The 66,237-nt window shown below is 46.1% G+C and overlaps 1 long non-coding RNA gene across 1 annotated transcript; it reads right to left on the reverse strand.

Moving 5' to 3' along the window:
- Positions 1–48,347: 48,347 nt before the first annotated feature.
- Positions 48,348–59,128, reverse strand: LOC130479101 (uncharacterized). The gene is made up of 3 exons (XR_008933364.1): positions 59,056–59,128; positions 50,727–50,839; positions 48,348–48,695 (listed from the first exon to the last, which is right to left on the reverse strand). It is a non-coding gene; the product is annotated as an uncharacterized LOC130479101 (long non-coding RNA).
- Between the last annotated feature and the right edge of the window lie 7,109 nt (positions 59,129–66,237).

Raw genomic sequence — 66,237 nt, forward strand, 5'->3', positions numbered from 1 at the left:
TTTTCGACATCGATCTGAGCTGCCGGCGGATAGTACACCATGTGAATGCCTGGAACATCTATAATCCAGAATGCCTGGAACATCTACAATCCACCTGGTTAGTTCCTACAAACTGTGAGTTTCAAGGCACTTGAGGGCACAGATGTTTTCCACCTCCTTCTTCCCTCAGTCTTGGCTCTGCTCACCTGGCCACTGTCTGAATTAAAAAGCAAGAAGAAGAAGAAGAAGAAGAAGAAGAAGAAGAAGAAGAAGAAGAAGAAGAAGAAGAAGAAGAAGAAGAAGAAGAAGAAGAAGAAGAAGAAGAAGAAGAAGAAAAAGAGCTGGTTTTTATATGCCGACTTTCTCTACCACTTAAGGGAGACTCAAACCGGCTTACAATCACCTTCCCTTCCCTCCCCACAACAGACACCCTGTGAGGTAGGTGGGGCTGAGAGAGCTCTTAATAGAACTGTATCTTGCCCAAGGTCACCCAGCTGGCTTTGTCTGTAGGAGTGGGGAAACAAATCCAGTTCACCAGATTAGCCTCCGCCGCTCATGGGGAAGAGTGGGGAATCAAGCCCGGTTCTCCACATCAGAGTCCACCACTCCAAACCACTGCTCTTAACCACTACACCACGCTAGCTCTCGAGATATAAAAACGTATTTCTAAGCAATTTTAAACAGTAAAATAACCTAATATATTTCTAATTATAAATCAAAAAACCATTTATTGGATCTTATGATCAATACTAACAGTAGATGATATTACTATATGTTATATTAAAATGATAAAGTATCACAATTTACCTCTATATCATAACTATTTATATTTATTACATAACTACCACACTGAGGCCATCTCTTCTGTAATAATTCATATTAAATATTAATTTCTGTTTCACTTTTGAATATATTCAAAATACAATTTCTAGTTCTTTAAAAAAGTCTTCTCTGGGTCTTTTATTCACGATGTTTGTCAGCTTGGCCATCTGGGCAAATGTCTCTTGAAGTTGGGCATGGCATCTCCCTGATCCAATGATACACAAATAAGGTTTCCAACTTCCAGGTAGTGGCTGAAGATCTCCCGCTATTACAACTGATCTCTGGACAACAGAGATCAGTTCCCTTGGTGAAAATGGCCTCTTTGAAAGGGGGGACTCTATGGCATTATACCCCACTGAAGTTCCTCCCCTCCTCAAAGCCTACCTTCCTCAGGTTCCACCCCCAAAATCTACAGGTATTTTCCAACCTGGAGCTGGCAACCCTATATACAAATGTAATGCTGGTAGAATATCATGGTTTGAGTGTAATGCAAAAACTGTCGACACACCATAGAGATTATGGCCTTTAATGCACGGGTTGTTTCCATTGCTTTGTTTTCATTATGCTCATCTTCCAACCTTTAGAAGTCACTTTGCTCTCTCCTCACATTCTCCCCTCATTTTCTGGATGCCGTTTCTGGCGGCATTCAGAAAACACAGGGGAAAGGCAGGGAGAGAGCAAAGTGACTTCTAAAGTTTGGGAAAGACATGCATAATAAAAACAACGCCCCAAAGTAGTCAAGGGGTGATTGCCACGGAAACAACCCATCCATAAAAGGCATGTGTTCCTATATATCTTCTTAAAACATTAACGCCATATGGTTTGAACACTGAATTTGATTTATCCTGTTTTCTATGAGATTATTTCTTATTGTCTGTATTTTGTTAGTATGGTTTTTTGGTCCTGCTACATCTGTATATGGGGCATACCTTCACTGTATACATTTGTGCCATTTTTCGTGACCTTGTGCCTTTGAACTCCACTGGCTCCAACTCCTGTCAGTTTGGCTTAAATTTCCTGCTCTGTCTTCCTTCTGAAATTCGCACCATTTCCTATGGGATTTCTGTTGAGAAGATTGTAGATATACATCTCCCTACTATTGGTAAGAGCCATTTTCATTGGTACTATGATTGTATTTTTGCTTTTTTACGTTAGCTTTTCCCCATGTATGCTCTCCCTTTGCCTTCTTTGTAACATTATTCAAAGAAAAGGCTGATGAAATCTTCACAAGAAACAGCGGAATGATCTAGACCAGGGGTGTCAAACTTGTGGCCCGCCCCCTTGAGAGCTCTTATCCAGCCCGCGAACCAGCCAAGGCAGCCACCCCCCTCCAGTCCCGTTCTGGACTGGCGAGGCATGGCCCGGCCCAACCAAGTGACATTTATATCATATCCAACCCTAGTAACAAATGAGTTTGATGCTCCTGATCTAGATCCCGTCCTTGCCTTGGAACTACGTATCTTTTCATGTGACTCTATTGATGTTGATTTCATCTGTTCACTATATGGACATTGATGGTTTGTTTATTGAACCAGTTGATACTGGGATGTATTCGATTACACTTTCTACTATACAATAGTTGTTTTTCAGCACATTCCTGACCGGAATGCCTGCGCTGGGCTTAGAAGGCAACGCAGTGGCGCCAAAAATCCATGCAACCTTCATAGGATTGCACAGGAGATACGCCACCGAAAAGGTGGTGTAACTCGGCCAGAAAAAAGAGGGCGTTCCCAAGCTGCAATGGCTCAGGAGGCCACCTAACGGCGGCCCTGCCCACCCGGCCGGTTACGTGACGCCCTGGGAACTCCTCCCGGGACACCACGATGCCCTGGGAACACCTCCCGGGATGCCTCCGTGGCCTTTGCCAGGGTTTGGACACCGGCGGCAGGACCTGTCGGTATTCGGGTCTGGCGCTGCTGTGGCAGCGGCGAGCGTCCAGCCCTGCACTCTGGCACTGGGGCCACAAATGCCGGCGTGTGCTGCCCAGATGCCGGCGCTGTGTGCCCTTGCGCCAGCGTTGGCCTTCGCCAGCCTCCAAAGGCTGGTCCCGGCCGCCAGCGCATCTCAGGAATGCGATGTTAGAGTATCTTGTCAAGCTGTATTTGTTACTCTTTAGAGGTTTTTTTTTTTTTTTGGTATGTTTGAGCATACAATTGTAGTCACCAGTAAAATTTCTCATAGTTAACCACTTATTGGGTTTTGCCTTTTGGTACAGTATCTTTTTAGCCGCCTGAGCTGTTGTTTACATTACGTTGGCTTAATTCAGCATAGATCCTTTTTGATTGTCTGTGTTCCTATGCTGCGGGGTTGGGGGGACTTGGCAACAAATTGGCTTCTGGAAAAAGTTAGTGTGTAACAAGGAAAGAATGGAAGAACAGTGGATTGTTACCGATGCCATCCGGAAACATTGTTAACTGTGTCTGGTGGGTGGCAATTGTGTCCCATTTGTGAAATGGACAGCTGAGAATATCGGGGGGAAGACTTTTATGAATGGCACATTGTGCCTTTGTATCTTCAGCGTTTACTGGAGACTTTCTGCATTTCTATAACAAACTGGATAAATCAAAACACCATTTGCATTCAGTGTACTTTTTTAGACTTAAACATTCCGGTGCGTCTGCTCTGGGGCAAATGTAATCTGGAAATATTAGCTGTTATATACCAGCCTCTTTCCCTCACACGCGTGCTCTTTGTTATTTTTCCAAAACCCAGTATGTGCACTTTATAGATTGAAATGGTGTGCTTTTATGAAATTTCAGAGGGTGGGAAGGAAAGGCTGGGGAAGGGCAGAGAAGCAATAAAAACGCTTTGATGGATTGAAATTAGTTTTGCAAAATCTGGCTTCGCCTCGCCCCGCGTTACATAGGACCTGAAATGAAATAAAATGACAGGTTTATGAAATTTACCAAAAAAAAGAATCGGATTTGTACTAGGAATCACAAAGGGGCCCTTTGTGGGGGTTTTGTGCACCTTCTTCTAGTTCTCTTTCATCTTAAAGTCATCTGTTTGCGAGCTGGTTGCTGGGGATTTATTGCATTCTCCTCTGCCCAGCTCTTCGAAAACATGGAGCGCTTTGCTAGCATCAGAAATGTCTCCGGTCCATTTTTCTTTATTGAAAATGTTAACATCCTCCCCTTTAGCATATTTTCGCTGCCATGTATCTGAGAGATCAGAGGCGGCGTGATGGATTACCCCTCTGGAATTAGTCCAACAAAAATGAAGAGGTGCAGTTTCTCTCAAGCACTAATAGCTTTGCAATGGAGTGGTTGTAATTTGGATGAGCTGGGTTTTTTTTCCCCTCTCAACCATATTGTGTCATTTCATTCTGTCTTAGTAAAACATCTGCGCTTTATCTTATGACATGACATGAATTGCTTCAAAAGAAATAACAGAGTGGCTTCTCCCTAGGATTACCAGGTCCCTCCTCGCTGCCGGCAGAAGGTTTTTTGGGTGCAGCCTGAGGAGGGTGGGGTTTGGAGAGGGGAGGTACTTCGATGCCATAGAGTCCAAAGGCCGAAGCCGCCATTTTCTCCAGGGGAACTGATCTCGATCGGCTGGAGATCCATTGTAATAGCAGGAGAGCTCCAGCTAGTACCTGGAGGTTGGCAACCCTACATCTCCCTGATCCAATGATACACAAATGTAACACCGGTGGGATGTCATTGGCAGGGGTGAATGTTGGTAATGACTGATACAGGGTACCGAAACGAAAGTGGTACCTCCGATTTTCTGCTTTGAGCCCCCAAGAGAGACAGCACTAATGGGACATTTCAGTTATTTTCACCACTGAGAGTTGGACTAAGAAATAGAGGAGATAGTTTCACATCCCCCTCTGGGCCAGTCAATCTCTTTTTCAACCTAACTTGCTTCACAGAGTTGTTGTGAGATCAGAGACCATGAACACATGAATACATGAAGCTGCCTTATACTGAATCAGACCCTTGGTCCATCGAATTCAGTATTGTCTACTCAGACTGCCAGTGGTTCTCCAGGGTCTCATGCAGGGGTCTTTCACATCACCTACTTGCCTAGTCCCTTTAACTGGAGATGCCGGGGATTGAGCCTGGGACCTTCTGCATGCCAAGCAGATGCTCTACCACTGAGCTATGGCCCCTCCCCTCACTGCCATGTATCTGAGAGATCAGAGGCCAGTAAGCACACATACTGGATGGGGGATACACTTCTGGGTAGCAGTGTGTGTGAACAAGATCTTGGGGTACGGGTAGACAGTCAGATGAATATGAGCAGTCAGTGTGATGCAGCGGCATAAAAGGCTAGTGCGGTTTTGGAGTATATCAATAGGGGCCTAACATCCAGATTGCAAGATGTCATTGTGTGCAGTTCTGGAGGCCTCACTTCAAAAAGGATGTGGCCAGAATGGAGCGAGTACAGAGGAGAATGATGAAGAGGATCGGGAGCCTGGAGACAAAGCCCTACAAGGAAAGGCTCAGAGACTGGAGATAGGGTTGCCAGGTCCCTCTTCGCCACTGGTGGGAGGTTTTGGGGGCAGAGCCTGAAGAGGGCGGGGTTTGGGGAGGTTTGGACCTGGCGGTTGGCAACCCTAACTGGAGAAGAGGAGGTTGAGGGGTGATATGATTGTTCTCTTGAAGTATTCGAGAGGCTGTCAGGGGACTAGCGGAAGGGAGAATAAGAATAAGAAGAAGAGTTGGTTTTTATATGCCAATTTTCTCTACCATTTTAGGAGAATCAAAATGGATGCTAGTCATGATGCATACCTATTCTCTCCAGGATCAGAGGAGCATGCCCATTATATTAGTTACTGTGGAACACAGGCAGGATAATGTTAATGCAGTAGTCTTGTTTGGGGGCTTCCTAGAGGCACCTGGTTGGCCACTGTGTGAACAGACTACTGGACTTGATGGGCCTTGGTCCAATCCAGCAGGGCCTTTCTTATGTTCTTAAGTTCAAAGCTTTCCCAGGGCCTTGGGATGATACTGCCGCAAATATCCCCTGTTGTTTTTGAGAGCCAGGAGCCCCTGTGTGATAGATGTTTTATTTTCGGTTTGGAGAACACAAGTGGAAAGAAATTAAAAATCATGTCCTTGCTTGTCCGGGGTGCTGGAACTCAATTCTGAGCCAGCCCAATAAGTCCGTGCTTTAACAGGGCTAAGCCTCCCACTCTGGATGAGGTCAGGCAATTGGAAAATCTTCAGTCACTTCTGGCATGTAGGAGGCACACCAAATTGTACCATCTGTTTATTGATCGAACTTGACCAGCAGGCATTTGGGAGGGGTTGTGTGAGTGGGAGATCATTTCAGTTCTGCCATGGAAGAGCATGAACGCAGACTGATGCGCAGAAGCAGTACGCTCACTCTTTAGGAACAAGAGCCACTTTCTCTCAAACCAGACTGTTCCATACACTCCAGCTTGCCTTATATACCAGGGACGATCCCTATCCTCTGGGACGCAGACTTTCCAATTTCCCAGGTGGGGCTGGAGCTGGGCCAGAGGCATTGCTATGACATCACAGGGAGGAGCCAGTGACATCACAGGGAGGGGCCTTTGTTGCCACTATCTATGGAGGCAGGGCTATGGGGGATTTATGGAGGGGCTCCCCAGAAATTTAGGGGGGCTTCAACACATTAGCTTCAGACAGCTGAAATACAACTTTAACATTTAATTAACAATGCAAACTGTTTATTTACATTTTTAAAATTACAGTAAAATCAAATATTTGGGTACGTTGCCCAGGGGGGCTCAGCCCCCCTGGCCAAATTCAGGGGGGCTCGAGCCCCTCAGGGCCCCCCCCCATAGTTTATGCCTATGCCTTCCCCAGTCATCTACGCTTGACCCTCAGCAAGCTGGATCCTCATTTTACTGACCTTGGAAGGATGGAAGGCTGAGTCAACCTTGAGCTGGCTACCTGAAACCGACTTGCGTCAGGATCAAACTCAGGTCGTGAGCAGAGCTTGGACTGCAGTACTGCAGCTTAACACTTTGTGCCATAGCCCTCATTCTACCTTAGACTGGGAACATTTGTCCAGCTGAAGGAGGCTTCCTCTGTCTTAAGAAGACTTCCTTTCATCAGCTCCGATCGCCTCCTCGAAACACACATTTCAGGTTATGACTGGAGCCAAAGCTCGATCCTGTTTTGCTCACACACCCCAGTTTGCCTCTTTGGCACTGTGTACAACATCCACTTCCGCTGGAAAGAAAATCATAACGGCTCCCTTTTGTCAAATCAGCACCGCTCCTCTTGGGCTATTCTGAGTAGCGTTTCGTCGAGAGCTGCTGAAAAATCCGTCCCGGGGAACACAGAGTTCAGTTTTCAGGAAGGAAGAAGGAAATGTGTGGGGGGGGAGTAGAGAGGGAGGGAGAAGAGGAAGGGAAACCGGCACCCTTGCGCTTCTGCCGTGTAATTGTGTTTGTTCTTTAATAACAACGGAACAGTCGCCTGGCTGCGAAATGATTGGCACATGGCCCACTCCCCCTTGATTCCTTCCAATTTCTAGTTAATGGTGCCTATGGCACAAAGGCAACCGCCGAGTTATTAATCACGTCCGTCAGGCAAGAGCGGCAATAATTTTCTGTCTCGGAAACAAACCAAAGTCCTGAGTCGCTTGATTTTGAAGATGCAAAGATTATTCTCCTCCGGGGCTGTGGGGGGAGGAGAGGGAAGGAGATTCTTCTTCTCCCTAAGAAGGAACCAGAGGGGTGAGAAAAGAAAAAAATCTCTGTTGAGCGCTTGCTTGGCCTCGAAATCCTGTTTGTCCTCTGCGGACGCTGACCTCGGACGTCTTTGGCTTTGACGCAAGACGAGGCAGAACTAGGGTTGCCAACTCCGGGTTGGGAAATCCCTGGAAACTTTGGGCGGGGTCTGTGGAGGAGAGGGACCGTGTGGGGTGTGTGATGCAGTTAGGATAATAAACCTCCAGGTAACATCTGGACATCTCCTGCTATAACAATTGATCTCCAGACAACCAAGATCAGTTCCCCTGGAGAAAATGGCTGCTCTGGAGGGTGGACTCTATGGCACTATACCCTGCTGAAGTCCCTCCCTCCCCAAACCCCACCCTCCCCAGTCTCCACCACCAAAATCTCCAGGTATTTCCTAACCCAGACCTGACAACCCTAAATGCAATACAGTCTATCCTCTAAGGCAGCCATTTTCTCCAGGGGAACAGATCTCTGAAGCCTGGAGATCAGTTGTGATCCTGAGAGATTCCCAGGCCTTACTTGGCAACCCTAGGCAGAACTCTTGGGTTCTTCTCTCCCAAACTTGACAACATCCCTGGCTTATGCTATGCTTATGCATCACATCCCCTGAACTAAACAAACCAAAACATGTATGGAACAGGAAAAAATCCCCAAAAGAAACAGGAATTTGACACGAGGAACACGAGCATGTGGGAAAGTCCACAATCTTTGAACCTTTCTGTGAATTGCTTTATTCTCTCCACTTTACCGCCTCCCCCATATGCATAAAATTCTCCACTGGTAGTCTTCATTGTGTCCCAAATGGATCTGTACACTCTCCCATAGAAGTGAATGGAGTTGTACACCCTTTCATGGAATCAATTGGTTTCATTGGCTTCCATAGGAGACAATGCGGACAGCTGGAAATACTGAAACAAGCCATATTATGAATACCAGTAAGACATGCAGCAATCCACATTCTAGAAGAAGAAGAAGAAGAAGAAGAAGAAGAAGAAGAAGAAGAAGAAGAAGAAGAAGAAGAAGAAGAAGAAGAAGAAGAAGTTGGTTTTTATATGTCTACTTTCTCTACCACTTAAGGAAGAATCAAACCGGCTTACCGTCTCCCACTCTTCCTCTCCCCACAACAAACACCTTGTGAGGTTGGTGGGGCTGAGAGAGTTCAGAGAGAACTGTGACTAGCCCAAGGGCACCCAGCTGGTTTCATGTGGAGGAGTGGGGAAACAAACCCAGTTCACCAGATTAGAGTCTGCCGCTCACCTGGAGGAGTGGGGAAACAAATCTGGTTCTCCAGATTAGAGTCCGCCACTCCAAACCACTGCTCTTAACCACTATACCACGCTGGCTCCTTGTTGCTTATACCCATGGGCTGTTGATCAGCACCCTAACTCTCTTGTTAATGCAGAATCACAGTTTTAGAGGGTCACTATGTTGGTCTGCAGTAGAATAGGTAGATTCATGGCCAGTAGCATCTTAGAGACCCACACGTTTTTCAGGATATGAGCTTTCGAGAGACAGAGCTCCCTTCATCATAGATTACTATCACTGTAATTTATGAACATAGTTAATGTAATATAAGGATTTGATTCACCTCCTTGAGCACAGGTGGACTTTCCCCCCGCCCAGGGGATGATATGACACATTAAATTAATTCCTCCCAGGGGAATATCCCCCCCTTCCCGGCACTGAATTCTTTGTTCTCATTTTAATGAGTCTGATCATTAACAAGAAGGCACTGTTGAAGATCAGGGTTCATTTGTCTTCCATTGTCTTTTAAAAGAATGGGATTTAAATGTCTTGATATCACTCACTGAATAACCTGAGGAATGTGTAAGTCGAAAGCCAGTACACAACTGTGTTCAAAATATTAGAATAATAGAACCATAGAGTTGGAAGGGGCCATACAGGCCATCTAGTCCAACCCCCTGCTCAATGCAGGATCAGCCTAGAACAGGGGTGTCAAACGTGAGGCCCGACGGCTGGATCCGGCCCCTTGAGAGTTCTGATCTGGCCTAAGAGCCAGCCGAGGCAGCCACCACCACCTCATTCTCGATCTGGGCTGGCAAGGCGTGGCCCGGCCCGACCAAGTGACATTAATGTCATATCCGGCCCTTGTAACAAGTGAGTTTGACACCCCTGGCCTAGAGCATCCCTGACCAGTGTTCATCCAGTTGCTGCTTAAAGACTGCCTGTGAGGGGGAGCTCACCACCTCCCTAGGTAGCCGATTCCACTGTCGAACAACTCTTATTGTAAAAAAAAAAAAATTCCTAATCTTTCCACCCACAATTTAAACCCATTATTGTGAGTCCAATCCTCTGCTGCCAACAGGAACAGCTCCCTGCCCTCCTCTAAGTGACAGCCCTTCAAGTAACTTAAAGAGAGCAATCATGTCCCTTCTCAGCCTCCTCTTCTTCAGACTAAATGTTCCCGACTCCCTCAGCCTTTCCTCGTAGGGCTTGGTCTCCAGGCCCTTGATCATCCTTGTCGCTCTCCTCTGCACCCGCTCCATTCTGTCCACATCTTTTTTGAATTGAGGCCTCCAAAGCGAGCTAGAGAAGACCCAGTTTTAAAGCCCCCCCCCCTTGCTTTGAAAGTCATTAGATCGTCTCGGTCCACTTGTTCTCCCTCAGTCTAGCCTACCCCAAAGGCTTTCTTGATTGTTTAAACACTAGCATTGCCAACCTCCAGGATTAAAGATTATTAACTGAAGAAGCCATTTCACGAAACAAGTATATAACTGGGAACTTGTCTGAATATTATCTGTAGACCTGACAACCTGAATGTGCCTATTTAAGATTGAGCATTACCTGTGGAGTTTACAATCTGCATTTGTTTTGAATATTCATTAGTAGAACTGACAACCTTAATGTGTTTTTATAATATTGAACACTATCTTTGGAATTTACAACCTGATTTTGTTGGATAACTATATTTTGAATATCACTTTGTAATTTGAATCTGTATGATTTATCCTTAATTTGAATTCTTTGGATTTTCTCTAAGCATATGTTTATGTTGGAACTGTACCTGGTGAGGAAACACCTTGGGACGAGTTATGGTCAGAGGACATTCATAAATAAATAACAATGAACGGCTCATTGGCTTGATTCCAATTTACTTGAACGGTTTACTGACATACAATCTAGGGTTCCCAACATTGTGTAGGCAAATGTTGAGAAATCACAGTTGGATAGGGAAGATGTAATATCACTTCTTGGTGATTCTGTAGGGATTCCACCTAATTCCCCCTATGGTCCTTTCCATAGAGATTAGGGGAAATTCTAGAGTGTCTCTATAGGAGCCATTTTTTTCTCCTGCTCCTTGATTTCACTAGGGTGGGAGCTGGGATGAGGAATTCCTTATCAAACCCTGACACTTGGAAAGCTTAGCACAATTCCATGTGTCCTTGGCTTTCATTAGAGTTGCCAGTCCTGTGGTGGGATCAGAAGATTCCTTGCCCCTAGCTTTCCCCCCTCCAGTTCAAAGAGCTGGCAGCAAAAAAAAAAAATTAAATAGTGGCTGTCAGGACTATAGCATGGCATCACTTCCAGAAACCCAGAAGTGATGTCACGCCTCTCCAGGAATCACCAGAAAATCTATGTAAAACAATAAAGTTTTTGGCAATTCCTAGAGCTACCATCTGTCAATTCCAGGTTTTTTCTGGAAGTGACATAGTGATGAAGCTAACATTGACACACACACACACACACCACTGCAGCTTGGAGTGGTGGCAGACAATAGAACCCCATGACATTAGTGTTCTCTAGGAACTGTAAAAAACCCTCTATGGTCTCATTATACGGATCCTGGTATAGCTGAGTGCATCCCACTTTATAAATACATAGTTACTGATTGCTTAAGCTAATTTCCCCATATTATAGAGCAATTCGGCTAACAATGGTATTACCTTAGAGTTTCTGGTGATTCCTAGAGAGCTGTGATGTCACTTCTGCTTTCCCCTTAGAAGTGACAACACATTGTTACCAATGTCCACCTCCCCATGTCCCTGCCCCTCTGTATCATAGACTCATTGAATTATAACGTTGGAAGGGGCCATACAGGCCATCTAGTTAGGGTTGCCAGGTCCCTCTTTGCCACTGGTAGGAGGTTTTTGGGGCCGAGCCTGAGGAGGGCGGGATTCGAGGAGGGGAGGGACTTCAATGCCATAGAGTCCAATTGCCAAAGGGGCCATTTTCTCCAGGTGATCTGATCTCTATCGGCTGAAGATCAGTTGTAATAGCAGGAGATCTCCAGCTAGTACCTGGAGGCTGGCAACCCTACATCTAGTCCAACCCCCTGCTCAATGCAGGATCCGGTAGAGCATCCCTGACGTGTTGGTCCAGCTGCTGCTGGAAGACTGCCGGCAAAGGGGAGCTCACCACCTCCCTAGCTACACTGGCTGTCAAATTGTCCTTTGTCTGACCTCAGCTCTGAACTGAACTTGTAAAAAAACAACAGCAGAAAGCCATCCCCTTTTCTCTCGGCCGCCTCCTTCTCTCTTAACGTGCTCCATGCATTTGCAAACAAAGCACACTGGGGACCACAAATCAAGCATCGTCTCCTCGCATTTCTGTTTCCGCTGAGCCAACGAGAGATGTCGAAGTGGCAGGTCGCCGCACTCAGCTTCTCTGGGCTGTCCTCCATTTTGTTTACTCACCACACAAAATACCCCAAAGACAACTATCTTTGGTTCGGGCAAGGCCGAGCGAAGGCAGCCATCCAGAAAGGAACACGGAGCCTTGTCAACTTTAATCTGCCCTCAGCTCTTCATTTCAAATCACTTTCACGGGCCTTCAGAGGGTTTACAGTATGTCAAGGTAAAGGCTCCTCAGACGTGCTCTACTCCAAGAGGCCACTAAATTATGCATTTGACGTCTGCTGAGTATCTCAGAGGCAGGTGGCATGTGAGTTGAACCATAGCCTCGTGGGACAGAGTCAGGAAACTGCACTCATTCTGTCTCCGTTGGCCAGGTAGATGAAGGACCTACTGCAATTGGTGGTGGAAAGTGACATCAAGTTGCAGCAGACTTATGGCACCCCTGTAGGGTTTTCAAGGCAAGAGAAAATCAGAGGTGGCTTGCCATTGCCAGCCTCTGCATCACAACCCGGGATTTCATTGGTGGTCTCGAGGGTTGCCAACCTCCAGGTACTAGCTGGAGATCTCCTGCTATTACAACTGATCTCCAGCCGATAGAGACCAGTTCCCCTGAGAAAATGGCTGCTTTGGCCATTGGTGAAGAGGGACCTGGCAACCCTAGTGGTCTCGCATCCCAGTACTAACCAGGGCCCACCCTGCTTATCTTCAGTCATAGCATTTCCAGGTCTCTCCAGACCTTGCAGATGGGTACGGTCCCTTTCCCAGAGTTTGATAGCAGTTGTGGATTGGCAGAGGTCAAATAGGGTGCCTTGCTGTAGGTATTTGCTGGCATTAGGGTTGCCCACCTCCAGGTGGTGACAGGAGAAAGTAAGCACTAATACTAAATAGTTACGCTGTATCAAAGAATAGTACAAGGCTTTCTTATGATGAACTATGCATATTAACAATCAAAACATACATACAGTCTTTGTCACACATCAATCACCAAATGCAAGTATCTATACACAATAAGACACAAGACTGACAAATTACAACAAAAAGCAAACAAAATAGTAGCTGATGAGGAAGCTACTTGAATGCTCAGATAGGTAAGTCCTTTCAATGATGTTTTCTCTTTTTGTTATTATTTTTTCAAGGAACTTCAATGAAGCAAGAGAAACAGCTGGTGGTGGAAACGAGGTCCGGATGCACTTTTGCATTTTCACTGCCAAATAGGCAGCTTCTTCAGCCGATAGAATAATAAATGTTCCCATAAATAAATTATCAATTATATAACAAGTTTGTCTGAGTCTTATTCTTTAACAAACATTTTTCTTTATACAAGGAAGCAAGCATATAATATATACAATGAGAAAAGCAAACATACCTTATTTGTAGCAATTCAAAAAGAATTCAGAAAATATTGATCAAAGAAGTCTTGTCTCTCAATGCGCCTGACAGGCTGCTTCAGTTTCCTAACGGTATGTCAGATATTTTTGTTTTTTCCCCTTCCCGTTTCCCTTTTGTATGCCCTCTTTATAATATAAAATAAAAATTATTTTAAAGAAACAGTTTTTACTACTACTTTCCTTTCAATACTATGTTACGATAATATTATCAATATTTTCTCTTATATTCTATTACACAAGCATTTAAGACTAACCTTTATATTAAAATCAATCTTAAGTAGTAAGATAACAAAACTTCAAAGTATACCGTATTTAACTTTCTTAAACATCTATATTAAACTATTAAGCTATCAATGTTACATCTATATTAAACTATTAAGCTATCAGTACAGCAATCCATTCTTGATCGTAGAGCGATCCTCGGGGAACAAGGAGCCCGTTTTCCAGGCAAGACCAGACTCAGCCACACTGTCCTTCAATCAGTGCCATTCTTCACTGAGCTGCGCAAAGCTGGTTAATGCCAGCCAAAATACACAAAGAATGAACTTCGATGCATTTTAATGCCCTTTCCTCAAGCATAGGGCACTTTAATGAATGTTTAGGGGTTTGGGTGTACTTTTGCAACTTCAAAAAAAAAAGACATTTTTTAGAACTATTTTTAGGACGAGATGACTGAAATAAATGGCAGGGTGAAAGACTATGTGAGCGCAAACGGCCAAAATAACGTTTTCTTATGTGGAGGACGTGGATCCAAAGGGGAAAATCCATTATGTGATTAAGTTTGCTGGAGTGGTTTTTGGCTGCCAGTGATATGTTTGTAGAGGACGAGTGAGGTTTTCATGCTGTTTTATATTTTGATAGGTTTTTGGAGGAGGAGGAGGAGAGTTATTTTTTATATGCCAATTTTCTCTACTCCTTAATGAACAATCAGACTGCCTTACAATCACCTTCCCCTCCCCACAACAGACACCCTGTGAGGTAGGTGGGGCTAAGAGAGCTCTAAGAGAACTGTGACTAGCTCAAGGTCACCCAGCTGGCTTCATGTGTAGGAGTGGGGAAGCCAACCTGGTTCTCCAGATTAGAGTCAGCTGCTCATGTGGAGGAGAGGGGAAACCAACCCGGTTCTCCAGATTAGAGTCCACAAAAATGAATATACAGGATTTTCACAAGTAGGATGTTCCATTAACTATAATTATCTGGACCAGAGAATGTGGTCGCTGACAGTTTGGAGAAGCCCTAGGGCAGGGACCCCCAACCTTTTTGAGCCTGTGGGCACCTTTGGAATTCTGATACAGGGTAGTGGGCACAACCACAAAATGCCCACTGTGGGAGGCAGAGCCAAACACACAAAGGAAACTCAGTTGCAGGAGGGAAGAGGGATGATGTTCTAAGCACACTGGGAAAGAGGACTGAGAGAGAAGAAAACTCACACTGTGGTTGTTGCTGCAGCTGAGCATACATTAGCGTGGTGTAGTGGTTAACAACGGTGGTTTGGAGCGGTGGACTATGATCTGGAGAGCTGGGTTTGATTCCCCGCTCCTCCACATGAGCGGAGAAGGCTAATCTGGTGAATCGGGTTGGTTTCCCCACTCCTACACATGGAGCCAGCTGGGTGCCCTTGGGCTAGTCACAGTTCCCGCTGAACTCTCTCAGCCCCACCTACCTCACAGGGTGTCTGTTGTGGAGAGGGGAAGGGAAGGTGATTGTAAGCTGGTTTGAGTCTCCCTTAAGTGGTGGAGAAAGTTGGCATATAAAAACCAACTTTCTCCTCCTCCTCCTCCTTTATCCCCTCACAACAACCCTGTGAGGTAGGTTAGGCCGAGAGTGTACATGACTGGCCCAAGGTCACCCAGCAAGCTTCCGTGGCTGAGTGGGGATTCAAACCTGGGTCTTCCAGATCCTTGTTCAACACTTCTGTGGCCAGTTGGCAGCCAGCATAGTACTTAGGATTGCCAGATCTCTCTTTACCACCGGCGGGAGATTTTGGGGGTGGAGACTAAGGAGGCTGGGGTTTGGGGAGGGGAGGGACTTCAATGACATAGAGTCCAATCGCTATAGCGACCAGTTCATCATCAGGTGAACTGATCTGTCGGCTGGAGATCAGTTGTAATAGCAGATCTCCAGCTAGTACCTGGAGGTTGGCAACCCTAATAGTACTTGTGGAATCCAAAGGAGTGATTATTATGTGGCGAGAAAAGTAGGACACCCTTGAGGGTTTCCAGAGACGCCAGAACAATATCTGGGGTTCCTGGGATAATCAGAACAGAAATGTGTAGTTATTGAATGAGCACAAATACTCTTATCTCTGGTTGTCAGCAATCCACTTCTCTCTGACAGAAGGATGTGCTGCAGAACTGTAGGTTTTTTAAATTAAAAAATGCTTGGAGTTTAGCAGTGCTGGAATTGAGCATTGTACCGCAAAGCAGAAAGGCGAAATACGACATGGGAGGCATGAATACTCCTTTTAGATTGCTCTTTCTTCTCACGACGTTGTCAAATCTTTTTGATTGTTCCCAGTTGTTGCCCCTGGTGCTCCAGGTTGATCACCCTTTTTTAAACACCATTTTAGAGCCAGCATGGTGTAGTGGTTAAGAGTGGCGGACTCTAATCCGGAGAACCGGGTTCGATTCCCCGCTCCTCCACATGAAGCCTGGGTGACCTCAGGCCAGTCACGGTTCTCTCTGAACTCTCTCAGCCCACGCAGAAGCAGGCGATGGCAAACCACCTCCGAACATCTCTTGACTCAAAACTCCCCCGGGAGTCGGCATGAGTCACTTGTGACTTGACGGCACTTTTCTCCACCCCACCATTTTAATGCCATTTTTGTTCACCCAGACTATTCATTGAATTGTATCTCCTTGCCCCACATGGGCACAGAATGATGATGTTACTTGTGGGCAACGGGTTCAACTCATGGCCCCAGGAGTACCACCAGCATTTCCTGCTGCTTGCAAGGAAGAACACTGGCACCGCAGAGTGGACTATGCAGGGTTGCCAGGTCCCTCTTCGCCACCGGCGGGAGGTTTTTGGGGCGGAGCCTGAGGAGGGCGGGGTTTGGGGAGGGGAGGGACTTCAATGCCTTAGAGTCCAATGGCCAAAGTGGCCGTTTTCCTCCAGGGGAACTGATCTCTATCGGCTGGAGATCAGTTGTAATAGCAGGAGATCTCCAGCTACTACCTGGAGGTTGGCAACCCTAGGGGTAGGGTGGGGCTGAGATACTCTTTGCGACCCATCTCACAAGCCGCCGCTGATCGCAGAACCATACCCGACAGGCTGGATTTCGTTCCGCCAGTTTTCTTTCGAATCAGCCCGGCTTGCCTAACTGCCAAATGCCAAACCGTGCTGGAAAGTTGAGTGTTTCCGAGGGAGAGGAATCGTACTTCAACGGACAGGTACAAAAGGAGAAAGACTGTCATTTGGTCTCAAGAGTTCGGCTGCCGCTGCTGGTCAGCTCCTGACTCCAATCCAAGCCCATTACAATAACGCCCCCCTCGCCCCCCGTGTCTCACAAGATTGCAAAGGCAGATTTTGGCTCAGGGTGGCTCTTTCAGAGTTGGCACCTGTTTTCATTTCCCTCTGAAAGTGTTCTGCCAGCTCAGTGGTACCGTTATAATGACAATCCTCTTCGCCAAGTTAAATGGCCAGGCCTGGGAATGATTGCTCTGTGAGTTTCCATGGAAAAGCTTCTTAGTATGTTATGTAAGCCCTGCCAGAGGAGACCGGAGTGCTGAAAAATGAGTGGCCGGAAGCTACAGTTGCCAACTCCAGACTCGGGAAATTCCTGGGAAGTAGGGTTTGTCTATTTGCAGGAAGTTCTTGCCGTAGAGTTCCTGGAGATTCCTGGAGCTACCTGGAAGTGACAAAAGGTAGCGCTAAGAATCGCTGGTCACTCTATGGAAAGAACTTAAATTGTGTTAAAATGTGGAACTCCGTGCCCCAGGATGTGGCAGTGGCTGCCCACTTGGAAGGCTTTAAGAGGGGAGTGGACGTGTTCGTGGAGGAGAGGGGTATCCATGGCTACTAGTCAAAATGTATACTAGTCATGATGCATACCCATTCTCTCCAGGATCAGAGGACCATGCCGAATATATTGGTTGCTTTGGAACACAGGCCGGACAACGCTGCTGCAGTTACCTCGTTTGTGGGCTTCCTAGAGGCACCGGGCTGGCCACTGCCAGACTTGATGGACCTTGGTCTGATCCAGCATGGCCTTTCTTATGTTCTAACTTTCAGTTTTACCAAAGAATTTCTGGCATTCCTAGAGCTACGCTTTGTCACTTCCAGGTCACTCTAGGAATCACAATGGGGTGTGTAGGGTATGAAGGGGATCGCTTGACATTCCCTTTGATCATATGGCTGTGCACACCTGGAGACCATTATCTTCCCAATGCAAAGTGCATTTTGGCAGACATAAGAACATAAGAAAAGCCATGCTGGATCAGACCAAGGCCCATCAAGTCCAGTAGTCTGTTCACGCAGTGGCCAGCCCGGTGCCTCTACAAAGTCCACAAGCAAGACAACTGCAGCAGCACCATCCTGCCTGTGTTCCAATCCACCTAATATATTCAGCATACTCCTCTGATTCTGGAGAGAATAGGTATGCAGCATGACATTTTTATTAGTAGCCATGAATATTCCTCTCTTCCATGAACGTGTCCACTCCCCTCTTAAAGCCTTCCAAGTTGGCAGTCATCACCACATCCTGGGGCAGTAGGGTTGCCAGGTCCCTCTTCCCCACCAGCGGGAGGTTTTTGGGGTGGAGCCTGAGGAGGGCGGGGTTTGGGGAAGGGAGGGACTTCAATGCCATAGAGTCCAATGGCCAAAGTGGCCATTTTCTCCAGGTGAACTGATCTCTGTTGCCTGGAGATCAGTTGTAATAGCAGGAGATTTCCCCTACCAACTGGAGGTCGGCAACCCTATGTATTGTAGATAAGGCCCACAGTGAGGAGGAGTCGAGATTCCATTCCTTAAGCTTCCATCCCTGAAGCTCTTTTGTCGGGGGATGGTTTACACCTCACGAGGGTAGGAAAAAATGTGTTTGGTGAGAGCCTTGCAAACCTGATCAAGAGGGCTTTAAACTAAATCCTATGGGGGAGCGAGACAACAATTTAAAGCCTTGTATGCTGATAATACCTGGAGACGAGAACAATAAAGATTTGCAGGGAGTGGCATGTATGCAAGGAAACATAAACTCGCAGGTAAGTACAGAAACGAAAACCACGGGGCACATAAACCACAGATTCTGATGTCTGTACACTAATGCGCAGAGTATGGGAAACAAGCAGGAAGAACTCGAAGCCCTAATACAGGAAGGGGATTTTGACCTAATAGGCATTTCTGAAACTTGGTGAGATGTCACTCATGATTGGAATATTAAGATTGAGGGGTACAACTTGTTCAAAAGGGTTAGATTGATAAGGAAGGGGGGAGGAGTAGCACTGTATGTCAAAGATATGTACACTTGTGAAGAAGTACATGAATCTGAGCATGGTAGTGCAGTCGAGACTCTATGGGTAAACATAAAAGGAATAAGAAATAATCATGATAACCAGGCACTTGGATGGGACACTCCTAGACCAGATCACAAAGTTCTCAAAGAGACGGGACATGGTGGTCATGGGAGATTTTAATTACCCGGATATCTGTTGGAAGTCCAACGCTGCTAAAAATGCAAGATCCAATAAAATTCCTGACTTGTCTTGTTGACAACTTCCTATTCCAGAAGGTGGACAGGGAAACAAGGGGGTCTGCTATCTCACCAACAGGGAAGAACTGGTCGATGAGGTTAAAGTAGTAGGCACCCTGGGTAGTAGTGACCACGTACTCTTGGAATTTACAATCTTGGGGAGAGGAAAACCTGTACGTAGTCAGACATGTAGGTTGGACTTCAAAAGAGCAAATTTTAACAAACGTAAACTTATGCTAGGTAGAATCCCATGGTCAGAAATACTTAAGGAGAAGGGAGTTCAAGAAGGGTGGGCATTTCTTAAAAATAAAATACTGAAGGTGCAATCCCAAACCATTCCTATGAGAAGGAAAAATGGGAGGAGCCTAAAGAGGCCAGGGTGGCTCCATAAACAGAATTGAGAAATAAAAAAGTCTCATTTAGGAAGTGGAAGGAAGGTCTTATAACCAAAGAGGAATATAAGCAAATAACTAGTGATTGTAGGGAGAGTGTTAGGAAAGCTAAAGCTCAGTATGAACTTAGGCTAGCGAGAGATGCTAAACACAACAAAAAAGGGTTCTTTTCCTATGTACAGAGTAAGAACAAGGACAAGATAAGCCCATTGCATGGACCGGAAAGTGAAATCGTAACAGGAGATGAAGAGAGGGCAGAACTCCTCAATTCCTACTTTTCCTCAGTTTTTTCTCGTGAGGGAAGTGGTGCTCAACATGGCATAAACAGAACATGTGATGAGGGAAGGGATTTGCAGCCTAGAATTGGCATCGGGGTAGTGCACAAACACCTGGTTTCTTTAAATGAAACAAAATCCTCTGGGCCAGATGAATTGCACCCAAGTGTACTCAAAGAACTTGCAGATGTAATTTCGGAACCTCTGTCCATTATTTTTGAAAAGTCTTGGCAAACAGGTGAGGTGCCAGAAGATTGGAGGCGGGCAAATGTTGTCCCCATCTTCAAGAAGGGGAAAAAGGAGGATCCGGGTAACTACCGACCCATCAGCTTGACTTCTATACCAGGAAAAGTGTTCGAACAAATCATCAAACAGTCCGTCCTTGAGCATTTAGAAAGGATGGATCTGATCACTAAGAGCCAACATGGGTTTCTCAAGAATAAGTCATGTCAGACTAATCTTAATCTCCTTTTTTGAGAAAGTTACTACCTTGCTGGATCAGGGGAATGCTGTAGACATAGTTTATCTAGATTTCAGTAAGGCTTTTGATAAGGTTCCACATAGTATTCTAGTTGACAAATTGGGAAAATGTGGGTTAGATCCTATTATTGTTAGATGGATCTGCAACTGGTTGACAGATCGTACCCAAAGAGTGCTAGTTAATGGTTCCTCGTCCACTTGGAGAGAAGTTACTAGTGGAGTTCCTCAGGGATCTGTGCTGGGCCCTGTGTTGTTCAACATCTTTATAAACGATTTGGATGAAGGAATAGAGGGGATGCTTATTAAATTTGCAGATGATACTAAATTGAGAGGGGTAGCAAATACGGTAGAAGATAGAGCCAAGATGCAGGATGATCTTGACAGGCTGGAGAAATGGGCTAGAACTAATAAAATGCACTTCAACAAAGACAAATGTAAAGTTCTGCATTTAGGTAGGAAAACTCAAATGCATAATTATAGGATGGGGGAGACTTGTTTGAGCAGTAGTGTGTGTGAAAAGGATCTTGGGGTCTTAGTAGACCAAACACTGAACATGAGTCAGCAGTGTGATGCTGTAACTAAAAAGGGAAATGCAGTCTTGGGCTGCATCAACAGAAGTATAGCGTCCAGATCACGCGAAGTGATGGTATCACTTTACTCTGCTCTGGTTAGACCTCAACTAGAGTACTGTGTTCATTTTTGGGCACCACAATTTAAGAAAGATGTAGACAAGCTAGAACGTGTCCCAAGCAGGGCAACAAAGATGGTGAGGGGTCTGGAGACCATGTCCTATGAGGAAAGGTTGAAGGAGCTGGGTATGTTTAGCCTGAAGAGGAGAAGACTGAGAGGGGATATGATAACCATGTTCAAGTACTTGAAGGGCTGTCATATAGAGGAGGGTGCCAAGTTGTTTTCTGTTGCTCAAGAAGGTCAGACCAGAACCAACGGGTTGAAATTAAATCAAAAGAGTTTCCGTCTAGACATTAGGAAGAATTTTCTAACAGTTAGAGCAGTTCCTCAGTGGAACAGGCTTCCTCGGGAGGTGGTAAGCTCTCCTTCCCTGGTTAAGAAGAGGTTAGATGGCCATCTGTCAGCAATGCTGATTCTGTGACCTTAGACAGATGATGAGAGGGAGGACATCTTGGCCATCTTCTGGTCACTAGGGGTGTGGAGGGGGGAGGAAGTTGTGAATTTCCTGCATTGTGCAGGGGGTTGGACTTGATGGCCCTGGTGGTCCCTTCCAACTCTATGATTCTATAAGAAGATTTTGGACATCATGAGTTACAAATGATTACATATCGGCAGCCCCTCATTTGTCGGCAGAAGTTTCTTCACCCTCCCTGTCCATCCTTCTACTGGAACGTTGCACTTAATTGCAAAGAGACATCAATAGCAATTTGATTTTACCATGCAGCTATCTTGTCCTTTATGAAAAAATAATGTGAGTTCTTTTTTTCTCCCAAATATGAGTTCCTCCCTTTGTGCCTCTCTGATGCGTGGGGCCTGAGCAAAGAATTTGGAGAGCTTTTGGAAGGAAAAGTCAATGAAGCATAGGTATGCAAAGTGCAGGAGGCCTATTTTTGATGTGATGGCTCGTTCGGCTGAGCTGAGAATAGTTACCTTTGGAGGATTTAAGACGGGTGTTCCTAACTGTGAGGATATGGGGCTGGAGTCGTAGAAGCAACACATTAACGTACCATTTTAAGCAGTCGAACAAGACCCAAGAGGACATAAGGCTTAAAAAATATATGAATATTTGTATGGAGTGAAGAAATAAATGCATGCCATGGAATGGCTTGCAGGCAAAAAGTAATCCATAATTCATTCTCTGGTGGAAGGGGAAAACAGAAGAACAGCCACCAATAGATCAGATGTTGGGACCAAAAATAAAGGACTTTTGTTATTGTGACTTGTCAAGAGAGCCATATTGGAGAAATAACTGAGGATGATGGGGTTGATGGGTCCCTCTTCACTACAGGCAGGAGGTTTTTGAGGCGGAGCATGAGGAAGGCGGGGTTTGGGGAGGGGGGGACTTCAACGCCATAGAGTCCAATGGCCAAAGCGGCCATTTTCTCCAGGTGAACTGATCTCTATCGACTGGAGATCAGTTGTAATTGCAGGAGATCTCCAGCTAATAGCTGGAGGTTGGCAACATACATTAAATATATAGATTTATACAGTACGCACAATCCACATTCTCGATTTCCTCGGCTATTGTACAGACTTAAGCGATCTTTGCCTTATTTTCATTGCTAACCAAGCAAATCTGGCCATGCTAGCTGATAAGTTAACTGTTGTTTACACTGCATTGGGTCACTGGTGATGTCAGTGAGGGCGAATGTGAATGAGGGCGAGTGAGGGCAAGTAAGTGACTTAAGAACCATTTCCCCAAGGGGTATTGAAAACAGGCTGATCAAGAAGATATAATGCCTGTAGCGCCGCATACGAAAGAGAGACCAGCTGTGATACATGGCTATAAATAGACAACAGCCCACGCCAAATTGTACTACTGAAGAATGGGCAACATTGACTGAAAGCACGGGCTCATTAGGGCAACCCAAATGACAGGTTGGGTTGAGCTCCTGGTGTGGTTTTCTATCTGCACATGTCCTGACAAGATGAAAGATGCATCTCAGCTCGGAGAAAAGAGTATCCTTAGAGTCAGCAGCAGTGCCTCCAGCTACTCAATTAAGAAATACGGAATGACAGGCTTCTTCCCTGGCCTTGACACGCCTCGGGTATGACATGAGGCAGAGAAAGGACAGCCAAATGATACCAGATCCCTCGAGAAGCGCTGCCGTCGTCACGGCTATCATACGTGTGCTTTAGAGAGCGCGTTTCAGTCATCCAAAGCACTTGTGTTTATTGCAATAGGGGGACAGGCAAGAAGATATCAAACAGGCCGTACACACAGCTGCCGCTGAAAACAGCAGCCTCGTGTTAGGGGTTACATCAGATTTCTCATCCCGGAAGTGGCATCATTGCATTGCGAGGCTGCGCTCGAGTTCCCTCTCCAGAGCAGCCGGGTGGATTGGCAGGCAATTTTCAAGTACTTGAAGGGCTGTCCTATAGAGGAGGGTGCCGAGTTATTTTCTGTTTGCTCAAGAAGGTTGGACCAGAATCAACGGGTTGAAATTAAATCAAAAGAGTTTCCGTCTAGACATTAGGAAGAATTTTCTAACAGTTAGAGTGGTTCCTCAGTGGAACAGGTTTCCTCGGGAGGTGGTAAGCTCTCCTTCTCTGGAGATTTTTAAGAAGAGGTTAGATAGCCATCTGTCAGCAATGCTGGTTCTATGAGCGTAAGCAGATGATGAGAGGCAGGGCATCTTGGCCATCTTCTGGTCACTAGGGGTGTGGAGGGGGGAGGTAGTTGTGAATTTCCTGCATTGTGCAGGGGGTTGGACTTGATGGCCCTGGTGGTCCCTTCCAATTCTATGATTCTATGATTCTAATTGCCTGCCAAAACCACCCACCTGGCAACCCTAGTCTTGCTACTTTCCCCAAATTTACCCAACCCCCCATATTCCCTCCCTCTGTCCCTTTGCCCAGTCAGCCAGTCCCCCTTCCTACCCCACTCATCCATTTCCTACCTTCCCTTTGCTTTCATGTAGTTTTGTTGATGCCACATGGCCAACATGAGTAGGGTTGCCAACCTCCAGGTTGTCCCGCCAAAGCAGGGGTTCTTTAAGATTTGGAGGCAATGAGCACACTGGTGATTGAAGGAAAATCAACAGTTTAATTACCAAACTACACATTCAGCAGGCAAAACAATACAAAGTAACTCAGAGCAATACCACTGTACATGAGTGTCTCTATCTCCTTCTTGGGTGCAGGGGGCTCCGTGTGCAGCATCCAGAGAGATCCCAGAATCACCAGTCCTGTCCCACAGCATCCAGCCTGATCTGTGTAGAAGCCCACCGTTCGTCTCCTTCCTTGGGTTTTTCACTTAGGCCAGGTACTTTGGGTTGATTCAGGGCACCTGGCCCACAGCCCTGCCTTCCTGATCATGCACACCAGCTGCTGCATGAGCCAGCATAGACTGCCTAATCAACTAGTAAGCGCATCTGGCAACCCAATCCCCTTTTTAAACACTACAGAAACAAACTAAACTAACATTCATTACAGAAAACTATACTTTCATATAGGGAATATGGAGGAATATGTGACATGTCAACCTAAAACTCCTCGTACAATATTCTTCCGCATATTGCCACTACACAGGTAGTAGCAAAATGAATCACTAGTGTGATAAGGTACGTTATCAGCAAATATATCAACACTAGAGCTGTCAAAAAAAAATTTGGTACAGTTCGGATTCGGCCGAATTTGGCCCTTGTGGGTTCGGTACGTGCCGAAGTCTGAACTCCCCCACTTCGGATCCGTTCAATTCGGCGGGAATTCAAAGTTCGGAAACAAATTCAGCCGAATAAAGCCATTAAAAACACAACCGCCCCTTTCCGCGGCTCTGGGGGGGCATTTTTGGGCTTAGAGGTCCCAAACTTTTGGCAGAGCTTCAAAGGACGTTTATTGAAAGACTCCCCAAGTTTTGTAAAGATTGGGTCAGGGGGGGCTGAGATATGGGCCCTGAAAGGGGTCCCCCCCACCCTTAATGTTGTGCATCTCTCAGCAGAGCTTGCCGCTCACGCACAAAGCTCCCAGCCCGACAACAGCGGAGAAATTAGCAAAACAACTGCAAACACAACCTGGTTAAACAACACCTTTGCAACACACAACTGAAACCTCCCCCCTCAAACCAGGGAGCGAGAGACTCGAGGGGGAACACACACCCCAGGCAGAACCGACGAAAGCCCCCTTTGGCTTCCCCCCCACCCACAGAAACTGCTCCCTCCCCACACACACACAGACTCTGCTTTCCCCCCCCACACACACACATACACAGGAGAAAAATTATAGATTAAAGCCCCCAAAGGGGTCTTACTGTGGCTGTCTTCTGTTCCATCAGGACGGGCTGTAATCCAAGATGATTCCAATTAGGCACGGAACGTTTTGCTCTGGAGAGATGCACACAGGATCGGATCGGCTGCCCCATTCATCCCAATAGGGGAAAGGGGAAAGGGGAAAGCCCATATCTCGGGACCCCCTGACCCAATGTTCACAAAACTTGGGGGGTTCCTTAAGAAGCTTAATCTAAAGTTCCAGTGAAAGTTTTGTGTCTGCACCCCCAAAAATGCGCCCCCTGCAGCCATGTATAGAGAAAAGGGGGAGGCGATATTTCTGCCCCCACTGAACCCATCTTTACAAAACTTGGGTAGTATCTTAAGAAAAATTCACTGAAGCTATGCTAAACGTTTGGGGGCTATATCCCCCTGCAGCCACATAAATGGAAAAGGGGGGAGGGAAAAGGGGGAGAGCCCATATCTCGAGACCCCCTGACCCAATGTTTACAAAACCTGGGGGGTATCTTAAGAACACTGGTCTGAAACTCCGCTCAAAGTTTGGGATTTGTACCCCCAAAATTGCGCCCCCTGCAGCCATGGAAAGAAAAGGGGGGAGCCCATATCTCGGGACCCCCTGACCCAATGTTTACAAAACTTGGGGGGTACCTTAAGAAGCTTCATCTGAAGTTCCAGTGAAAGTTTTGTGTGTGCACCCCAAAAAATGCGCCCCCTGCAGCCACAGAAAGGAGCAAATGTGCACAAGCAACCCACACACACACACGAGGATTTCGCTCTCTCTCTCTCTCTCCCTGGCCGGGCCGCACATCAGCTGATTCCTCCAGTACTCAATCCTGACTGATTGGCCAGAAGAAGACCCAGCTTGCCCACCGATTGGCCGGGGGAGGAGAATGCTGCTTACTGACGGTTATGCTGCTTACTGACGGCCGAATTGGCCGAATTTATTCGCGAACTCCCAAACTCGCTGAATTCGGGGGCCCCGGTTGCCCGCCAGTTTTGAGTTCGGATCCGTCCGAACAGAAAAGCAACGAATCAGGGAAAATTCGGTTGATTTTCAGTTCGGACCGAACCGAATTGACAGCCCTAATCAACACTCAGCTCATGTTCAAAACATATATTAATAGAAAAACAATTAGATTCCAAAGACAGTGCAACAATATCTACAAGTGAACAGACATCAACCAGGGAAGCAATAATCCAAACATTAATACAATTATGTACAAAAATCTATGTCAAGTTTCCCAATAAGTCCAAATGACTTTCCGTATGATTCAAAAGTCCTTGTTAGAGCAGGTCCTTGGGAATAAAGAAGAAATCTTCATCATGGGTCTGTGTCAACGAGCAGACCTTGCAAACCGCAAACCACAGGTACTGCGGGAAATTCAAACAAGGACCAAGCTGGCACAAACAACGGAAACGTCTTCCAGGTAATAGACGCTTTCACCAACACTGGCTTCTTCAGCCTGCTGGATCTCTCCGGCCGCCATTGCTGCAAGCGAGCCAGGCATGGCCCTCCCTCCCTCCCTCCCGGCCGCTCTCCCTAGCTTGCTTGCATACCCTGGTGGTCCCTTCCAACTCTATGATTCTGTGATTCTATGATTCTATGAAATGGTTCAGAGACTTACTTGGATAAATAATTGGGACTGTAAATGGGATCCTATTATGTAGTTTCTGCACTGCTTAATGTGTCACGTGAATACTTATGCTGTGCTTCAGTTCTTTCCAGTGGTTCCAGACTTCTAAAATCCTAATGCATTGCCTATGGAATGTGCCAATTTAGTTAATTGTACTGACTCACTAGGCATTATCTGCCTTGAGTCTCTGTGAGAAAGGTGGATTATAAATAACATAGATTAATAAAGAAATAAAATCCACAGGAGTTTTAACGCCCCCTATATCTCTTCTGCCCTGACCTGGATGGCCCAGGCTAGCCTGATCTCGTCAGATCTCAGAAGCTAAGCAGGGTCAGCCCTGGTTAGTATTTGGATGGGAGACCACCAAGGAATACCAGGGTTGCTGTGCAGAGGAAAGCACTGGCAAACCACCTCTGTTAGTCTCTTGCCATGAAAACCCCAAAAAGGGGTCGCCATAAGTCAGCTGTGACTTGAAGGCACTTTACACACACATCTCTTCTAATTTGGCCCCTATTTTGACTTTCAGGAGCAATCTAAAATACCTTTGCAGAGGCCAATGCAAAAGGTCAGGAAGTGAGGATTGGCAGAGGGAAGTATTTCCCCTCTTCCATGAGTCCAGCTCTTGTAGGGATGCCAGCCTCCAGGTATTACCGGTGCCAAGTTGTTTTCTGTTACCCCAGAAGGTCAGACCAGAACCAACGGGTTGAAATTAAATCAAAAGAGTTTCCGTCTAGACATTAGGAAGAACTTTCTAACAGTTAGAACGGCTCCTCAGTGGAACAGACTTCCTCGGGAGGTGGTAAGCTCTCCTTCCTTGGAGGTTTTTAAGAAGAGGCTAGATAGCCATCTGTCAGCAATGCTGATTCTATTATCTTAGGTAAATCATGAGAGGGTGGGCATCTTGGCCATCTTCTGGGCATGGAGTAGGGGTCACTGGGGTGTTGGGGGGAGGTAGTTGTGAATTTCCTGCATTGTGCAGGGGGTTGGACTAAATAACCCTGGTGGTCCCTTCCAACTCTTTGATTCTATGTGTGGGTGAAATGCATTCAGCACAATGTTGGGAGCTGGGGGAATAAAAATCCCAAGGAAGCAAAGGAGGAAGAGCAGGAGACATGGAAAAGCCCAAAAGAATAGGACTGGAACAAAGAAGAGAGAACTGCAATGGAATGAAAGGTGAGCAAAAAGAGTTGGTGCAGTTGCTTCAAAAGGACTGACATTCATGCTCATCTGTAGCGGGATGCAACCTAGTTGCTGAAAACTCAACGAATTTGCATTTCAAGAACCATAGTTCCCAGTGCACAGAGCCCCTGAAGAACAGTTGCTCATATAGTCCAATTCTTGTGGTTTCCTTCTTCAATTGTTACACTTCAAAAAATTTCCTTTTTAAAATTTGTTTTGAATTGTGCTGTGGTTGAAATCTCATTGCACCGGGGAGACATGTTTTCCCCACCTTGGTTTTTCGTTAGTGTTTTCAAACCTCTTGTGGTTCCCCTCTGCATTTTTTTAATGGTTAGCTTGAGAAGGAACCCCCAATTTTATACTTTGTGTGGTTCACAAACCGTCTTGTGGACACAGCGTGGGGAAAGGGAGTCTAAAAAATATTTTAAATAAATAATGCTGATTTGTTTTACAGAATGTGGATATGGTTTGAGTCTGTTCCTTCTTGATGGGGTTCCAGTGTGCTTTTTTGCTTTTATTGTGTGTGGCCGCTTCATGTATCCTTTGCCAACAGTCTTATTTTGTGACCCATCTGCTCAAGGTGGCTTACACAATATCTACCCACATCATGGGGAAAGGCTTGGGTTACCAGCCTCCAGGTACTAGCTGGAGATCTCCTGCTATTACAACTGATCTCCAGCCAATAGAGATCAGTTCACCAGAGAAAATGGCTGCTTTGGCAATTGGACTCTATGGCATTGAAGTCCTTCCCCTCCCCACCCTCCTCAGGCTCTGCACCAAAAACCTCCCACCAGTGGCGAAGTGGGACCTGGCAAACCTAGGAATGGCCTAAAATATTGCAAATAAAAGGATTTGTGGGGTAGAGGAGCTCTCACCCACCCTTCTTGATTCCTCCTTCATTTCCTCTTGTTCATGGCCCCCTCCCTTTCCTCCAGCTGCCTCCTTTTTCCACATGCTGCCACCACCTCTTCCTTTCCCCTTTATAACTGCCACCAGTTCCTTTTCATTTCCTCCTTCCCAACCCTCCTGTGATCACTCTGTCCCCTCCCATCAGCCATTTCTTACTTTTTAATGCTTGGCGGTAACCTAAGGTTGCCAGGTCCCTCTTTGCCACTGGCGGGAGATTTTAGGGCGGAGCCTGGGGAGGGTGGGGTTTGGGGAGGAGAGGGACTTTATTGCCATAGAGTCCAATTGCAAAAGCAGACATTTTCTCCAGGTGAACTGATCTCTATTGGCTGGAGATCAGTTGTAATAGGAGATCTCCAACCTCCAACCTGGAGGTTGGCAACCCTATGATGACCCCATAATGCTGATTATGATATTGTGAGATCTCAGTTGGCATTTTTTTGAAGTTCATAGAATCATAGAGTTGGGACCACCAAGGTCATCTAGTCCAACCACCCTGCATAATACAGGAAATTCACAACTACCTCCCCCTCACACCCCCAGTGACCCCTCCATGCCCAGGCATCCTTGGGAGGTGGTAAGCTCTCCTTCCCTGGAGGTTTTTAAGAAAAGGTTAGATGGCCATCTGTCAGCAACACTGATTCTATGACCTTAGGCAGATCATGAGAGGGAGGGCATCTCTGCCATCTTCTGGGCATGGAGTAGTGGTCACTAGGTGTGTTTGTGTGGGGAGGTAGTTGTGAATTTCCTGCCTTGTGCAGGGGGTTGGACTGGATGACCCTGGTGATCCCTTCCAACTCTATGATTCTATTTTTCTAAGGGGCCCCAGATGGTACCATGGCGAAGACTCCCAAGATACCGGCCCTGACAAGGGAAAGGAGTTCAGTTGCCTGCCTGGCAGAAACTTCCCCCATTCTCTTGAGGCATCGTCAAGGAGTCTGGCCTACAATCCGGCTCCTTGTTCGCTCCAAATCTGCAGCCCGCATCCAATTTAGACATCTTTCCTCCAAGGCCCAAACCTGCAGCTATCCTGATGAGGGGGAACTGTCAAGCGCCAAAACAAAACAGAAAAATAATTCCAATCTCCAGCCGACAAACTTCTCTTTCAATACCGGCGGGGGAATTTTCTCCACTTCCTTTGTTCGAGCTTCTCTGAACTGTATGCATGTTTGGGTTGTCAAGACGCTCGAAAAGCTTCAGATCCTTCGCGTCCGGGCGGAAAGGAACGCAGAGCATTAACGTCACTGAATGTGTCATTCCCTAATCTTTGGCTTTTTTGCATGTGATTGGATCCAGATGAAAATGATTCCAGGGCAAACCCTGAGAAATCGCTTAGGGCAAGCCCCTGGAGCATTCAGCCAGAGTCCACAGGGACAACAGGGTTACAAATGAAGCGAGTTTTGACTCTCAAACACTGATATCTCTAAAATTGTGTTGGTCTCTAAGGTGCTACTGGACTCAGATCTAGCTGGGTTACAGTGAAATTCTAAACAGGTTTACTGTGAGGCTAGATGGGCGGCAAACCCAGAAAGGGCCTTTTCGGTCAAGGCACCGAAACTTTGGAACTCCCTCCCCGGAGATATTTGGCTATCTCCCTCCAGTGCTGTCTTCCAGTGTGGTGTAGTGGTTGAGAGTGGCTTCTCCAGCTGTCAGTGACAGCATTCACTGGTCCAGATAATTATAGTTAATGGAGCATCCTTCTTGTGAAAATCCTGTATATTCATTTTTGTGGACTCTAATCTGGAGAACCGGGTTGGATTCTTCACTCCTCTACATGAGCAACGGAGGCTAATCTGGTGAACTGGATTTGTTTCCCCACTCCTACACATGAAGCCAACTGGGTGACCTTGGGCAAGTCACAGCTCTCTTAGAATTCTCTCAGCCCCACCTACCGCACAGGTTGTCTGTTGTGGGGAGGAGAAGGGAAGGTGATTGTAAGCTGGTTTGAGTCTCCCTTAAGTGGTAGAGAAAGTTGGCATATAAAAATCAACTACTACTACTACTACTACTCCTTCGTCTTTTTCTTCTTCTTCTTCTGCCAATGGGGAAGACCTTTTTGGCATTCCCTCACTAACTCTTATTAGCCCTGCTCCCTGTCTGAATGTGTGTTTATGTGTATTATTTAACTGTTTTAAATATATGTATTATAAATATATATGTGTTTGTGTGTGTGTTTTAAATGCTGTTTTAATGTTTGAAATGTTTGAATTGTTTTCATGTTCACCACCTTGGAGACCGCAAGTTGGGAGGAAAGAGCAACATAGAAATGTCTGAAATAAGGGAAACAAAATAAATACAGAAGAAGAAGAAGAAGAAGAGTTGTTTTTTATATGTTGGCTTTCTCTACCACTTAAGGAAGAATCGAACTGACTTACAATCACCTTCCCTTCCTCTCCCCACAACAGACACCCTGTGAGGAAAGTGGGGCTGAGAGAGCTGTGACTGGCCCAAGGTCATCCAGCTGGCTTCATATGGAGGAGCAGGAAAACAAATCCAGTTCACAAGATTAGAGTCCACCACTCGTGTGGAGGAGTGGGGAATCAAACCCAGTTCTCCAGATCAGAGTCCACCACTGCAAACCATCACTCTTAACCACCACACCATGCTGGCTCACAATGGGTCTTACTTTCAGGAAAGCATTTTTAGGATGGCAGCCTCTCTTACAGCTAGGCTTACCAACTGCCCAACGGGGGCGGGCAAAAGCCCACCAATCCACCAGGCTGCCTGCCGCCCCTCAGCTGGTCGGCGGGCAAAAGAGGGCCAGGGGGAGGTACACGGGGTTACTGGAAGTGATGGCGGCACATCGCGCGTGTCGCGCGCCCTCAGACACGCCCCTGCAAAGCTCCTGCCGGTGGAGCAGAGGGGCCTGGCAACCCTCCTTACAGCAGCGATCCAGATTCCCTCACACCTGAAAGTCACAGATTTATTAAACTCATTTCAGGAGGGCCGAGTTGGTCTACAGCAGAAAAGCTCAATTTGATTCCAACAGCACCTTGGAGATCGAAAAGAATTTCAGAGTATAAGTTTTCGAGAGTCACAGCTCCCCGAGGAGAGCTATGACTCTCAAGAACCGGTCTGTGACTCTCAAAAATTTATACCTTGAAATTCTTGTTGGTCTCTAAGGTGCTCCCATACTTGAATCTAGATCAGTGGTTCCCAACGTGGGGCACACGCCCCACAGGGGGGCAATTTGATTTTTAAGGGGGGCAATTCGAAAATGTGTTATTAACAGTGGATTTTTTTGCATTTCTTATGGTTCTAGGGGCCTCATATACAGTATATAAATATATATTGTGACATACACATTTTTAAAATTAAAATCAGAATGTACACAGCGGTCAGCTGGTGACAATGTCACAGGGGGGGCATCAGGATTTTAGAGATGCTTAGGTGGGGCATGGCCCAAAAAAGGTTGGGAACCACAGATCTAGATGTATTAAGGCTTGCATTTGAATTGCGATATCTGCCGCTGTCCCCAGATGTTTTCTGAGGCGCCACTATATATCATTTTTCAGGGCTTTGTATACTGGGGAAAAGGTTGGAAATTCTTTACCAGGAAAAGGATTATTCGGAAGGCTTAATAGAGGATGCAAATGAGGCGCGTTTGCATATTTTTCGCTTATTTTCCGTTGTCTCTTCTTGTCAGTTTTATATATTTTTCACATCATATCACCTATTTCCATAATGCATGACGGAATAATATCATGTACAAATATAATATATTTCCATAATGTATTCTGGTTTTGCTTTCCGTGGGGAGGGGAGAAGGAGCTCGGCATTGTTCTAATGATCAGTCAGGGTTGTTGTTTTTTTAATCGCCCCCCATCCTCCAAGGAAGTCTGTGCGGCAGACACAAATCTTCTTCGGCTGCTTTTCTGCCTTCTGAGATTTCAGCCGGCATTGTCCGCAGAGACTCAGATCATTTCTTTTTTTACTGTAAACCATTTGAGGCTCCTGTAAGTACTCCGATCAATGTATCTCTATTGATTGTCAAAAGGGACTAGCAGCTTGGTCGTGGGACGCAGAATTCTGAACATAAATCCTCATCCTGTGGGGGTTTTGCACTACACAAGCCCATGGATATGGGTCATTTGAGGTCAATGTTTTTAGCACACCACACATTCCCATCAAGAACGTTTGCTAAAGGTCTTTCCGCACAAAAGTTACTAGGACTAACAGCTTACAGTTCCCAAGGCTGCAACCTTAAACACCCTTTCATGCGAGGAAGTCCCATTGACTAACATGGGCCTTACCTAAGGTTGTCAGCCTTCAGGTGGTGGCTGGAGATCTCCAACTACTACAACTGATCTCCAGGCGACATAGATCAGTTCACCTGGAGGAAATGGCCGCTTTGGAAGGTAGATTCTATGGCATTGAAGTCCCTCCCCACCCAAATCCTCCCCTCCCCAGGATCCACCCCCAAAATCTCCAGGTATTTCCACACCCAGAGCTGGCAACTAGGATTGCCAGGTCCCTCTTTACTACCAGTGGGAGGTTTTTGAGACGGAGCCTGAGGAGGGCAATGTTTGGGGAGGGGAGGGGCATCAATACCATAGAGTCCAATTGCCAAAGTGGTCATTTTCTCCAGGTGAAATTATCTCTATCGGCTGGAGATCAGTTGTAATAGCAGAGGATCTCCAGCTATTACCTGGAGGTTGGCAACCCTACTGGCAACCCCAGCCTTACTTCCAAGCAGACCTGCTTAGGATTGCTCCTCAAAATTCCTCCCCAACCTTTAATATAGGGGCAGAGTCAAGGGCCTAATGAAGACTCAGGACTAGAGAAAAAAAGAGAATCTCACTGATCAGAAGAGCTGGTGAATAATGATGAATGTTCGTGTCAGGTCCTGGGTGAAAAGATCCTGGAATTTTTATGGCCTTTTTGTCCCTTAATAGTTGGCAGATGCCAGCTTTATGAGTCCAATACTAGCCCCTTGGCAATGCTAGAGATCAGCAAGGTTATAGATGTATGAAGAAGGAAGAGGGAAAGAAAGAAAGATATCTTGAGACTAAAACCATAAATCAATGTGCTGTTCTTAGAACAGGTTTCCGATTTGGCAAACCTGCAAAAAGAAAAAAGAAAAAAAGAACACAGTGCTTTAATGATCACTCATATTGGCTGAATTTGACAACAACAATTTTGTGTGGGGAGGAAATAATGTCTATTGATTTGAGATAACAGCTTCCTGTCTGTATAATCTGGAGAACATCTGCTTCCTTCCACTGAGATAAATGCACGCAACAAAGTCAGTGCTGATTAACTGACGGAACTTCTTTCATAAGAAGGTAACAGTTGTGTACCTAGGGTTGCCAGGTCCCTCTTCGCCACCGGCGGGAGGTTTTTGGGGCGGAGCATGAGGAGGCGGGGTTTGGGGAGGGGAGGGACTTCAATGCCATAGAGCCCCATTGCCAAAGCGGCCATTTTCTCCAGGTGAACTGATCTCTGTCAGCTGGATTTCAGTTGTAATAGCAGGAGATCTCCAGCTAGTACCTGGAGGTTGGCAACCCTACGTGTACCACACAAGGGAAAAAAGGAGTTTTGTGTGTATAGTTACTCAGGCACTGGCTCCTACCTATAATCAAAAAGACTTTTCTTCCATGAGCTGCAACTAGGCTTACCAGGTGCCTGCTATGGCGGGCATACGCCTGGTAATTGTTGCCCATGCTCATCTGGGCAGTGGGTGGAAGCAGGCTGGGAAAACGGGGGTGTTGGGGCAGCGATCTTCGTCGCTGTGTGATGGCATCATTTCCAGCGTGACCCAGAAGTGCTGGGATCGTGCCGGGACGACGCTCTACCACTCATGCAGAAACTCATAGAGTTTCAGGGCAAGTGCTAGTGTGTCGTCCTGGTTTGATGCTGACAGTTCCAGGTCATGCCAAAAGTGACATCATTGTGCAGTGATCAAGATCGCCAGGTAGAGTTGCCGCTTGCCAGGTCCCTCTTTGCCACTATCGGGAGGTTTCTGGGGTGAAGCCTGAGGAAGAGGTTGGGAAGGGGAGGGACTTCAATGTCATAGAGTCCAATTGCCAAAGCGGCCATTTTCTCCGAGTGAACTGATCTCTATCGGCTGGAGATCGGTGGCAACAGCAGGAGATCTCCAGCTAGTACCTGGAGGTTGGCTACCCTTTCGTCGGTGCCCCCCAAAGTAAGTACCTGCCTCCCCTAAACTCCGGCTGGTTGTCAGGCCATACCTGGCAACCCTAGCTGGAACCCTGACCTCGGTCAAACATAAAGGTAATAATGTGGTACAGTCCTCTCGCATGAGTGAAATACTTAAGGATGAAAGAGCCCTTCTCAGTGGGGTTCGAACGTTACAAGTGCATACATAGTTTGCTGCGGAGGGCAATGCGCTTTCAGATGAGCAATCCCCAAGAAAATTCCCGGGGTGGTTTCTCCCTCTGGTAGGACTATACCACATGCACAGCTTCTGATTTGAAATGTCTTGCTGACTCATTAGACAGGGGCAAGTGGAATTCTGTGCAGAGTGTTTTCATTCTAGGCTTGTCTTTACTGCAAAGTAGCGTGGTTCTGTTTGGTGCAGTTTCTGTGCCTCGGTCATTGGACTGCTTCAGGGTTCTGGAAATGGTCCATTGTTCCATATGCTATTGCAGCTTGCCCCAACTACTGCAAACTTTAAATCTTCCAATGACATTGTATTTTTGGGGTGAGGGGAAATCTATAAATCCCAAACCTGTATCTAGGAAATGGTTCTTTATGTTAGAAGGATTAGTTTGGAAAGTATCCCATGCTTTTCAGTCCTATAATTTTACCTGCAATTAGTTGATTGGACAGAAAATGTAATGGATCTCTCTCTCTTTCTCTCTCTCCCTCTCCTTCTCAAAGTGGCTCCAATTTTGATCGTATGCATTATATGCATTAGGCTTAAAAGACGCTACAATGAGCTTCTCGGAGAATGTGCAGACCACCTGATTTGTACAGATGTTCCCAGAAATACTAGGAATTGCTGAGGTGGTCTGCCCTGCTTCTTTATTGGACTTAGAATCATAGTTGGAAGGGATCACCAGGGTCATCTAGTCCAACCCCCTTGCAGGAAATGCACAACTACCTCCCCCCACACCCCCAGTGACCCCTACTCCATGCCCAGAAGATGGACAAGATGCCATCCCTCTCATCATTTGCTCAGGGTCATAGAATCAGCATTGCTGACAGATGGCCATCTAGCCTCTGCTTAAAAGCCCCCAGGGAAGGAGTGCTTTTGGTTCTTCCTTAAGTGATAGAGAAAGCTGGCTTATAAAAACCAACTCTTCTTCTTCTTCTTCTTCTTCTTCAGAGAAGCATCCTCATGGATGAGTCTGAAAAAGGGAGGCAGTTATTTATTTCAACTATTTATACCCTTGTCTCTTGATCAGCAGGACTTAAGCCAGCATACATCATTCAAGCCAATGCAATCTCATTTCACAGAAATACAAAAGACAAGAGATCGGTGATGGGATTAAGGAGGTCTTTGGAGGCAGTGTTATGACAAGGGGCGGTGGGGGTGGGGGTGGGGAAGGAGACAAGAAATAATGAGCCAGCTCTGTCTGGCCTGGGGGGGTGGACTCTCCATGTTACTGACAGCAACACAATGAAATCTTTTTTTTTTAATCTCGGGGGCTCAACACCACTCAACACCACTCTGCAGTTATCAGACAAAATGTCATGACGACAAGATTACGGGATGCAGAAAACATTTTGAACAGTCTGTGTGGAAAGGAAAGTGAGGATTTGGGGAAAGGCTGAAAGCTGGGAAAGAACGGCCAGAATCTGTAGTGAGCTAAGAACGAAACGGATATTCATATGGGAAAATGTAATGGGGAACAGAGCAGTCAGCTGTCTCAATAATTCTCTGTTGATTCTTCTTGGGGCTAAGAGTGTGAGCCAGGCATGCTCCCAGTTCAAAACTCACAAAACTCAATGTACAAAGAATGTCTTTGCATAAAAACCAGATGCAATCAGTGTGATTAATAAAACCCAATCAAACATCCTCCAACATTCACAGGCACATTTTGAAAGACCCAGAGAAGAAAAATAGTTTTATCACTGAAAGGAGATAATAGTCAGGGTCATCTCTTGTGGGAGGGTATTCCGCGGAGTTGGGGCAAACACTGAAAAGGCCCTGAATCTTTAATCAATAAAACAATCTAAGAAGGACCTCTGCGTCAATGCGTGTGGGGGGGGGAAATGGGGGTCATACACCAAGCTATAACAATATGGTCACTACAACAAGCTATTACAATATAGCAATGAATGCCAGCCACAATTTTAGGACACCTCTGAAGCCTATCTCAAGGAAAAAATATGGATAGTTTTTATCACAGATGGATCTGTGAAGTAAGAGCTGAAAGAAACGATTTAGCCGCCTTGAGCCTGACTTTGGTTGGGAAAGGCCAGGTATTATTATTATTATTATTATTATTATTATTATTATTATTATTATTATTATTATTATTATTGATACTTTGAGGTAGCAAAACATCCTGGACTGTCTCAAGCAGTGAAATGGAATGGAATGGGTGGAGGGAATGAACACCAGCCTGGCAACCTGCCTTTCCTAGTGCCACTCCCAGAGGTCCAATTTCAAGTGATTATAAATCCTGGGCAAGTTATAAATAAAAACAGGTTCATAATAAATCAGCAGACATCCTGCTACCAAACTGCTGGAGACAGAACAGAAAGCGGTCCAAGGGAGACCTCTACCTGTCACATCTTTATCCGTTCTTCCTCAAAGGAGCTCAGGACAGCATATGCAAGGTTATTATATAAGGGAGAAAGAGAGAGAGAGAGAGAGAGAGAGAATGAATCTGCCCCAACATCACCCATATTTGGAAGTTAGACTCTATGGCATCACATCCTCACTGAGCTCCCTTCCCTCTCCAGACTCTGCCCTCAACCTTCCATGAATTTCTCAAGTCACAGGTGGCAACTTGGGGGGGGGGATGTCTGATGTTCTTGGAATTACAGTAGGGGTGTTAAAGGTTTGTCCCTATTTTCATCTATGAGATGTTGCAGACTATGGGGCTGCAGCCTTGTGACCTAATCCTATCCATCTTTCATAGAATCATAGAGTTGGAAGGGACCTCCAAGATCATCCATTCCAACCCCCTGCGCTATGCAGGAAATTTGCAACTGCCTCCCCCCACACACACACACAGTGACCCCATACTCCATGCCCCAAATCCTCTAGGATCCCTGGCCAATCTGGCCTGGAGGAAAATTGCTTCCTGACCCCAAAGTGGTGATGGGCATTCCCCTGGGCATGTAAGAAAGGGTCACGAGAGCCAAACACTGATGCAACCCTTCCTGCCCTCCCTCTCATGATCTGTGTAAGTTCACAGAATCAGCATTGCAGCCAGATGGCCATCTAGCCTCTGTTTCAAAACCTTCCAAAAAGGAGAAGACGAAGAAGAAGAGTTGGTTTTTATATGCCGACTTTCTCTACCACTTAAGGAAGACTCAAACCGGCTTACAATCACCTCCCCCTCCCCACAACAGACACCCTGTGAGGTAGGTGGGGCTGAGAGAGCTGTGACTAGCCCAAGGTCACCCAGCTGGCTTCCTGTGTAGTAGCAGGGAAACAAATCCAGTTCAACAGATTAGCCTCCGCCGCTCATGTGGAGGAGTGGGGAATCAAACCTGGTTCTCCAGATCACTGCGCCAAACCACCACACCAGTTACAACCATTACACCAAGCCCACCACCTCCCGAGGAAGCCTGTTCCACTGAGGAACTTTACTCGGAAGCCCATCTTTCTTGGTTCAGTGGAACGTACTTCCCCAGTAAACACACACCAAGCCAACGAAAACACTCGATCGTTTGCTTCCTTTCCCCGTCGTATTATTTCATCCCATCAGATCAAGACAGATGTATTAGGGCCGATTTCACGGTTGAGGGGAGCCTGCCGCAGGAATAAATGAGAACGCCGACCCAGCGGTATTCTCCAGGATGTGTCGGCGCCTCCGCTAAACTTCTCCCGACCTTCTTTTGTGACAGGCTTCTGACAGGTCAGCCTGGGGATGGGGAAAAGGAGAAGGCGGCCGATGTCTTTCTTTGGACCCGCACAATACGAGAAAGCGAGAGCACCGGAAGTAAAGTGTAATTATAAAGGTATGGAGATGTAAAGTGACCTCCAATGCAATAAAAAATAATATTAAAAAAAAGAGAGAGAGAGCACCGGAAGTCCCCGCTGCCTGATGGGGTTTTTTCTGCATCACCTTCAGAACTGCTTCTGGTGGCAGCGTTGTTATTTCGCTTGACTGAACGTTCAGCAGCGGCAAAGAGTTCAAACTAGGGTTGCCAACCTCCAGGTACTAGCTGGAGATCTCCTATTAAAACTGATCTCCAGCTGATAGAGATCAGATCACCTGGAGAAAATGGCTGCTTTGGCAATTGGACTCTATGGCATTGAAGTCCCTCCTCTCCCCAAACCAAGCCCTCCTCAGGCTCCACCCCCAAAACCTTCCACCATTGGATTGCATCTTTGTAGCGAAAGTCGGCTAATTGAAAAGTTCTCATAATAGAAACCAATGGGGATTTTTTTGCAAAGCTCCTGTGGGGGCATTTTGGGGGGTAGATGTCCCAAATTTTCAGGGTAGCTTTCAGGGGCTCTCCTTGCATGAACCCCCAAGTTTGGTGAAGATTGGGTCAGACCCCCGACCCAATCCTCACCAAGCTTGGGGGTCCCTGCAAGCTACCCTGCAAGTTTGGGGGCTCTACCTCAGTAGATACCCCCCAGGGACTATTGTTTTCGGGAAACCCAGAAATAAACCTGCTTATTTAGGGTTTCCAGAAAAAAATCGGGCCCAATGAACCCGAACCCGAATTTTACCGGATTATTATTATTATTATTTTTTGCACAACCCTATAACTCTTATGATTCTATGATTCCATATGAGGAATGATGTCCTGTATATCTGGAGCATTGCTGCCCCCTGCAGAAAAATGCCTCCATGTTGGCTCTGTTGCAGCCTTTAGTCTTGAGAGTTATAGATCTGGTGTTATAGAGCTCCTGCCATTAATTGACTTGATGCATTGATTCAAAATCACTTCAAGCCTTAATGGGTTTTTTCCATTTTTGTCATAATCACGCCAACAAATTTTACAGCTACAGCAGAAATGAATTTGCACTTAAATAAAACTTCTGAAGCAGGTTCTCCTCCCTGGAATTTGTGTGTTTAAAAAAAAAAAAATGGGCAGTGTAATTTGCATTTTTCTTTTCCCCATTTACAGATCATATAATTGTTTTTGGCAGATGAAAGCTGTTTGAGTGTTGAATGTAGCTTGCTGCTGCCTTTAAAAAAAGAATTAATTAAGACATATGTTTTTTACAAAAAATATCCCTCAATGTCTGATTTCAAATTTGGAAAGATTTGAGATTCTAGCATTTGAATTGGGTTTTTTAAATCTTACTGTAGTTGTAGTTCCCTTCCCCATGTCATTTCCCTGATGAGGGGGGGAAAAAACTTCTCCCTGACCTAATTTCAGCTCTTTTTTGGGGGGGGGGAGATAGGATTGCCAGCTCCGGATTGGGAAATACCTGGAGATCAGTTGTAATAGCAGGTGATCTCCAGCTAGTACCTGGAGGTTGGCAACCCTACTTATCATGTGCAGGATTTTGCACACTGCTATAAATAGGGTTGCCAGCTCAGGGCTGGGAAATACCTGGAGATTTTTTTTTGGGGGGGGGGGAAACCTGAGAAGGGCGGGGTTTGGGGAGGGGAGGGACTTTGATGGGGTATAATCCCATAGAATCCACATTCCAAAGAAGCCATTTTTCTCCCTGTCGGCTGGAGGTCAGTTGTAATCCCAGGGGATCTCCTGCTACTACCAGGAGGTTAGCAACCCTAGCTATAAATGTTGCTTTTCGAGCATTTCTGTGGTGGGCCAAAAACCCAGCAACAGCATAGCCCATGGGCTCTGAGCCAGCGCATGATGAATTCTCCATGCGTCAAAGCCCCTGAGCAGTTAAACAAGAGTTTACATCATAGCTGTTGTGTTGCAAAATGTTGTTGACATGCCCCATGTTTTCTGATTTATAGTGTCTTTGATATCTATTTTTTTGGGTTGTAACTACCCAGATCTTGTTGCGGCGTAATGGATATTTTCTGCCTCGAGACACTTGTGCGATTTTAGTGTCATCCTAAATGAAAACCGGGTAGATTGATTTCTTCTCATTTATTATCTTTCTGAAAATAGCTTTCGTTTCCCTTTAACTCCCCTTCTGCTCAGCCCTTTGGGCAGCCGGCAGCCGCGATAAATCAAAGTCTCGACAACAGTTCTCTCATTAAAACAAGGAGCTGTGTAAGCATTTTTTTTCCGGTCTTCAATGTACACTGCAAAGAGGGTGGTCCTGACTTCGTCCTTGTCTTAGAACCAATAACAACAAGTAGATAAGACAGAGGCCATTTATGCAGGATCAATTTTTTAAAAAAATATTTTTATTATTTTTATTTGATGCTCGCTCAAAGCTCTTTTTTTAAATGTGACCTTTAAAATGCCTATTCACGGTCCCGACACAAAAGGAGAAATCCTCCCTACTCGCCTGCTCCTTCGTTCCTTCGTTCCCATAGCCATTAGCAATCACCGTTTGCATAGTTAACGTGTGACTGTGATTTTGCATGCTTCCTTGAGGGGATTCTTCAAGGTGGGGGCGGAGCAAACACAAAAGGTCATGTTAAAGGGGCTCTTAAGAAATGCGAAGTAGGTATGTGGCAGCTTTGCAGTCACTTCCTGAATGACGGTTCAGTGTGAAAAACTAAAAAATATATATATGCGGGGCACTTCAGCCTGGAACACGCTGCTAATTACCAAGCATAAATGGTCACATAGTACATTCTTCTTGGGACCATATTACTACAGACCAGGGGTTGCCATCCTCCAGGTGGTGCCTGGAGATCTCCTATAATTACAACAGATCTCCAGATTACACAGATCAGAGAAGAGTAGGTTGTTATACCGTGCTTTTATTTATTTTAAGGAGTCTCAAAGTGACTTACAATCCTCTCCCCACAACAGCCACCTTGTGAGGTAGGTGGGGCTGAGAGAGTTCTGAGAGAACAGAGAACTATGATTGGCCCAAGGTGACCTAGCAGGCTTCATGTGGAGGAGTGAGGAATCAAACCTGGTTCTCCAGATTAGCGTCTACCTCTGTTAACCATACCCCACCCTGGAAAGTAGGATTTGTGGCAATTATTTGTAATGTGTGGATTGTTAGATGTTGTCGGCGCTAGGCTGGTTGTTACAGTCATTTCAAAAGTCACCAGCTCATGAAATCCATCTGGAATAGTTTTGACTGAGAATTTCCCATGACACCAAACACATGGGTCCGTGCTTCTCACAAGCATAGAGAATTTACTGCCAACGCATTACTGTGAATGTAAGCTCTATGGCTCCCACTGAAATGAATGGGCACCTGGCAATTGCAACCAGGAGCATACAAGAGCCTTTTGATCAAAGTAATAATATGCACAATACGGATCCATCACAGTGATTTTCGCATTTCACAATACGGATCCATTCACTGTGAATGTGAAAATCTGCTGCTTCCACTGAAATGAATAAGAACATAAGAATATAAGAAAGGCCATGCTGGATCAGGCCAAGGTCCATCAAGTCCAGCAGTCTGTTCGCACAGTGGCCAACCGGGTGCCTCTAGGAAGCCCACAAATAAGACGACCGCAGCAGCAGCATTTTCCTGTCTGTGTTCCACAGCACCTAATCGAACAGGCACGCTCCCCTGATCCTGGAGAGAATAGGGATGCATCATGACTAGTAGCCATTTTGACTAATAGCCATGGATAGCCCTCTCCTTCATGAGCATGTCCACTCCTCTCTTAAAGCCTTCCAAGTTGGCAGCCATCATCACATCCTGGGGCAGGGAGTTCCACAATTTAACTATGTGTTGTGTTGTATGGGCACTTGACATTTGCAACCAGGAGCATACAAAAACCTTTTGATCAAAGCACTAATACGCACAATACAGATCCATCACAGGTTACTTGAAGCACTAAAGAAAGCACACTTGTTTCAATAGAAATAGAACTTTATTAGTAAGACCATGCACATATACATAAATTTATATATATTTGTATATATTTTAAAATACATCTATTTCTTTTTCGACCATTCGCTTTTTTAAAAAATCCATAAAAACCTTTCAGGTGGGTCTCAGATAGGTCCCGATTTGTGTGTGTGTGTGCGGTTGTCGATTGTACAACAAGCACACCGTCACTTCAGTCGAGTAGCCTAAAACCTCCTAACCAGCAAAACGTTTCACTGCTCTCCCAATCATAACTGACGTTCCTTCATTGCATCATTAAGATTGCCTACTTGGGCTGCAGCTTTTAATTGATTTCATGGTGTGATGAAATGAATAAAAGTTTCATGCATAATTTTCAATGACCCCATGATTCATTGGTAGAGCTCTCAACCTCAACTCACAGACCCACAGAAGAAGAAGAAGAAGAAGAAGAAGAAGAAGAAGAAGAAGAAGAAGAAGAAGAAGAAGAAGAAGAAGAAGAAGAAGAGGAGGAGGAGGAGGAGGAGGAGGAGGAGGAGGAGGAGGAGGAGTTGGTTTTTATATGCTGACTTTCTCTACCACTTAAGGGAGACTCAAACCAACTTACAATCACATTCCCTTCCCCTCCCCACAACAGACACCCTGTGAGGTAGGTGGGGCTGAGAGAGCTTGAGGAGAGCTGTGACTAGCCCAAGGTCACCCAGCTCGCTTCATGGGTAGGAGTGGGGAAACCAACTTGGTTCACCAGATTAGCATCTGCCGCTCATGTGGAGGAGTGGGGAATCAAACCTGGCTCTCCAGATCAGAATCCACCACTCCAAACCACCGCTCTTAACCACAACACCATCAGCCACTACACTACACCATCAGCCAGAATCTGTTCTGGGTGCGCACTTTGTGAATGCAAGTAAAGAACCCCCATGGGTTCTCTCTGGGAATAGCTCTCTGCCAATGTCATTAGATACTACTGATGTTTCACCAGAAGCTCCTCCAGCTTTCGGGAGTTGGGACACCACCATCATCGAAACAACACACGGACACACCGGAAGCTGCCGATACCAAGCCAGAACACCTTCTCTCCAGGATCTCAGGCAAAGGTCTTTCACATCACCCACTATTTGATCCTTTTAAGTGGAGATGTTGGGGATTGAACCTGGGACCTTCTGCATGCCAAGCAGATGCTCTGCCGCTGAACCATGGCCCCTCCCCAACAGAAAATGTAAACATGTAAAATTAAGAACATCAGAAACGCCATGCTGGATCAGACCAAGGTCCATCAAGTCCAGCAGTCTTTTCACACAGTCTTTTCAACCAGGGGGCTCTAGGATGCCCACAAACAAGACGACTGCAGCAGCACCATCCTGCCTATGTTCCACAGCACCTAATATAATAGGCATGCTCCTCAGATACTGTAGAGAATAGGTATGCATCATGACTAGTATCCATTACTAGTAGCCATGCATAGCCCTCTCCTTCATGACCATGTCCACTCCCCTCTTAAAGCCTTCCAAGTTGGCAGCCATCACCACATCCTGGGGCAGGGAGTTCCACAATTTAACTATGCCTTGTGTGAAGAAAGACTTCCTTTTATCTGTTTTGAATCTCTCACCCTCCAGCTTCAGCAGATGACCCCACATTCTAGTATTATGAGGGAGAAAAACGTCTCCCTGTCCACTCTCTCCATACCATGCATAACTTTATAGGCCTCTATCACGTCTCCCCTTAACCGCCTTCTTTCCAAGCTAAACAGACCTAAGGTTTCAACCGCTCCTCACAGGGCAGTTGCTCTAGCCCCCTGATCATTTTGGTTGCTCTTTTCTGCACCTTCTTAAGCTTTGCAATATCCTTTTTTTGGTATGGGGACCTGAACTGTACACAGTATTCAAGTTGCTCTACAATGTGTCAGACCATTGGTCCATCTAGCTCAGTAAGGTCAACTGTTCCTGGCAGCAGTTGTCCAAAGCCTCGGGCAGAGAAAAATCTTTCTGTGTCACCTGCTACCAAAGATCCTTTCTCCTAGAGATGGGATTGAACTTGGGACCTTCTGCAGGCAAGGCACACGCTGATCTGCTAAGCTATGGTCCCTCCCCAGCTTGAACGTCATGAGAATTACCAAAATTGCTGGAGCATGCGCATCCGAAGTAGCACACAACTTCTTCAACTAAGAACACAAGCAGGCATAACTACAGTTGTTTATGCATGGGAGTTTTACCTGACGTTCGTTGCTCGCTGGACCCACACTTTCCTGTTAAGAGTCTATGCACCAGCAGTTTCCAGGCTCAAATCAGGAAGTATTTGAATCCCCACCCCTTGAAATGCTGCTTTGTAATTGGCTGTAGTGAGAGAAAAGTTCTCTCCCCCCCCCACAACCCAATTGCCACATAAAAAAGCATTTTAAGAACAAAAAACAAAACCCAGAGCAATCTGAAGGGGGGGGGGAGAAATCCAAACCTCATTTTTAAAAGCCTTTCTTCTGCTCAGAAAGAACTCCAAGGAAGCAAGAAACATTTGAATCCCCACCTCTTTACCCACTGCTTTGTAACTGGCTGTGAGCAAAACCAAGCTTCCATGTCCCGTGCTTTGCCTTATGCATGGGGATTTCACTCGGGCTGACCTCAGGGGAGAGGGAAGAATCGGGTTAACAGAGGGATGGGAAGGTCTTTAAAAGCATTTTTATGTGGCAGTTGGGCAACTGGGAGGGAAATTTCTCTCACTATTACAACTGATCTCCAGCCGATAGAGATCAATTCCCCTGGCGAAAATGGCCGCTTTGGCAATTGGACTCGATGGCACTGAAGTCCCTCCCCAAACCCCGTCCTCCTCAGGCTCCACCCCAAAAATCTCCCACCGGTGGCAGAGAGGGACCTAGCAACCATATCAATCGGATCCTGCACAAAGCAGTTTCCAAAAGTCATCCCAGCACCCAACTGCTGCTCCAGACTTCTCCAAAGTACCAACTGTCACCCTCCTTCTTAAGAAAACAGGAAGGTTGTTTTTTCTTCTTCAAATAACAGCTCATTCCTGAGCCTTGCGGCGGCCAGGGATGCCATAACCAAGGCAACGCCATGGCACCTCCAAAAAGGCTTCCCGGCTGCCACAAGGCTTTTAAAAAGCCTTTTTTTTTTAAGTTTTAAAAAGAAAATGGGGCTTTTGTCAAGGGGACGTTCCTGGGCTGTTTGTCAAGGGGGTGTTCCTGGGCTGGAGGGCCTTTGAAAGCTGACTACCATCACCTCCACCCCTGGGAACACCCCCGGAATGCACCCCCCATGCTGGCACCACAGTTATCTTCCAGGATTTAGGTCCCAGAGAGACTGCAGCGTTGGAGGGGCAACATGCAGCCCCGCAGTGCCCAGGAACTGTCCCTGCCGCCAGCATAGGTTAGTGATAAGAGGCAACGTATGCTGGCGGCAAAGTCATGCCGCCTCCAGAGCGCTTTCAGCCCCGCACCTCAGGAATGGGCTGTAAGACGGCATCGGCATGCAGGTTGGGGAAAGTGTTAGCAACAGACAGAAGTACGGGAAGAAATGGAGGGCGGAGCAACGAAAGCTCCGAGTCGTGAATTGGCTTTGCAAGCAGAAGATCCCCAGCTTTGATTTCCAGCGTTGGCGGCTAAAGGAAAGGGTGATGGGAAACAGCCCATCAGAATGCAAGAGTATTAAGCTTGATGCATCCATGGTCTGAGGCAGCATGGTGTAATGGTAAACATCGATGGACTCTAATCTGAAGAACCGGGTTTGATTCCACATGAGTGGCCTGCGGACTCTAATCTGGTGCGCAAACTCAAAGCTCAAACCCAATACTCTGACGAGTGAAACATTCTGCCAAAAAGTGATCAAGTGGTGAATAATCTAGAGGTGTCCTATCAAGTAACATACACACATGTGCAATGACTTGTCGATATGATCTGGGACTCAGCTGGAGTAAATGCAAGTACTCCCAATGAATAGCTTTAGGTACTGGGCTGTTTATTTTTTACAATAAAACAGAAGAACAGTAAATGATATTCCTCTCTCAGGGTCAGGCAAGAGAAATGTGCAGGTGGATTATTATTTTTTAGATCTATATCATATGGAGATCATGAATATGAAGCAGAAACTTTGCCAAGTGGTAGAACATGTCCACACTACAGACTTTAACCGGTTTTATGGCCACTCCATTTCCCAAGAGAACCTTGAGAACCATCACTGGGAGGAGAGAGCTTCAGTAGAGAAATCTCAATGCTTTAGCAAACCACAGTTCCCAGGATTCTTTGGGTAAAGTGGTATAAAACCAGTGTCCATCTGGAGCATAGCCAGGCATTTCGTACATTCCTTACTTCGAGCTCAATGTATTTGTAGGGTTCTTCTTCTCTTTGGCATTCTCAGAACATAACTTTGGCAGCTAGGGCATTTCTTGCCAATCTTTGCCCATCGCTGAACTGTTTTCTTCACAGGACAAGCCAGAGAATTGTTAAAATGAACTCTACAGACTCCCACTGGAGGCTTATCACAACAGCAAAAACTCAAGCAAAACCAAGTACACTCGCCTCTAACGTATGATTCACCAAATGGAGCATATATGCTTTCCCAAATTCATACATGCGCGCGCGCACACACACACACACACATTTACCTGACAAAGCATTAATACTGATAAAGTTTTGCACCTATTGTCCAGCTGTCAAATCAGCACATCAGAAAAACTGGAGGATTTCGATCACGCTATAAAAGCAGCTGTTACCCAATGAACGAGTCTTTCCTGGTTACCCACCTTCAGACGATGGTTTCCCTGAAATTTAACCAATCTGCTAACAACCAAAATAGAAACTAAGCTTGGGGGGAGAAACTGGGTAAGTGAATCGCTATGCATTCCAGCCTCGGAACATGTAATGCTGCTGGATATCCAAAAGCCAACAGGATCATCACCGAATCAAAGCGCAGAACCCTTCGCTACTGAAGAATTCAGTAAAGAAAGCCTGTCGTTCGGCCCTTCATGGGAAGGAACCCCTTTTGCATCCTTAACCAAACCTCTTGAGCAAATCCATCTCTTAACTCTCTATTTACTTTCTCTTTTTTTAAAAAAAAAAGGGTCATATGGTTGAGATGCTGAAGTTAGTTCCAATATATATACAGACAGAGAATTGAAAAAAGCCAAGAATCATTGCACAAAAGGCCGCTCTACTCATGAGAAATCTTCCTATTGCACCAATTTCGTCTGGACACCAAGTTCCTTCTACCAAGAAGCAGGCTCACAGGGGATGAAATGCTATCACCAGTGCATTCCCCAGTAGAGCTGAACGCCTTTGACCTCCCCGGCTTCTGCAAGTAGCCTTTCCCTATGAAGCCCTCTCAGACGTTCGGAAACTAAAACAATCCGCGGCGCCGAAAAAAGCTTCCTCACTTCATTTTATAAATAAGCAACGGTGGATTTTGCTCCAAATGACTGCTTGAGTAGCCCATTCCATAAATGGCATTCTCCGTCGGATAAGGCACAAGATGATACGAATGGAGCTCTTCGTAATAAAGGGATTGCGCGCGGCATTCTTGTACCATGAACTTCAGCCGTTTTCTCGTATCAGAGTAGGCAGTCCTACAGCACGGGGTTCCTTTAAAGTATTCATAGCGTTCGCGCTCCGTCTCCAGGTGAATCTTCCGCAGCAAGTTGTTGATCAACACCGACCGGCGGAGATAGACCTCGGGATCTTCAAGAAACTGAAGCTTCTGCAGAGATAGTTTCAGAATACACGTTCGATCTTCAGGTAATATCAGGTGCTAGGATAGTGAAAACATTAAAACGATTAGCGTCATGACAAAATGGAGAACTTGTTGAGCAAAGACTGACATCGGCTATACACTAAATCAGAGCCAGCGTGGTATAGTGGGTAAGAGCGGTGGTTTGGAGCAGTGGAGTGTGATCTGGAGAACCGGGTTTGATTCCCCACTCCTCCACATAGGCGGCGGAGGCTAATCTGGTGGACTGGATTGGTTTCCCAATCCTACACATGAAGCCAGCTGGGTGACCCTGGGATAGTCACAGCTCTCTCAGCCTCACCTATCTCACAGGGCGTCTGTCGAGGGGAAGGGAAGGGAAGGTGATTGTAAGCTGGTTTGAGTCTCCCTTAAATGGTAGTGAAAGTCAGCATATAAAAACCAACTCTTCTTCTTAAACCTTTTCCACTCGCGACCCCTTTTTGCCCGAGAAACTTTTACGTGACCCCAGGTATATAGGGATATATATCAGTAAATGTTTGATTCATATACCTATTTTATATTGTCAATTTTTTGCAGCCCCCACATTCAGTTGCGTGACCTCATATGGGGTCGCGACCCACAGTTTAGGAAGCTTTTCGCTAGATGTAGTACAATAGGAACCCACAACACACAGACTAGCCCATTACCTACAGATGTCCCTTTTCCTTTCTGTATGTCACCAACATTAACTATTTCCACTTCTTTCTCCCACCCTTCCTCCACGGAGTTCAGGGTGATGTTCGTGGTTCTCCTCTTCTCCATTTTGTCCTCATAACAACAACCCTGTGAGACAAATAGGCTGAGAGAGAGCAACTGGCCCAAGTTGCCCCAATTAACTAGATGGCAGAATGGGGAATTTGAGCCCAAGTCTCCCCACTATTAGTACGACAGATAACTACACCATGCTGCTTGACACCCTACTGGTTTCAGGTCACAGATTTTTGTTGCTGGTATTAATGATTTGTTTAACCCTTTATAAGTGCCATCAAGTCACAGCCGACTTATGGCGATCCCTTATGGGGTTTTCAAGACAGGAGACTAGCAGAGGTAGTTTGCCAGTGCCTTCCTTTTCATAGCAACCATGGTATTCCTCGGCGGACTCCCATCCAAATATTAACCAGGACTGACCCTGTTTAGCTTCCGAGATCTGGCAAGATCGGGCTAGCCGTCTCAATCGTGGCACACTGAGAGCCAGTGTGGTGTAGTGGTTAAGAGCAGTGGTTTGGAGCGGTGGACTCTAATCTGGGGGACCTGGTTTGATTCCCCACTCCTCCACATGAGCGGGGGAGGCTAATCTGGTGAACCGGGTTCGTTTCCCCACTCCTACACATTAAGCCAGCTGGGTGACCTTGGGCTAGTCACAGTTCTCTTTGAGCTCTCTCGGCCCCACCTACTTCACAGGGTGTCTGTCGTGGGGAGGGGAAGGGGAAAGGTGATTGTAAGCTGGTCTGATTCTTCCTTAAGTGGTAGAGAAAGTCGGCATATAAAAACCAACTCTTCTTCTCCTTCTCCAGGGAGATTCATCTGTCCCCTTGTGTTGCCATCTTCCACCAGCAGATGAAGACTTTTTTGTTTCATATGGCATTCTCTCAACGATCTCTCCTTCCTAACCAACGTTTTAATTGCTGTCTTTGGGCTTTATGTGTATTTTAACTCTGTTTTCTAATCATTTTAATGATATGTGTTTTGGGTGGTTGATTTTAATTGTTTTAAAATGTGATTTTTTTAAAAAAAAACATTTATGTTTTAAATTGCTTGCTACCTTGATGGCCCTTGTAAGGGCAGAAAAGCGGGATACCTGCTTACAACCACCTTCCCTTCCCCTCCCCGCAACAAACACCCTGTGAGGTAGGTGGGGCTGAGAGAGCTGTGACTAGCACAAGGTCACCCAGCTGGCTGCATGTGTAGGAGTGGGGAAGCAAATCCAGTTCACCAGATTTATTTTAATAACACGACCGGAAATACTTTGAAAAATCTATGTTTGTTTTATCTACTTCCTACACATAAAACAATGCTTGGACCTTAATTATTTCTATCCAGTAACACACTCACTTTTGGAAAATACCCCTGGTAATCTTGATGTAAATCTTCTTCTTCTGCATATTTCCTCTTAAAGTAGGCTACTTTCGACGTTGTTAAGGTGTTTGTGGATACTCAGCTTGGATCTGTGGGACAACAAGGAAAAAACTGGTGATTACTGCAGGAACCCCATTTTCTAGCCTCACAGAGGATTCGTTTTACAAGTCATCCATTGGATTATTATGGACAGACCTTTTTAGGAAGAGGCAAAAAAGAATGAGGAGATAGTCTGCAGAATGACTAAAGGGAACGTTTGCACCTAATGGCAGCAAACATTACCATTGCTAGGAGGCAATAGCAGGAGAAGGCCTTGGCCTGCTTGTTTGGCCCTACACGACAAGGTGACCACCTGTGAAGCAGGTTGCTGGACTAGATGGACCACTGGCCTGATCCAGAAGGGCTGTTCTTCTATCCTTATTAGGGTTGCCAACCTCCGGGTGGTGGCTGGAGATCTCCCACTATTAATACTGATCTCCAGGCGACAGAAATCAGCTCACCTGGAGAAAATGGCCACTTTGGAAGGTGGACTCTATGGCATTATACCTTGCTGAAGTCCCTCCCATCCCCAAACCCTGCCCTCCTCAGGCTCCACCCCCAAAATCTCCAGGTATTTCATAATCCTTATGTCCAAATAGGCAATCTCATGACTGGGTTTACATGTGGGCCCCAGTCCAGCACCATAGATCTTTTCTGTACCTCAACATAAGAACATAAGAAAAGCCCTGCTGGATCAGACCAAGGCCCATCAAGTCCAGCAGTCAGTCCACACAGTGGCCACAAACAAGATGAGTGCAGCAGCATCCTGCCTGTTTTCCACAGCACCTAACATAACAAGCATGCTCCTCTGATACTGGAGAGAATAGGTTTGCATCATGACTAGTATCACTTTTGACTAGTAGCCATGAATTGCCCTCTCCTCTATGAACATGTCCACTCCCCTCTTAAAGCCTTCCAAGTTGTCAGCAGTCACCACATCCTGGGGCAGGGAGTTTCACAGTTTAACTGTGCGTTGTGTGAAGAAAGCCCAAGCTCAAGTTGTCCATTCACATCTGACATCAAAACATTGATGGGAACTCGCTTGCTCATCTGCATCCTTCAGGCCACGCGGGATTGGGACTGCTTCAAAACTACGTACTTCAATGTATTTAGGATATTTCCATCCCCCCTTTTTCTAATTTTACCAGCTTCAGGTGGCGAGAGATACATCAAAGCATATGCAGACCCGGATGTACATTTGCATTCAGTCTGGCAATTCCATACCCAGCACTGGAATTTTCATACAGAATGGTGTGGTGGTTAAGAGCAGTGGTTTGGAGCGGTGGAGTCTGATCTGGAGAACCGGGTTTGATTCCCCACTCCTCCACCTGAGTGGCAGACGCTAATCTGGTGAACTGGGTTGGTTTCCCCACTACTACACATGAAGCCAGCTGGGTGACCTTGGGCTAGTCACAGTTCTCTTAGAGCTCTCTCACCCCCACCTACTTCACAGGGTGTCTGTTGGGGGAGGGGATGGGAAGGTGATTGTAAGCTGGTTTGATTCTTCCTTAAGTGGTAGAGAAAGTTGGCATATAAAAGCCAACTCTTCTCTTCATTTCATCATGGAGTTCTCCCTTGTTGAATTTACAGTTCCCTTAAGACCCAATCTAACCAACATCGACTTTGCGATGAATTAATGATTAATTAATTAATCATTCTTTTTTAGATCTTCCTTTTTCTTTCTTTTTAAGATCACACAACTTTGTCGGGAAAAGAAAAAGGGCTCTCATGGGTTTTTTATTCCTTGGGTCCGTCATCAACCAAAAGGGAGACTGCAACCTAAGAAATCAGAAGGAGATTGAGATTGGGAAGGGCAGCCATGAAGGAGCTAGAAAAGATTCTGAAGTGTAAGGATGTGTCGCTGTCTGATGACCAAGATCAATTCATACCATAGTATTCCCCATTACTATGCATGGGGGTGAAAGTTGGACAGTGAAGAAAGCTGACAGGAAGAACCTTGATTATTGGAGAAGAGTTTTAGATACTGTGGACCACCAAAAAGACAAATACTGTAAGTAGGTTCTAGATTGCATAAAGCCTGGACTCTCCCTAGAAGCTAAAATGGCTAAACTGAGGTTATCATACTTTGGTCACATTATGAGAAGACAAGAGTCACTGGAAAAGACAATCATGCTAGGAAAAGTGGAAGGCAGCAGAAAAAGAGGAAGACCCAACCTGAGATGGAACGAATCAATCAAGGAAACCATGGCCTTGGATATGCAAGACCTGAGCAAGGCTGTTAATGACAGGACATTTTGGAGTTTATTAATTCATAGGGTCGCCCTAAGTCAAAAGTGATTTGACAGCGCTTAACACACACACACACACACACACACACACACACACACACAAGTGGTACCTGAAAGACGAACATTTTATTTCAGCATCAACTTTTGTAAACTACGGCCCTCTTCTAGTCGATTAAAGCTAAAATTCTGTTAGTATATAACAATATGATCCTAAATAGATTTGCACCTTCCTAAGTCTATTGACGGCAGTGGGCTTAGACTGGTGTATGTTTGTTTAGGATTACACTGCAAGGTATTGCAATATTCTTCTTTATTTTTGCTGCAACAGACAAACATGGATACTCCTCTGGAATTACAACTTTATCCGATAATAAAGAAATCCCATGTTATTTAAATGCAGAACATTATTGTTTCCGCATTGTGCACCTCTGCCTGAAGAAAAGTCGAGTGGGACTCAAAGGCTTGCTTACAACATTTCAAACATGGCTTGCATTAATTTGCATGACTTGGCCATCAGGTTTAGTGGATGCCTCAAGTTCTAGTATTTTGGGAAAGAGAGAAAACGTTCTCCCTGCCCACTCTCCCTGGTGGTGGAAAGTGCTGTCAAGTCAATCAATCAATCATCACCTTTATTGGCATAAAAAGGAATAATCAGAACAGTTAAAAGTGCTGTCAAGTCACAGCAGACTTATGGAGACCCCATAGGGTTTTCGAGGCAAGAAATATTCGGATGCATTTTGCCATTGCCTGCCTCCACATCACAACCCTGGACGTAGGGTTGCCAGGTCCTTCTGCACCACCGGTGGGAGGTTTTTGAGGAGGAGCCTGAGGAGGGCAGGGTTTGGGGAGGGGAGGGACTTCAATGCCATAGAATCCAGTTGCCAAAGTGGCCATTTTCTCCAGGTGAACTGATCTCTAGATCAGAGATCAGTTCACCTGGAGAAAATGGATCAGTTGTAATGGCGGGAGATCTCCAGCTACTACCTGGAGGTTGGCAACCCTACTGTTGTTGGACTTCCACAGTAACTGGTTGGCCACCATATGAGACAGGATGCAGGACTACATGGATAGGGTTGCCAGGTGCCCGCTGGTGGCGGGCAAACCCCCGGCAATTTACCCCTCTGCCTGCCGACCACCTGGGTGTCGGCTGGCAAACGTGCACAGGCTCAGGCATACCACACTCATCACTTCCGGTTTAGAACCGGACGTGCCGCCTTGCAAGGGGCCTTATACCTTTTAGTCTGAGTGGTAAAGGGCCGCTTTACCACTCAAACTAAGAGGTAAAGGACCTTTGCGAGGCGGCACTTCCAGTTCTAAACCAGAAGTGGCGCACTCAGTATGCGCGGGTGGTGGTGCATGCACGCACGCACTTTCCGACTACAGCCTCCCGCCGGAGGAGAGGAGGGACCTGGCAACCCTATACATGGACCACTGGTCTGATCCAGGCAGGGCTGTTCTTATGCTCTTAAAAAAATTAATGCTTTCCTCCCACTGTATATTTTTGAGATCAGTTTTCAATTTCAACAGTAGGTGGTGGTGTCGCCACATTAAAAAATCCGAGCCGGCATGAAAGAGCCAAAGACCAAATTTCTCTGATTCCCACCCCCCCTCCTTTTAAAACATGTTTGTCTATTCAATAAAATATTTAGGGTTAAATTGTTCAGAAGAGCTTTCCTTAAACGGTATCGCTTTATTTAATTGTTCATTGAACGTCTCTTGAAACTTTGGCAGCAAAGAGAAGCCACACACTGGAAGCTGCCTTCTACTGAATCGAACCCTTGGTTCATCACAATCAGTATTGTCTTCTCTGACTGGCAGTATTGCCTACTCTGACTGGCAGCCAGGATTGCCAGGTCCACTCGGCTACTAGCAGGGGCTGGGGGGGCAGGGTTGCCAGACCCAGGTTGGGAAACTCCTGGAGATTTGGGGATGGAGCCTGGGGAGGACAGGGACCGCAGTGGGGTACAATGGGATAGAGTAAGAGCTAGAGACACGTCAGTTTTCCTTTCCCACACAATCCCCCCCTTTTTTTGCTGAACGTGGGCATTTTCACATTGATGGAGATTCCTCAAAAGGCAAACGTAACTGTCTCCTGCCTTTAACTTTCTTCCTTTGGAAAATAACACCAACGGGCTCGTAAATGACCAAGGTCAGAAGCATTTCTTGTGTATTGAAAATGAGACCTTGGAGAGAACAGCCTGTTGGAAATGGGGGCTGATTTTCAAGAGGCACCGTGACGGTGTCAACATCACAGGATATATTGCAATGTTCTTGGCAGGACGAATCCTTTGCTTCACAACCGAAGTGAAGTTTGCACTTAAAAAGTGTCCTTATCAAATCCGCTGGCAGCCGTCCATCTTTGTAATTTTAGGCAGCTGCAACATTTCTCTGAGGGAACGGAAGGAAAATGTGTCCTGTCCTGCTCCAAAAACCTGGGAGGGTTAGGGCTGTCCTCCTTTTGGGGAGAGGGATTCATGGCCATTTATCTGAATTTATGTTTTAAAAATGCTGGATTTTATGCTTGTCACCAGTATAGCAGTCTCCCCGGAAGTCTGTAGAGACTGCTCTCAACCTCACCCAGAGCTACAGCAGCAACTGGTTTCAGGTGGGCAGCCACGTTGCTCTACTGGAGAAGAGCAAGATCCAAGTCTAGTAACACCTTGAAGACCAACAAGATTTCAAGCTCTCTCTCAATGATGGGACAGCAATCCAGTAGCAGAGGTTACTGTCCCTATCCCTTTTCCAATGCCAGGGGCTGTGGTTCAGTACTAGAGCCTCTGTTTGCCATGCAGGATCATAGAGTTAGAAGGGACCACCAGGGTCATCTAGTCCAATCTCCTGCACAATGCAGGAAATTTACAACAACCTCCCCACCACACCCCCAGTGACCCCCACTACATGCCCAGAAGATGGCCAAGATGCCCTCCCTTTCATCATCTGCTTAAGGTTATAGAATAAGCATTGCTGACAGATGGCCACCTAGCCTCTTCTTAAAATTCTCAAGGGAAGGAGAGCTTACCACCTCCTGAGGAAGCCTGTCCCACTGAGGAACCGCTCTAACTGTTAGAAAATTCTTCCCAATGTCTAGATGGAAACTCTTTTGATTTCAACCCGTTGGTTCTGGTCCGACCTTCTGGGGCAACAGAAAACAACTCATCACCCTCCTCTATATGACAGCCCTTCAAGTTGGTTATCATATCCCCTCTCAGTCTTCTCCTCTTCACGCTAAACATACCCAGCTCCTTCACCCTTTCCTCATATGAAGGTCCCAGGTTCAATCCCCGGCATCTCCAGTTAAAGGGACTAAGCAAGTAGGTTTTGTGAAAGACCTCTGCCTGAGACCTTGGAGAGCCGCTGCCGGTCTGAGCAGACAATACTGACTTTGATGGACCAAGGGTCTGAATCAGTATCAGGCAGCTTCATGTGTTCATGTGTTCATTTCCATCCCACATCTTTTCCAATATGGACCTCAAAGGACATGCGGGTCCCCGTGAGTTTTCCTGTCTAGGCGCTGACCTGACTCAGATCTACCTAGGGCGGCAGCTCTATCATATTCCCCTCCAACCGTATCCTGGGTGCCTCCCAAATCCCTTGGGTTGCTGTAACCCCCGGAGGAGGATATGGAAACTGTTTTAATCTAATTGCATCCGAAGGCCTGGCGAGGATTGGAGGAACATTTCCACGGGTGGGGTGCTCTGAAGTTTAAAATGGCCCAATTTATTTAAAAAAATTCAGGAAGGGAAGAAAAGAAAGACCAATTCAATTAATGTTTGGCCTGGTTTCATAAATTATTGGAACACAGAGTATGATACCATTTTCCAAAGATTCTGTCTGTCACGTTATAGAACAGTGAAATTCCAGAATGTATTTATTCATTTGTTTTGAACCTTTTATTAGCCGCCTTTCTAGTTTACGGAACTCAAGGGCAGCTTACAATATCAACAAAGAGAAATACATGAAAACCATAATTGAAAATTGTGGAGGGGCTATGGCTCAGTGGTAGAGCATCTGCTTGGCATGCAGAAGGTCCCAGGTTCAATCAGTGGCATCTCCAGTTAAAGGGACGAGGCAAGTAGGTGATGTGAAACACCTCTGCCTGAGACCCTGGAGAGCCGCTGCCAGTCTGAGTAGCCAATACTGACCTTGATGGACCAAGGGTCTGATTCAGTATAATACAGCTTCATGTGTTCATGTGAAAATCACCATTTATTTCTCTGATTGGTCAGTCGACCGTATTAATAAACTTGACTTGACACTATTTGTTTCCGGTTTCCTTTATTGCGTGTCACTCTAAATGCTTTACTCTGCTCTGGTTAGACCTCAAATACAGTACTGTGTTCAGTTTTGGGAACCACAATTTAAGAAAGATGTAGACAAGCTGGAACGTGTTCAGGGGAGGGCAACAAAGATGGTGAGGGATCTGGAGACCAAGTCCTATGAGGAAAGGTTGAAGGAGCTGGGTATGTTCAGCCTGAAGAGGAGAAGACTGAGAGGGGATATGATAGCCATCTTCAAGTACTTGAAGGGCTGTCATATAGAGGAGGGCGCCGAGTTGTTTTCTGTTGCCCAAGAAGGTTGGACTAGAACCAACGGGTTGAAATTAAATCAAAAGAGTTTCCGTCTAGACATTAGGAAGAATTTTCTAACAGAGCTTTTCCTCAGTGGAATAGGCTTCCTCGGGAGGTGGTGAACTCTCCTTCCCTGGAGGATTTTAAGAAGAGGCTAGATGGCCATCTGTCAGCAATGCTGATTCTGTGACCTTAGGCAGATGATGAGAAGGAAGGCATCTTGGCCATCTTCTGGTCACTAGGGGTGTCGGGGGGGGGAGGCAGTTGTGAATTTCCTGCATTGTGCAGGGGGTTGGACTTGATGGCCCTGGTGGTCCCTTCCAACTCTATGATTCTATGATTCTTGCTCTTTTCTACTGCTCATGACAGACTAACACGGCTACCCATCATGCTCTAACACCATGTGAGGTAGGTTATGCTGAGAGAGTGATTGGCCCAAGGCCACCCAGGGAGTTTCCATGGCAGAATGGGGGTTCGAAGCTGGGTCTACCAGATTCTAGTCCGCCACTCTACCCTGTACATCATGCCGGCTTATGTAGGGCTGACCTAGTCCATCATTCTAAGCACTGCACCATGCTTCCTCTCAGATCAGATGTTTACGGCACCATTGCTTAGTCAGAAAGGAATGCTGTGAGAAGCGGATGGGTGGTTCGGCAGGTGGTACAACTGGAGAACCAAGAGGAAGAAGCTGTCTGCAATGAACAGCCTATCTTTCTGTCTGCAATGAACAGCCTATCTTCCAGCAATCAGTTGCTCAGACTGAGGAGCTAGGCTAGCCAACAGACAGAGCCAGGGGAGATCCTGTTGGCTCTTTGACTTGATCACTATTGGGGGGGGGGGCAGTTGTGGTACAGCCTATGGCCATCTTCCATGGTGGCACTATCCTGCTGAGAACGGTCCAGCAGTTCTACTGATTTGCAAGCAATGGTTGAATATGTATCCTGGGGCCTGACCCCAGTGTCTTTCCTTCAAGACCACTGGAAATGTACAGTTAATAATGGCCACGTTTTATGATGCCTGTCGTCAGAAGAAGAAGAAGAAGAAGAAGAAGAAGAAGAAGAAGAAGAAGAAGAAGAAGAAGAAGAAGAAGAGTTGGCTTTTATATGCCAACTTTCTTTACCACTTAAGGAAGAATCAAACCTGGTTATAATCACCCTCCCCCCCCCCACAACAGACAGCCTATCTTTCTCAGATCTACCTACCTCTGTGAGGTAGGTGGGGCTGAAAGAGCTCTAAGAGAGCGGTGACTAGCCCAAGGTCACCCAGCTGGCTTCATGTTTAGGGGTGGGAAAACCAACCCGGCTCACCAGATTAGAGTCCACCGCTCATGTGGAGGAGTGAGGAATCAAACATGGTTCTCCAGATTAGAGTCCACCTCTCCTAACCACCTCTCTTAACTACTATACCACGTTGGTTCTCTTTAATTAAACCAAAGCAAACGGGTCATACCTCTCAATGCTGAATCAATCCACAAAGCGCCTTTCTGCGGTGTTTTCAGCAGGTCTAATAAGTCTCTCCCTTTCCACAAGCCCAGTTCGCATCGCTTCCTGCACAGTCCTGCTGAACAAACACCTGTAAAAATGAATCAGGGAGAGGGAGAGAAATGGCACATCACTCAGAGGTTCATTACGCCATACAGCAAAGACGGTTATGTCACCCCCGCAACAAAACTCTAATTTGCAGGGAGGGGAGGGGAGACACCATAGTTCCAAACTCACCAAGCAATTTCTGGAAGATGTCTGCTCTTCTGCAGCCATGATCTTGCTTATAGCACTCCCGGGGAAACTGAAACGCTTCCTATCCGAGGGTATTGAAATATTTCAGGGGAGGACAAAACTCATTTTCGGTCTGAGAGCCGTCAGTAATTATAGCAGGAGGAACTCAATAAATCAGGTGGCCTTGACTGAGACCGATGGGGAAATTTCCAAGGCTGAATTTTCTCTCTCTTTTCCTTCCCTTTAAAATAAAGTATGTGTGTGCATGTGTGTGTGTGTGTGTGTGTGTGTATGGGGCGGGCACTATCTGAAATGGCCATCTTCTAAAATTCAAGCATAAAGTTTGAGGATAGCCACTGCAGATATGCCTTGCCATGGGGAAAGGGAGAATAACAGTTTTGGATCCTAACCTTCTTTTTCAGCTGTGGAAGAGGGGGAATTTTGAGTGAATCCCCTCCCCACTGTAAGACCCTCCACTTTGCTCAACTCAGCGTGGTGTGGTAGTTAAGAGCAGCGGTTTGGAGCGGTGGACTCTGATCTAGAGAACCGGGTTTGATTCCCCACTTCTCCACATGAGCAGTGGACGCTAATCTGGTGAACCTGGTTGGCTTCCCCACTCCTCCACCTGAAGCCTGCTGGGTGACCTTAGGCTAGTCCCAATCTCTAAGCCCCACCTACCTCACAGGGTGTCTGTTGTGGGGAGGAGAAAAGAAGGTGATTGTAAGCTGGTTTGAGTCTCCCTTAAGTGGTAGAGAAAGTTGGCACATAAAAATCAACTCTTCTTCTTCTTCTCATGCTACCCTGGGTGTCCTGGGGGGAGCTGATTTTGAGAGGCCCAACAGGCTGCAGTAAGAAGGAAGAGGTACATGAACACATGAAGCTGCCTTATACTGAATCAGACCCTTGGTCCATCAAAGTCAGTATTGTCTACTCAGACCAGCAGCGGCTCCCCCGGGTCTCAGGCAAAGGTCGTTCACATCACCAACTTGCCTTTAACTGGAGATGCCGGGGATTGAACCTGGGCCCTTCTGCATGCAAAGCAGAGGCTCTACCACTGAGCCACCTTCATCTGAGTCCACCTTCATCTACTCTACTTGCTCTGCCTGCACTAGATAGGATCCACCCCTATAGAGAGACGCCTGTACCTTTCCAGAGATTGACAAACCTTTTGTGTTTGCAGTCCGCTTGATTCGGCAAAACAGAAGGCTTGATTCGTCAAGCACAAGCCTTAGGGATGGGACCGTGGCTCAGTGGGAGAGCACCTGCTTGTGTGTCCCACGCTTTGCATTACGCATGAGGATTTCACCCGGGCTGAGCTCAGAGGAGAGGGAAAAGTCGGGTTAACAGAGGAATGGGAAGACCTGGACATTGTGCGGGCTGGGGACAAGGTCATCTCTAATAACTCCAAGGAACAACCGATTCAGACCAGGGTGAGTGAAAGTATCCATGTGTAAACAACCATAGTCAACTCCCGATCCTGGAAGCTATGAAAATGAATGAGATTTGCACTTGGATTTCACGCTCCCCAAGTCAAAACGTATCGACATTGGATGCAGCTTTCATTTATCTGAATGGCATCGCTTAAGTGTGGTTAGGGTAGCAGTCTGGAAAAAAAATGATTACATGCATAATTGATGCTAATTGCAGAGGGCACGGCTCGGCAAACGACCTTCCATTCTCCAGAGGAAAGGAAAGTCTGTTAGCTACAGCACCCCTCACCATTTAGCAAGGGAGTTCTATACACTCAAGTAGCTTCCTTTCCAGTAGGTATTTACTGACACACCAACACTGCGAATACGCACTCTAGGCTTGATCTCAGCTGAAGGCACCATGCGATAATGCTTTGCTGGATCACGCCAAGGGTCCATCTAGTCCAGCATTCAGCAGCAGCAGCAGCAGCAGCAGAAGCAGAAGAAGAAGAAGAAGAAGATACTGTCTGATCCTTTTGCCAGCCATGGAATCTGGGACTTTATCCATTCCAAGCAGATGCTCTACTACTGGCCAACAACATGAAACTGCCTTACACAGTTGAAGAGTAGCTTTCTTTTCTTTGACTACTAGCAGCTCTCTGGAATTTCAGGTGGGGGACTTCCACACCAATCAGCTACCTCATTGGTGTGAAGATGCTAGGAGTTGAACCCAGGGCCTTTTGTGTGCAAAGCTGATGCTCTACCATTGAGCCATGGGCCCCTCTCCTGCTTTTCTGGTACATTACAGGGCCAGCCTGTCCCTACGTGAAACCTACAGACAACAGTATACGTGTGTAAAGTGCCATCAAGTCACAGCTGACATAGGGTAACCCCAGCAAGGGGTAGGGTTGCCAGCTCCGGGTTGGGAAATACCTGGAGATTTTGGGGGTGGAGCCTGAGGAGGGAGGGGTTTGGAGAGGGGAGGGAACTTCAATGGGATATAATGCCATAGACTCCACCTTCCAAAGCGACCATTTTCTCCAGGCAAACTGATCTCTATCACCTGGAGATCAGATGCAATAGCGGGAGATCGTCAGCCATCACCTGGAGGCTGGTAACCCTAGCAAGGGGTGCTCAAGGAAGTGATTAAGCAGAGGCAGAGTTTGCCATTGCCTTCCTCTGCAGAGCCTTCCTTGGTGGCCCCCCATCAGAGCCTCGACCCTGCTTAGCTTCCAAGATCAGACGAGATGGGGCTATACCATGCTGCCTTCCCTTCCCAACACTGTATAGACAACATTATAGCTCACAGTGTGTTTTCCAACTAACATAGCCAAACACCCCCTCCTCAAAAGAGCAGCTTTGGATTATCATATGCATGAACGAACTTTCCCTCTGTTGACTGCCAAGTGGTTTGTGCTGGTCATTGGTTTGCTTTTGCATGCTGTAGAGAAGAAGAACTTTTGCATGCTGTAGAGAAGAAGAAGGAGAAGAAGAAGGAGAAGAAGAAGAGTTGCTTTTTATAGCCCAATTTCCCTACCTTTAAGGAGTAGCAAACTGGCTTACAATAACCTTCCCTTCCTTTCCCCCAACAGACACGTTGTGAGGTAGGTGAGGCTGAGAGAGTTTGGAGAGAACTGTGACTAGCCCAAGGTCACCCATCTGGCTTCATGTGTAAGAGTGGGGAAACCAACCCAGTTCACCAGATTAGAGTCCGCCACTCATGTGGAGGAGTGGGGAATTGAACCCGGTTCTCCAGATTAGAGTCCACCACTCTTAACCACTAAACCACACTGGCTCCTGAACCATATTATTGTCTCCAACGTCTGTTCAGAATTCTCCTTCAGGAACGGCGAATGTTTTGGAGATACTTAGAACTGTTTAAAAGTGTGTTGAATAGCCACAGGATCCTGATTGCCTTGATCACACTTAAAGCATAAAGGGACCATCTAGGGCTAGGCACAGACTGCCCTTTTGTGCCAAACATCTATCTGGTGGGGAAAAGAAAAGAACGAACCCCAAACCGCTGACGCCCCATCCTGATCAACCAGTCGGTGGGATTTTGGCAGTTGGAAAGGTCTCTATCTGCTAGATCAGACAGAAGAACGGCTCAGCCCTGAATGTGTGCAAATACACACATGGAAGCTAGACTGGATATATGTACTTAATCCAATGATATTTCAAATTGGATGGCATGTAATGGCGTTTCATAGCTGTCTGCCTTTGATCATAGAATCTTAGAGTTGGAAGGGACCACCAGGGACATCTAGTCCAACCCCCTGCACAATGCAGGAAATTCCAAACTACCTCCCCCCTACACCCCGAGTGACCCATACTCCATGCCCAGAAGGTGGCCAAGATGCCCTCCGTCCCTCTCATGATCTTCCTAAGGTCATAGAATCAGCATTGCTGACAGATGGCCATCTAGCCTCTGCTTAAAAACCTCCAGGGAAGGAGAGCTCACCACCTCCCAAGGAAGCCTGTTCCACTGAGGAACTGCTCTAACTGTTGGAAAATTCTTCCTAATGTCTAGACCAGTGGTTCCCAACCTTTTTTTGACCAGGGACCACTAGGACTTTTTTGTTCGGAGCAGGGACCCCAAGGTTCAAAATAAAAATTCCGAGAATTTGAAAATAAACTTTAATCATAACTGTTAGTTAAACATTAAACTTAGAATAATATTTGAATATATATTTTTTATAATAGAGAACTTTTAATTGAAAATATTAATTTATTATGGGTTTATAACTTTGTTTCGCGGACCTTAATTTAGTTCTCGCGGACTCCTGGGGGTCCACGGACCCCTGGTTGGGAACCAGTGGTCTAGACGGAAACTTTTGATTTAATTTCAACCCGTTGGCTCTAGTCCGACCTTGTGGGGCAACAGAAAACATCTCGGCACCCTCCTCCATATGACAGCCCTTCAATTACAAAGATGGCTATCATATCCCCTCTCAGTCTTCTCCTCTTCAGGCTAAACATACCCAGCTGACATGCAACGGTATGGGGGATTTGATTGCATCGGAGGGCTGGCTGGAAATGTCGTTTTAGTACCTGACAGCGTTTGAGAGATGATATGGAATGGCATTGAGAATTGGACGGTGTGTGAAAGGAAGCCTGCCAGGATCCGAATAATTAAGAGAAGCCAGCAAAGCACTCTGATTTTAAATACGGAGATAGAACCGTGGCACAGGGAAAGCCTGAATCTAAAAAATTATAAGCCTTGCATTCAAATATTGCAAGTATTGGTACGGACGGAGCTTGCAAACGAAAGCCTGCCATTTTTCATACCAATCAACTGGTTGAATGTGTGCGAGGGTGCAGAGGTGTGCCAGAGACAAGTAATGACGGGATTTCTATGCTGTTTTTTGAGTGTTCACAAACGTTGCCCACGGAATCCTCAAAACAACCCTGAAAAGTAGGACAACATTTTTATCCCCGTATTACAGACTGAAGGGTGGAGAGAGAGGGGGACTTTCCTAAAGCCGCCCACCGTGCTCCCACCCAGGAGAACTTCCAGACTGAAAAAGAAAACTGGTATAAAATGTATTTCAGATGGTATATAATTGCTGGGGGTAAGGTGTAGACGACTGGGGAAGGCAATGGCAAACCACTCCTAAACATAGTCTTCCTAGTAAATGTCGGAATGTGACGTCACCTCATGTGTCAGTAATGACCCAGTGCTTGCACAGGGGACCTTTACCTTTACCTTTTTTCATAACGCCTAAAGATATTGCAAAGACCAGTAAGAGATTTGATAGAAAGTGTTGGAAACCATAGAATCACAGAATCATAGAGTTGGAAGGTACCACTAGGGTCATCTAGTCCAACCCCCTGCACAATGCAGGGAATTCCAAACTACTTCCCCCACACACACCCTTGACCCCTACTCCATGCCCAGAAGATGGCCAAGGTGCCCTCCCTCTCATGATCTGCCTTTGCTGACAGATGGCCATCTAGCCTCTGCTTAAAAACCTCCAGGGAAGGCGAACTTGCCACCTCCCGAGGAAGCCTGTTCCACTGAGGAACCACTCTAACTGTTAGAAAGTTCTTCCTAATGTCTAAACAGAAACTCTTTTGATTTAATTTCAATCTGTTGGTTCTGGTCTGACCTTCTGGGGCAACAGAAAACAACCCGGCACCATCCTCTATATGCAACTATGGCTAAGCTAATGTCTTTAGTGAATAACAGATCAACCTCTGATTTTTAAGAAAAAGGAAAGTATTTCTTGAGTACATAGTCATTGACGGATAAAATAACAGTAGGTAAAAATTTAAGTAAAAATACACCATTGAATATGCAATTATAATATTCAAAGAAGGTATAACAGAATTGAAGTTACAGAGTAAGTTCCATTATCATGTAAGAATCTGATGTAGTTGTTTATATGTTTGTATGTCTGTATGTTTCGTAATATTTGTTTGAAAAATAAAATAAAAATAAAAAGTCACACTGCCAATCTATACTCTATGCTCTCTTGACATAGTGTCTCATACACACACACACATAAATGTGTGTGTTAAGTGCCGTCAAGTCGCTTCCGACTCATGGCAACCCTATGAATCAAAGTCCTCCAAAATGTCCTATCTTTGACAGCCTTGCTCAGGTCTTGCAAACTGAGGGCTGTGGCTTCCTTTATTGAGTCAATCCATCTCTTCTTGGGTCTTCCTCTTTTCCTGCTGCCCTCAACTTTTCCTAGCATGACTGTCTTTTCCAGTGACTCTTGTCTTCTTGTAATGTGACCAAAATACAATAGTGTCAGTTTAGTCATTTCAGCATCTAGGGTCAGTTCAGGCTTGATTTGGTCTATCACACATAAATAGGTGTGTGGTGTCTATACATTAGCGTCCCGTGGCGCAGAGTGGTAAGCTGCAGTACTGCAGTCAAAAGCTCTGCTCACAACCTGAGTTCAATCCCTTAAAGAAGTCGGCATCAGGTAGCCGGTTCAAGGTTGACTCAGCCTTCCACCCTTCCAAGGTTGGTAAATTAGTACCCAGCTTGCTTGGGGTAAAGTGTCGACGGCTGGGGACGGCAATGGCAAACCACCCCGTAAATATAGTCTGCCTAGTAAACGCCGGGATGTGACGTCACCCCATGGTTCAGTAGCGACCCAGTGCTTGCACAGGGGACTACCTTTACCTTTATCTATCTATACATTGCATAATGCACGAAGCACCAAGAATATGCATACCTAGCATTGGGGCACATTCAATGAAAAGCCTGAAAAAATATATATGTGTAAATGGAGCACATATTTTCTTTTATTTATTGTTCACTGTCACAACCTGCCTTCCTCTATTGCAACTGAGTTGGCTCGCAAAGCTGATGCAAAAAAAAATTAAGTTAAAAACAATTCAGATCTAAAATAAAAAGTAACCTGGAGAAATGGCTCAAATGCCATTCTCGGGGACCGCCAGACAAGTCTCCAAGCAATGCTAGAAAACTGACGTGGTAAAGCAGGGGCAATTTGCCCGCGTCCTCCAGATTGGCATGCGTGTTCATATGGAGC

Source organism: Euleptes europaea, chromosome 6 (genome assembly GCF_029931775.1).
Source record: "Euleptes europaea isolate rEulEur1 chromosome 6, rEulEur1.hap1, whole genome shotgun sequence".
Classification (NCBI taxonomy): Eukaryota; Metazoa; Chordata; class Lepidosauria; order Squamata; family Sphaerodactylidae; genus Euleptes; species Euleptes europaea.